Genomic DNA, 69,859 nt, shown 5'->3' with positions numbered 1-69,859 from the left:
GACGAACCGTCCGCCACCTCCTCCCCCTTGCCCCGCCGGCCCCACCGCCTGGCAATCCTCTCCCCCGCGCCGCCCCGCCAGGCCCAGGAGTGCCCGCGGCAGGCGGCGGTGTGCCGCTACTGCGGGCTGGAGCAGCCGCGCGCCACCACGCGGGAGCACGAGGACTTCTGCGGCGCTCGCACGGAGCGGTGCGCCGCCTGCCTCGTCTACGTGCAGAAGCAGGACGAGGAGCAGCACCGGCTCACCTGCCCCGGGCACCCGGTGGTGGCCCGCGACCCGGCCCGTGCCGTCACGGACGCGGCCAACGCCACCCTGGCCGCCCTGAGAGCTCTGCACGATGACCCCGACGTGATGTCCGGTTATGAGAAGTACATGAAGTTCCTGGACAGCGACGATGGTGAGTGACGATTATAAAAGTACAAAAAACTAAAAAATGTTTATTTCGCCAGATGAGGCCCCGCTGAGCTGTGTAGCTCTTTTTCAGAGGTGACCTGGGGTCACACGTGACAGCTCAACAGAGTGGCTTATCGTCACGTGGAAATGTACAGCAGTAAAAATACTCTAAACGCATGGTGATGTTGATTATTAATGTGGGAGGAAAAAATCAGAGGACTCGTAGAAAGACACACGTGACCACGGGGAGAGAGACACGCAAACTCCAAATATAAAGCAGCAGGCGTCAGGGTCAGGATCGAACCCACGACCTCCTGTACACCAGGCAAGGTAGTTAACATCTCCTAGCAACCGTGATGATGATGAGAGAGAGACACGCAAACTCCAAATATACAGCAGCAGGCGTCAGGGTCAGGATCGAACCCACGACCTCGTGTACACCAGGCGAGGTAGTCAACATCTCGTAGCCACCGTGATGATGATGAGAGAGAGAGAGACACGCAAACTCCAAATATACAGCAACAGGCGTCAGGGTCAGGATCAAACCCACGACCTCCTGTACACCAGGCGAGGTAGTCAACATCTCCTAGCCACCGTGATGATGATGAGAGAGAGACACGCAAACTCCAAATATACAGCAGCAGGCGTCAGGGTCAGGATCGAACCCACGACCTCGTGTACACCAGGCGAGGTAGTCAACATCTCCTAGCCACCACGGCGCCCCTAACGGCGCGACGCTGCCGCCCGCAGACGAAGATGATGAGGGGAGCCTGTTGGGCGGCAGCGCGTTGGCCTCCAGCCTGCGGGGGATGATGACGGCGGCGGCAGCGGCGGCCCAGTTCACCACGCCGGGGCTGCCATCCTTCACGCAGGGAGGGGGGGGCGCGGAGGAGGAGGAGGAGGAGGGGGGAGAGGCCACACAGCTCCTCCTGGAGGACGACCAGGAGCTGCTGCCGTGCGAGTTCTGCTCCAAGCCGGTGCCGGCGCACGAGCTGGTGCTGCACCAGGTGAGAGGGGGGGGGGGAGGTGTGAGGGGGGAGGCTCGGGTTGGATGCATGGGGGACGCATGATGGAACGCGAGGACATGCATGCACCAACGCAAAGATCACCTCTCGTGTCGTCGTTCACAGACTGTTGGGGCTGTTAGCGAGCAGCACCTGTGAAGGCCGGCACTGTGGCACACGAGGGGATGGGTGGCCCAAGCCATGCTCGGCCGCCTTTGTCTCCCCCAGTGGCGATGTTTACTACACACCGCACCAGGTGCTCATTTGAGGCTTGAGTTGGCGAGGTGTTAACTTCCTCGCCTGGTGTACAAGAGGTCGTGAGTTCAATCCCGACCCTGACGCCTGTTGCTGTATATTTGGATGTTCTCCCCGGATCCTCCGGTTTTTATCCCTCCACGTTTCGAATGAACGTCACCACGCGTTCAGAGTGTTTGGCTGCTGCTATACATTTACACGTGATGAGAGCCACTTCGTTGAGCTATCATTGCTGATGGCCAGGCCAGTTCTGAGAAAGAGCTACACAGCTCAGTGGGGCCTTACCTCGTAACATGACAATAATAATTTCATAATTCACAGTTTTTTGTAATAGTTTTCAGTTGACCTACAGATGCACTCATCAGGCTACACCCTGAACGGTGAGCATTCACGTTGCCTTGAGCCGCCCTCCCTTCCTCCCTCCCCGACCCGCCCTGTCGCAGAGTGGATGCAACCCGGACGTCGCTCACGCCCGAGTTCGATACTCGAACGGGGTGCCAACCTCAGGTCCCTCGCCGCGGCCGGCAACAGCAGCAGCAGGAGCAGTAGGAGCAGCAGCAGCAGCAGCAGCGCAGCCTCCGGGCGAGCAGCTGCCGTGCCAGTACTGCTACGAGCCCGTGGCGGCGCCCCTGCTGCAGGCTCACCAGGTGTGTGTGTGTGCGCCCATTAGGTCTCATTTGAGGCTGAGTCGACCTAGGGGAGGCCCACAAAGACAGATTCCCCCCCCCACCACCAACAGTCTCTTAACGCTAAATGGGGGATCTTTGTCTTTGTTGCAGGATCGGTGTCTGAAGGAGCAGGAGAGTGCTTTCGCAAGGCTTCGTAATCAGCACCCAGTGTGGGCGCCCAGCAAGGAGGAGCCCGAGCCGCTGGGTAAATTAGCAAGCGCCTAACGACCTGGAAATTAAAATGGATTCTTAGCTTTCGCGTGTGCAGGCGGTGTAACTGCACCACCCGTGGTAGTGTAGCGGTTGGCGTGCTGCGTTACGAACCCGGCGACCCGAGTTCGTCACCGGTGACGATTATCTGAACCGGTCCTGGGCTTCCCTTAGGTTGACTCCGCCTCAAATGAATACCTGGTGCGGTGTATAACATCACCACTGGGGTGACAAAGGCAGGCAGGCGTGGAGTTGGCCACCCACCTCCTCGTGTGCTGTGCCGGCCAAACATCGGTGCTGCTAACAGCACTTGCCCTAACGGGTTTTTGCAGGCTACACGGGAATTTTTGTCTTTGTGTTTAGCACAGTAAGGGGGGACCACAGGTGGTGCATCTACCAGTGGTCATCTCAGTCAGTCAACCCATGGCACCTGCTGGGTCTGTCCCGTGACCTCCTGCCAGCAGAGAGCCTTCGACGCTTCACGTGGCCTCAAAGTGCACCTGGCCTGGCACAGGCGCCGTGGTGACGCCATCTTCACTTGGTGGCGAATGGCGGTTGTTGCCGTGCAGGAGCGGGAGTGTGGTGCAGGGGGAGTGGCGGTGCAGTGGTGAGCGCTGCACTGCGCTACGAACCTGGTGACCTGAGTTACATTACTGCTCGCGACCAATAACAGTGACGAATATTCGAACCGGTCCCGGGCTTCCCCGAGGTCGACTCGGTGTTAAACGAGTACCAGGTGTAGTAGACATCGCCACGAGGGGAGACAAAAGCAGCCGGGCGCGGTTCTGGCCACACCACCCCGGCGTGCGCCGTGCCGGCCTTCGTAGGCGCTGCTCACGAACAGCACTTGCCCCAACAGTCTGTTAGAGGCTACGAGGGGACCTTTTGTCTTTGTCTACTCCTGCAGACATCGGGGTGACGACGGAAGCAGCAACGCCGGTCGCCGATGAAGGTGAGAGACGCGTCGCCTTGAATTGAGGGGTTCATTGTCTCGGGTTCGTTACACGTTCGGGATTTCTAGACTCTGCGGCGATGTTTGTGTGTTCGCGTGCTGGGATACAAAAAAGTATAAACGGTCTGTTCTCCTATATCGCCGCGTGGTGTTTTCACGACGCGAATTGGATAGAACGCGATCGAGTGAACGTTACTACGTCGCAGGAATACGCGGTCGTGCGGCTGCCTTGGCAGAGCGTCATCGCACGAGGCCTCGGGATGCTGCTGGATGCTGCCCAACACGCACCTCGGTCTTTGTTCAGGCCCTGCGTACGCACCTCACGCGTTTTATATATATATCATTTATAGTAACGCGATTTTTCCACAAGGGGTTGTTCTTCAGGAGCACAACTACTACTGCCGCGTTCTCGGAGAACAGACCGTACAGAGTAAGAGCGAGGGGTGGGGGCCTTGGGGTGCCTATTAGAGAATTTGGTGCTGCCTCGACGGCGACTCTGATGCCCGGCGCTGTGCGGATGTTTGCCTGCAGAGATGACGGAGATGGCGCCCTCCTTGTCAAGCGCAGGTAACTCGCTGCCCGGCTCGCTGGAACGTCCCCAACGTGCAAGGTTCACGATGCCGCCTTCAGTTGTTACTCGGAGCCGAGTCAACGTCGAGCGGAACCCTCCCCCCACCGCACCCCCACACCCCCGGCGGACATCCTGAGCCGCTGGCGGAAATTCCACGTTCCCACGATTGCATTGGGGCGGCGACGCGGGGCCCAGCCGTTGGCGCGCCTGCCGGCCGGTGCAGCGATTTGCCGTTCAAGCCTCTTGGGGCGCCCCGGGTTGACGCTGCGGGGGCCGTTCTGTTGAAGTTCGCGTGGCGTTATTCTGAGTTAAGAACAAAAACGATATTTTAACGATCGAGATGGGCTGAGATCGTTACATATCGGGCTGGTCCGTGCGTACGTGCACGCGTACGCACCTCGAATAACCGCCGCTGGTTTGCCCTCGAGGGGAGGCTCGTTTCCACTGACGACCGCCGAGGCCGAAACGGGCAGCGTCGGTGACGCGACCGGCGGTCGGAACGTCGTCTTTTGGACTCCGTGTGTGAGTGGCGCGTTTTGACCGCAGCTGGCTGGTGGCCGAGGCTATTGGCCAGGTGGCAGGCGAAGGAGAAGTCGCGCGCGTGGTCACGTCCCCCGTGGAGAAGGAGCGGTGGAATCGCCTCGCGTGCAGGTGCCGGAGAACGGAGCGTCGCGTCGGGAGCCGTTTCGGAATGGACGGTGGCGGTGACTTGCGGGTTGGGGGGGGGAGCGAGAGAGGGGCCTTCATCCAGCAGTGGATGGATCGTGGCCGCTGACGATGATAGTTAATGTTTGTGTCCTGAGTAAATGGGCTTTTGTGTTTTGTTTCTGCAGATGCCGCAGAAACTTCCGTTTCACCAGGAGGTGATGCGAGATTTTTTAAATAAATGTTTGTTTAGTTTTTTTCTAATCTCTTGACGATTCCTCTCGTTCCTCGCTCCTGACGCCAATTTTACGAATCGCCTTTCTCGTCTCTCCACCCCTGAGCTGTGCGGCCGTGATCACCACCCAGAACAGAACCACGGGGACACTCGCAACCACTCGACGCCCCATTCACAGAGAGGAAGGAGGCATCGTCACAGCAGCGATGATTCGCAACTCCGCGATTATCCGGCTCATCAACCACCTCATTGTTGCTCTACCTCAACATCAATCGTAGAAGACAGATCTATGGTTTTACACTAAGACCCATGGACTGACATAGAGACCCATGGATTCACACAGAGATCTACACCACCGCATGGGGGTGGCGGCGGTGGTGGTGGCGGTGGTGGTGGTGGTGGCAGTGGTGGTGGCGGTGGTGGCGGTGGTGGTGGTGGCGGTGGTGGTGGCGGTGGTGGTGGTGGTGGCGGTGGTGGCGGTGGTGGTGGTGGTGGTGGCGGTGGTGGCGATGGTGGCGGTGGTGGTGGCGGTGGTGCAGCGTCACGAGTCGACATTATCATCACGAACTGCCACCGGGCAGTGCCATCGCGCGCTTGCCCTGCACTCTGCGTTTGGTTGTGATGGGGGGGGGCAGGCAAATACCTAAATGATCTATCTTGACCTTCGCGGGTTTTAAGAGCCTTTGTATAAACTGGGCAACTCGGTGAACTCTTGAACCCTGCAACACTTTTGATGTTGTCTGCCCGCCCAGTCGCCCCTGAAAAAGAGCTTCTCAGAGGGGCTTTACTCGGTGGGAAACAAACTTCGGATTCTTCTGAACTTTGCCCCAAATTCCCCAGAGGGAGACTAAGAATCACGCACCTCAACAATCACCGTTGTAATTATTGTTGAACTGGCCAATGGTGTTCATGATAATCATAATAATAATCGCCGCTTATCGTCAACGCTATCGTCATCGTTCATGGTCATCACCACCGCCGCCCGTGGCAACGACAACGTGCAAAGGTGTGCAGGAAGGCACGAGGCCCCACAATGTCGTGCACGAATGTCACGTGGACACCACGGTTTAGGCTTTGAGGGGTCGAAGGCTAATGACAATAATGATGCGTTCTTATGACGTATTGCAAATGTGTACTATGAACTCATCAAGCATTTATTTTCTCATGTAAAAGTAACGAATTCGCCTCTCGAGGTCAATTCGCACACCATGAATCATTCACTCCACTCATTTATTTAAGCAAATAACATGGCCGACGACGTCGTTTACTGTTCACGCCCGCGTGAATGTTTTTGTTTTTATCTCGCTGCAGATGTGAAGGAGATGGAAACGTCCGCTCCGCTTGAAGGTAAGGCGAGGACTTATATGCGCACATGCATAATATACAGTGTGTCCTTTAAGTCCATATCTATTTTAAAACCAAAACTATGTTTATTTTTCTTGGTTTTTTCGGTAAAGTCACGTAGAAGGGAAATAAAATAAAAATAGAAACTTTTTTCAAATTTTCTTGCTGTGGATTTCACACCTGATGAGGATTGCTTGTGTTGCAGTCGAAACGTCGTGAGAATTTTATTGTTTTATATATTTATTATTTTATTATTTCCCTTCTACGTGACTTTTACCGAAAGAACCAAGAATAGGAATCCCTGCAGTCACGAAAGCTTTAAATCAAAATTTATGTTCATTTTACCAGGTAAGGCTGTGTAGCTCTTTTTCAGAAGCGACCTGGCCTATCACAGATGATAGCTCGACGAAGTGGGCTTATCATCATCACGTGGACATCTATAGCAGCAGCCAAATACTCTGAAACACGTGGTGACGTTGATTCTAAATGTGGAGGGGAAACCCGCAGGAAAAATCCACGCGCCCACGGGGAGAGTGACACGCAGACTCCAAATATACAGCAGCAGGCGTCAGGGTCGGGATCGAGATCGAACCCACAACCTCCTGTATACCAGGCGAGGTAGTCAACATCTCCTAGCCACCGTGATGATGATGAGAGAGAGAGACACGCAAACTCCAAATATACGGCAGCAGGCGTCAGGATCGGAATCGAGCCCACGACCTCCTGTATGCCAGGCGAGGTAGGTTGGGTTGAGAAACGAATGAACGAAGGGTCCTGAAAAGAGACATATATATATACCATTAGTTCAATAAACATTGATCGGGATTCTTATGTACTGCGGCTAATTTAACTGTTGTTTCACTGCCCTTGATTCACCGCCACCGTCCCCGCGGTCCCCTCTCTCAGACCCAGGCTCCGCGTTTTAGCCGACGGCTTCGGGAGGACGAGTTCCGAGCGGAGTGCACTGGAGGAGTCAACGCGCGAGACGAGGGGATGCCGGGTGTCTGGGGTTGTGAACTGTGAACCGCGGCCGCGTGTCACGAGCTGTGACCTGTGAGTCGGAGCCCCTCGCGATGTTTCTTTGTTTCGCACTATGGTGGGGCGGCTTTCAGATGCACTCTCTTCTATTAGTGCGTCAGCCTCAACGTGAACCCACAGCCTCAACACTGACCCACAGCCTCAACACTGACACACAGACTCAACACTGACCTACAACCTCAACACTGACACAGCCTCAACATTGACACACAGTCTCAACACTGACCCACAGCCTCAACACTGACACAGTCTCAACACTGACACACAGCCTCAACACTGACCCACAGCCTCAACATTGACACACAGTCTCAACACTGACACACAGCCTCAACACTGACCCACAGCCTCAACACTGACCCATGTTGCAATCTTGAATGAATCAAATTTTTTATCAAAAAAATGCACATAATCACAACTGTCATATATCAAAGGCCTCTTTTGAATCGGGCTTTGTACAGTTAATATTTACACGTGAGCATCATTGTCCAAGCCAAAGCACCTTCATGGTTCTGTATGGAAAGGGAGTAAGGATTCTGTATTTAGATAATTGTAATTCGTATACTGTATATCTAGAGGTTTGTATTGATTGGTACGAGGGTTTCCGTATTGCATGAGATGCGATCTGTATATCGGGTGAGAGGAGGGATGCGTGCGGGACGAGACGGCTGTTTTGTGCCAGCCCAGGCAACGGGTTGAGTGTTGGATGTGACGAAAGTTCCGTCCTCTCCGTAGCGTGTGGCAAGTATGTGAAAAGCACACGCCCAAGTTTAAGGCTGCAGTTCTGCACTGGATGTGTCGGATGGGGAATTGCGTCGGACCAATCAGAAGGGATGCGGGTTCCGTATGGGATGAGGCAGGTTTTGCCTCGGATGAGACGAGGCTTTTGTATCGTACAAAATGTAACACATTTTTGTTCATGTAACGTTAAAGACCTTTCCGCTTCTTGATGCTCACCGTAAGGTTACTGTTAACGCAATGATGTTGCCGCTCTGCCCGTACCGAGTGTACGTACGAATGTTGAACTTTCTTTCGCACCGTACGTAGCAAACCGTGAAGAAACAACTGTTGTTAGCGAGCACCTGTTAGGGGGTGGAATGGCACACGGAGTGGCGTCGCGTAGCCATTACACGCAACCTCGGCCCTTTTTTACTTGACCAGGTACGGCCCCCTGAGCGATGTCGCTCTCTCTCGGAAGAGACCGTTGCTACCACAGATGATAGCTCAACGAAGCGGCTGATCACGTGGACATTTGAACCTCATGGCGGGACCCCGGGGTCCCATAAGCCCCCGGCTCTCCCATAAACTGCGTTGCGACGTCATTTACGGCTGTTGAAGGCGAACGATGTGGGGATCTGTTCCTCTGGACGAGCTCTACACGATGCGCTAATCAAATTTTGAACGTTTTGTTTACAACTACGGCAATTTTGGCAACAGCGGGTGCTTGGTGAAGAACGAGAGGATTGATTTCTGGTGGGTCGCGGCGTTTATGTGAGCAGTGTGGGACGGAGTCGCCAAAAATAAATAAATTAATTACGATTTTCACTTCCGTTTATTCGGGACCCCAGGATCCCGCCATGAGGTTTATTTATAGCAGCCAAACACTCTAAACGCATGTTTCGAAATGTGGAGGGAGAAACCGATGGATCCGGAGAAAAATCAACGCAGCTGCGGGGAGAGAGACACGCAAAACTCTAAATATTCAGCAGCAGGCGTCAGGATCGGGATCGAAGCCACGACCTCCTGCACGCCAGGCGAGGTAGTCAACATCTCCTAGCCACCGTGGCGCCCTCATCCAGTTTTTAATCCAGTCTGGTCACCGATAGCTGCACAAACACCACCGCAGTAAATCTGGTGCTGCACTTAATCTGGCTGAAGTTGCAGCTCTGGCGAGAAGGAGCGGTGCTCCTGCTCGTGCCGGGGATCACCGGAACGAGGAACTCTCGGAGGTTCCATCCGCGGCTTCCTCTTCCGCGGGGCCCGTTTTTTCTCTGAGAGATGCGAGTGGATTCTTCGTCTCGTACGTCGTGTCACGTGTGCACGTGGAACTTGTGTCGCGCCGCACGTAGCCAACCGTGCTCATCGGAGGTGCGGGGAGGTGGGACAACAAACTCGACACAAACAGCCCCGACAGCCCCGACAGCCCCCCACGACAGCCCCCTACTACAGCCCCCCACTACAGCCCCCCACCCCCAGCCACGACGCCGACAGCCCCCTACTACAGCCCCCCAGCCATCCACTGCCCCCCACCCCCGGGCTTAGTGTCCCAGCACCGCGTGTTTGCTCTCATGGACCGATTCTCGTCCAAGGTGGTGGTGGTGATTCATGTTGCGCTGATTGTTGTTATTCGTTCGGCTGGGCTTTAATCGATGGGGAAAGTGGCACATTTGGGGGGGTGCTCGTTTGTTCGCTCGCTTTAAATAAAAGATGATGATTATGAAACGGTACTGTGTTAAAACAATGTTTGCATTCATTGTTGTAAATATAACACATTTTTGAATTGTAGCGCGCGCAACATTTTTTTTTCACAAGCACAGAAATGACGGTGACTGAGGCGTGGGACCGGTAAATGTGCTGTGTATGCGTTGTGTGTATGTGTTGTGTGTATGTGCTGTGTATGTGTTGTGTGTATGTGTTGTGTATGTGTTGTGTATGTGTTGTGTGTATGTGCTGTGTGTATGTGTTGTGTGTATGTGCTGTGTGTATGTGTTGTGTGTATGTGCTGTGTATGTGTTGTGTGTATGTGCTGTGTATGTGCTGTGTGTATGTGTTGTGTGTATGTGCTGTGTGTATGTGTTGTGTGTATGTGCTGTGTATGTGTTGTGTGTATGTGCTGTGTGTATGTGTTGTGTGTATGTGCTGTGTATGTGTTGTGTGTATGTGCTGTGTGTATGTGTTGTGTGTATGTGCTGTGTGTATGTGTTGTGTGTATGTGCTGTGTATGTGTTGTGTGTATGTGCTGTGTATGTGCTGTGTGTATGTGTTGTGTGTATGTGCTGTGTGTATGTGTTGTGTGTATGTGCTGTGTATGTGTTGTGTGTATGTGCTGTGTGTATGTGTTGTGTGTATGTGCTGTGTATGTGTTGTGTGTATGTGCTGTGTGTATGTGTTGTGTGTATGTGCTGTGTGTATGTGTTGTGTGTATGTGCTGTGTATGTGTTGTGTGTATGTGCTGTGTGTATGTGTTGTGTGTATGTGCTGTGTGTATGTGTTGTGTGTATGTGTTGTGTATGTGTTGTGTGTATGTGCTGTGTGTATGTGTTGTGTGTATGTGCTGTGTATGTGTTGTGTGTATGTGTTGTGTGTATGTGCTGTGTGTATGTGTTGTGTGTATGTGCTGTGTATGTGTTGTGTATGTGTTGTGTGTATGTGCTGTGTGTATGTGTTGTGTGTATGTGCTGTGTATGTGTTGTGTGTATGTGCTGTGTATGTGTTGTGTGTATGTGTTGTGTATGTGTTGTGTATGTGTTGTGTGTATGTGCTGTGTGTATGTGTTGTGTGTATGTGCTGTGTGTATGTGTTGTGTGTATGTGCTGTGTATGTGTTGTGTGTATGTGCTGTGTATGTGCTGTGTGTATGTGTTGTGTGTATGTGTTGTGTGTATGTGCTGTGTATGTGTTGTGTGTATGTGCTGTGTGTATGTGTTGTGTGTATGTGCTGTGTGTATGTGTTGTGTGTATGTGCTGTGTATGTGTTGTGTGTATGTGCTGTGTGTATGTGTTGTGTGTATGTGCTGTGTGTATGTGTTGTGTGTATGTGTTGTGTATGTGTTGTGTGTATGTGCTGTGTGTATGTGTTGTGTGTATGTGCTGTGTATGTGTTGTGTGTATGTGTTGTGTGTATGTGCTGTGTGTATGTGTTGTGTGTATGTGCTGTGTATGTGTTGTGTATGTGTTGTGTGTATGTGCTGTGTGTATGTGTTGTGTGTATGTGCTGTGTATGTGTTGTGTATGTGTTGTGTGTATGTGCTGTGTGTATGTGTTGTGTGTATGTGTTGTGTGTATGTGCTGTGTATGTGCTGTGTGTATGTGTTGTGTGTATGTGCTGTGTGTATGTGTTGTGTGTATGTGCTGTGTATGTGTTGTGTGTATGTGCTGTGTGTATGTGTTGTGTGTATGTGCTGTGTATGTGCTGTGTGTATGTGTTGTGTGTATGTGCTGTGTGTATGTGTTGTGTGTATGTGCTGTGTGTATGTGTTGTGTATGTGCTGTGTGTATGTGTTGTGTATGTGCTGTGTGTATGTGTTGTGTATGTGCTGTGTGTATGTGCTGTGTATGTGCTGTGTGTATGTGTTGTGTGTATGTGCTGTGTGTATGTGTTGTGTGTATGTGCTGTGTGTATGTGCTGTGTATGTGTTGTGTGTATGTGCTGTGTGTATGTGTTGTGTGTATGTGCTGTGTATGTGTTGTGTGTATGTGCTGTGTGTATGTGTTGTGTGTATGTGCTGTGTATGTGTTGTGTGTATGTGCTGTGTGTATGTGTTGTGTGTATGTGCTGTGTATGTGTTGTGTGTATGTGCTGTGTGTATGTGTTGTGTGTATGTGCTGTGTATGTGTTGTGTGTATGTGCTGTGTGTATGTGTTGTGTGTATGTGCTGTGTGTATGTGTTGTGTGTATGTGCTGTGTATGTGTTGTGTGTATGTGCTGTGTGTATGTGCTGTGTATGTGTTGTGTGTATGTGTTGTGTATGTGTTGTGTATGTGTTGTGTATGTGTTGTGTGTATGTGTTGTGTGTATGTGTTGTGTATGTGTTGTGTATGTGTTGTGTGTATGTGCTGTGTATGTGTTGTGTGTATGTGCTGTGTATGTGCTGTGTGTATGTGTTGTGTGTATGTGCTGTGTGTATGTGTTGTGTGTATGTGCTGTGTATGTGTTGTGTGTATGTGCTGTGTGTATGTGTTGTGTGTATGTGCTGTGTATGTGTTGTGTGTATGTGCTGTGTGTATGTGTTGTGTGTATGTGCTGTGTGTATGTGTTGTGTGTATGTGCTGTGTATGTGTTGTGTGTATGTGCTGTGTGTATGTGTTGTGTGTATGTGCTGTGTGTATGTGTTGTGTGTATGTGTTGTGTATGTGTTGTGTGTATGTGCTGTGTGTATGTGTTGTGTGTATGTGCTGTGTATGTGTTGTGTGTATGTGTTGTGTATGTGTTGTGTGTATGTGTTGTGTATGTGTTGTGTGTATGTGCTGTGTGTATGTGTTGTGTGTATGTGCTGTGTATGTGTTGTGTGTATGTGCTGTGTGTATGTGTTGTGTGTATGTGCTGTGTGTATGTGTTGTGTGTATGTGCTGTGTATGTGTTGTGTGTATGTGCTGTGTGTATGTGTTGTGTATGTGCTGTGTGTATGTGTTGTGTATGTGCTGTGTGTATGTGTTGTGTGTATGTGCTGTGTGTATGTGTTGTGTATGTGCTGTGTGTATGTGTTGTGTATGTGCTGTGTGTATGTGTTGTGTATGTGCTGTGTGTATGTGTTGTGTATGTGTTGTGTATGTGTTGTGTGTATGTGCTGTGTATGTGCTGTGTGTATGTGCTGTGTATGTGCTGTGTGTATGTGTTGTGTGTATGTGTTGTGTGTATGTGTTGTGTGTATGTGTTGTGTGTATGTGCTGTGTATGTGTTGTGTGTATGTGCTGTGTGTATGTGTTGTGTGTATGTGCTGTGTATGTGCTGTGTGTATGTGTTGTGTGTATGTGCTGTGTGTATGTGTTGTGTGTATGTGCTGTGTATGTGTTGTGTGTATGTGCTGTGTATGTGCTGTGTGTATGTGTTGTGTGTATGTGCTGTGTGTATGTGCTGTGTATGTGTTGTGTGTATGTGCTGTGTGTATGTGTTGTGTGTATGTGCTGTGTATGTGTTGTGTGTATGTGTTGTGTGTATGTGTTGTGTGTATGTGCTGTGTGTATGTGCTGTGTATGTGTTGTGTGTATGTGCTGTGTGTATGTGCTGTGTGTATGTGTTGTGTGTATGTGCTGTGTGTATGTGCTGTGTATGTGCTGTGTGTATGTGTTGTGTATGTGTTGTGTATGTGTTGTGTGTATGTGTTGTGTGTATGTGCTGTGTGTATGTGTTGTGTGTATGTGCTGTGTGTATGTGTTGTGTATGTGTTGTGTATGTGTTGTGTGTATGTGTTGTGTGTATGTGCTGTGTGTATGTGCTGTGTATGTGCTGTGTGTATGTGTTGTGTGTATGTGTTGTGTGTATGTGTTGTGTGTATGTGCTGTGTGTATGTGTTGTGTGTATGTGCTGTGTATGTGTTGTGTGTATGTGCTGTGTGTATGTGTTGTGTATGTGTTGTGTGTATGTGTTGTGTGTATGTGTTGTGTGTATGTGTTGTGTGTATGTGCTGTGTGTATGTGTTGTGTGTATGTGCTGTGTATGTGTTGTGTGTATGTGTTGTGTGTATGTGTTGTGTATGTGTTGTGTGTATGTGTTGTGTGTATGTGTTGTGTGTATGTGTTGTGTGTATGTGCTGTGTGTATGTGTTGTGTGTATGTGCTGTGTATGTGTTGTGTGTATGTGCTGTGTGTATGTGTTGTGTATGTGTTGTGTATGTGTTGTGTGTATGTGTTGTGTGTATGTGTTGTGTGTATGTGCTGTGTGTATGTGTTGTGTGTATGTGTTGTGTGTATGTGCTGTGTGTATGTGCTGTGTATGTGTTGTGTGTATGTGCTGTGTATGTGCTGTGTGTATGTGCTGTGTATGTGTTGTGTGTATGTGCTGTGTGTATGTGTTGTGTGTATGTGCTGTGTGTATGTGTTGTGTATGTGCTGTGTGTATGTGTTGTGTATGTGCTGTGTGTATGTGTTGTGTATGTGTTGTGTGTATGTGCTGTGTATGTGTTGTGTGTATGTGTTGTGTGTATGTGTTGTGTGTATGTGTTGTGTATGTGTTGTGTATGTGTTGTGTGTATGTGCTGTGTGTATGTGTTGTGTGTATGTGCTGTGTATGTGTTGTGTGTATGTGCTGTGTATGTGTTGTGTGTATGTGCTGTGTGTATGTGTTGTGTATGTGTTGTGTGTATGTGCTGTGTGTATGTGTTGTGTGTATGTGCTGTGTATGTGTTGTGTGTATGTGCTGTGTATGTGTTGTGTGTATGTGCTGTGTGTATGTGCTGTGTATGTGTTGTGTGTATGTGTTGTGTATGTGTTGTGTATGTGTTGTGTATGTGTTGTGTGTATGTGTTGTGTGTATGTGTTGTGTATGTGTTGTGTATGTGTTGTGTGTATGTGTTGTGTGTATGTGTTGTGTATGTGTTGTGTATGTGTTGTGTGTATGTGTTGTGTGTATGTGTTGTGTGTATGTGCTGTGTATGTGTTGTGTGTATGTGCTGTGTGTATGTGCTGTGTATGTGTTGTGTGTATGTGCTGTGTGTATGTGTTGTGTGTATGCGCTGTGTATGTGTTGTGTGTATGTGTTGTGTATGTGTTGTGTGTTGTGTGTATGTGCTGTGTATGTGCTGTGTATGTGTTGTGTGTATGTGTTGTGTATGTGTTGTGTGTTGTGTGTATGTGCTGTGTATGTGCTGTGTGTATGTGCTGTGTGTATGTGCTGTGTGTATGTGCTGTGTATGTGTTGTGTGTATGTGTTGTGTGTATGTGTTGTGTGTATGCGCTGTGTATGTGTTGTGTGTATGTGTTGTGTGTATGTGTTGTGTGTATGTGCTGTGTATGTGTTGTGTGTATGTGTTGTGTGTATGTGCTGTGTGTATGTGCTGTGTATGTGTTGTGTGTATGTGTTGTGTGTATGTGTTGTGTGTATGCGCTGTGTATGTGTTGTGTGTATGTGTTGTGTGTATGTGCTGTGTATGTGTTGTGTGTATGTGTTGTGTGTATGCGCTGTGTATGTGTTGTGTGTATGTGCTGTGTATGTGTTGTGTGTATGTGTTGTGTGTATGTGTTGTGTGTATGCGCTGTGTATGTGTTGTGTGTATGTGTTGTGTATGTGTTGTGTGTTGTGTGTATGTGCTGTGTATGTGCTGTGTATGTGTTGTGTGTATGTGTTGTGTATGTGTTGTGTGTTGTGTGTATGTGCTGTGTATGTGCTGTGTGTATGTGCTGTGTGTATGTGCTGTGTGTATGTGCTGTGTATGTGTTGTGTATGTGTTGTGTGTTGTGTGTATGTGCTGTGTATGTGTTGTGTGTATGTGCTGTGTATGTGTTGTGTATGTGTTGTGTGTTGTGTGTATGTGCTGTGTATGTGTTGTGTGTTGTGTGTATGTGCTGTGTATGCTCTGTGTGTATGTGCTGTGTATGTGTTGTGTGTTGTGTGTATGTGATGTGTATGTGCAGCTACGTGGATACTGTCAGGATGTTTGTGTACATTCTTTTCGTTGGAACGAGCCCGATTTTGTAGCCGAGTACAGGGTTGAGCCTGGATAGCGAGGAGTTGTTGGGATGGGCGGTGGCTAGGAGATGTTGACTACCTCGCCTGGTATGCAGGAGGTCGTGGGTTCGATCCAAATCCTGACGCCTGCTGCTGTATATTTGGAGTTTGCGTGTCTCTCTCTCTCCCATCATCATCACGAAGCTGTGTCTGCGGTAGTACCTGTTCTTCACCTGAGGACGGCTGCTTGCGTTGTGGCCGAAACGTCGTGAGAATTATTTTATTATGTTTTATTTTTATTATTTTATTATTTCCATTCTACGTGACTTTACCGAAAGAACCAAGAAGACACGCGCACGTACTTGTGGTGAACATGCAAACAAAAAACACGCTCTGGTAGGATATGATGATGCATTGTCTTTCAAACTGATTGGCACACACCAGAGGCAGCTTTCTTTAGAGCCTCGTCTCAGTGTGAGACCAGGGGACGCAACAAGGCGAACAGCACAAAGACAATGCCACTGCCAGGGCATTGAGACACCCGATTGTGGTCTGCGCTCTTTCAATGGAGGAGGAACAGCGGGCACGACACGAACTCTCTCCCAGGTCAAGCCCTCTCGTCATGGCTGTAGCGCAAGGACATGGACATTGCTACTGAGCTTCTTGAACGCGCATTGCCATTCGCTTAAGATTACAGCGGAGACTTTTCATTCGTACTACAAGTACAGAAAAGCACAAAAAAATGGCAAAACACGTTTTAAAAGTGCAGCAAATGAAGCAAATGGAAGACTACCACGTAGGCTTTGGTGACCAATATCATCCATAATAGAGGTTTTTTGGGGTTAGATCGCGTAAATAATATAAATGTGTCGTTAAAACCGCCACCACCCGACACAGCCAATTAGTAAGGGTTGTCACGTAAACAGAACGTGGCCGTCCATAAATGACGTCACGCACCTAGCGGGGTGGGAGGGGGGTTAGACATTTGTGACGATGTGTGACGAGGGGGGGAGGGGGGGTTTGAGAAATGTGACGTCACATCAAAATGCGCAACTTCAAATAAATATTAATTAAATAACGATTGTTATAACAACACTCATTTTGATTAATTTTCATGATTAACTATTTGATTATTTAAATTTACTTAGGTCGCCTTTATTTATTCCATGAAGGAGCATTTTGCTTCTCCATGGGAGAATGGAGAAGCATACATTTTGTAAATGGTATTAATGATTGTTATTAAACATTTTGATTCTAATGATTCTATCACGGCTTTTCATTTTGTGGAATGAATATGTGATTGTTATAATTGTATTCTCCATTTTGCTTCGTTCTACTACAAAGTTTCAAGTGTTTTTTTCGTTATAATTACTGTTAAAATTTTTATAATTATAAGAGAGTTTCAATATAATATTCTGAACATCTGCAGTTTTAGTTAGACGTTGAATATTTTCAAGTGAATTTTATGCTAAACTTCAGCTTTCCAACGCCTCCTTTTTAATACATGTTTTGTCCTCCGACATCAGAGTGCAGCGCCACATTAAATACGCACAACAATGACAATAGTTTAAAGCGACTTTAAGCATGTTTTATTTTCAAAATGGAAATATGGTTTTGGGGGGGGCAGAGCTTTGTGACGTCATATTTAAGGGGGGGTCTGACTCTTTGTGACGCCGTGTGACGAGGGGGAGAGGGGGGGTCATAAATCGGTCAAAAATAGCGTGACGTCATTTATGGACGGTCCCTTATTTCAGCAGCAGTGTGTTGGAGAGAAAATCCACAACACTTACAATCTGAGTACGACGTTATTTTTTTGTTATATTTTAATAATTTAAGTCCACGGCATAAGAATTCGCGTGAACTTAACAAGATGGCCGCCTGCTCTCAGGGACGGGGCCGCCATTGGGGTGGGGGGGGACACTGAACTAATGACGTCACGTCCTCTATGTTGTGTGCGTTGTTTTTTACACAAAATTATTGAAAATTTAAATAATAAAAAGAAAGGCAAACGGACGACGCGTCTCCTGCACCTATCCGTCTCTCTGTATAAATACAAAAAAACAATTATTTACTTCGTTGGGTAAGGCTCGCCGGCGGTGACGTCACGGGCGCGCGTGCGCGTTTACGGTGGCGCGCGCAAACGCGAATTTCGTTCCCGCGACCGCCGCAACAGCCCCCCCCCTCGCTCGCCGTGCCCCCCACCGTGCCCCCCACTCCGCCCCCCACCGTGCCCCCCACTCCGCCCCCCACCGTGCCCCCCACTCCGCCCCCCACCGTGCCCCCCACTCCGCCCCCCACCGTGCCCCCCACTCCGCCCCCCACCGTGCCCCCCACGACCTCGGGGCCTGGGTCTTCCATGATCTGGGGGGGGGCATCAGCGCTGCCGAATCCGTGAGACGCCAACTCGCGCTCACCGTATCCCACGACAATTATCGACGACGACGATCATCGCTGTGCGTTGTGACATCGATTATACATCGATTATGTTTGAATCAATGATTCTGCGGCTTGTTGATGTCAAGAGAGCAACAGTTGCTGATGTTATTACATCGAGGTGGTCGAAGGAGGCAGATGATTGCGTCAGGAGTAGCTAGCGGTGTGATGATGCTTCATTCATATGGGTCTCTATGTGAGTCAATGGGTCTCTATGTGGGTCTATGGGTCTCTATGTGAGTCAATGTGTCTCTATGTGAGTCGATGGGTCTCTGTGAGTCTCTGGGTCTCTGTGAGTCGATGGTTCTCTATGTGAGTCGATGGGTCTCAATGTGGGTCTATGGGTCTATGTGAGTCGATGGGTCTCTATGTGGGTCTATGGGTCTCTGAGTCGATGGTTTTCTATGCGAGTCTATGGATCTCTGTGTGAGTCTGTGGTTCTCTATGTGAGTCAATGGGTCTCTATGTGGGTCTATGGGTCTCTGCGAGTCTCTGGGTCTCTGTGAGTCTATGGATCTCTATGTGGGTCTATGGGTCTCTATGCGAGTCAATGTGTCTCTATGTGAGTCGATGGGTCTCTGTGAGTCGATGGTTCTATATGAGTCAATGGATCTCTATGTGAGTCTATGGTTTTCTATGTGAGTCGATGGGTCTCTGTGAGTCGATGGTTCTATATGAGTCAATGGATCTCTATGTGAGTCTATGGTTTTCTATGTGAGTCGATGGGTCTCTGTGAGTCGATGGTTCTATATGAGTCAATGGATCTCTATGTGAGTCTATGGTTTTCTATGTGAGTCGATGGGTCTCTATGTGAGTATATGGGTCTCTATGTGAGTCTATGGGTCTCTGTGAGTCAATGGATATCTATGTGAGTCGATGGTTCTCTATGTGAGTCGATGGGTCTCTATGTGAGTCAATGGATCTCTATGGGGGCCTATGGGTCTCTATGCGAGTCGATGGGTCTCTGAATCGATGGGTCGGGTCTCTGAGTTAATGGGTCTCTATGTGAGTCGATAGGCCTCTATGTGATCAATGGGTCTCTTTGTGAGTCAGTAGGTCACGATGTGAGTGGTTTTAGTGTGAGTTTGTGCGTCTGTCTATGGGTCTCTGAGTCTGGGTTTCGGTGTGTGGGTCAATGGGTCTTTACGTGAGTCGATGGGTCTGAGTGTGAATCTACAGATCCGTCTTCTTCGAGCTGATGGTTGATGGAACCGGGTGATTGTGGAGTCAGGAGCAGCGGAGTTGTGAATCGTCGCTGCTGTGATGCCTCCTTCAGTGAATGGGGCACCAAGTCGATGTCACAAGTTGCACGGTCTCTGTTCGGGGCGGTGTGACCACAGTCTGGGCGGTGTGACCTCAGTCTGGGCGGTGTGACCACAGTCTGGGCGGTGTGACCACTGTCTGGGCGGTGTGACCACAGTCTGGGCGGTGTGACCACAGTCTGGGCGGTGTGACCACTGTCTGGGTGGTGTGACCACAGTCTGAGTTGGTGTGACCACAGTCTGGGCGGTGTGACCACAGTCTGGGCGGTGTGACCACAGTGTGACCACAGGCTGGGCGGTGTGACCACAGTGTGACCACAGTCTGGGTGGTGTGAGCACAGTCTGAGTTGGTGTGACCACAGTCTGGGCGGTGTGACCACAGTGTGACCACTGTCTGGGCGGTGTGACCACAGTCTGGGCGTTGTGACCACAGGCTCAGCACGTTGCCCCGTAGAGAGAGAGTTTGTAATTTCCCCTCAGTGCATCATCATGAACATCATCATCTGCTTCTGCTGCTGTGGTCCGTGCGGTGTTGTTGGCATAGTAGGGGACACGCAGCTGCTGGTGCATCAGCCAGTCATCGCAGTCGGTCTACACATGGCGCTCCCTGGGTCTGTTCCGTGACCTCCTGCCAGCAGCGAGCCTTCGACACTTCACGTGGCCTCAAAAGTGCACCTAGCCTGGCACAGGCGCCGTGGTGAGGTCACCGCCACTTCGAAGTGAACGGCGGTTGTTGTTGTTTGTTGTTGTTGTTGCAGCGGATGCGGTTCGTGGGTTTCGTGGCCACACGAGCATCAGGGCGGGAGATAGAAGCCAGGGCCATGGTGTGCATGCCCTGCGCCCTTCTCGAGGAGGGTTTTTGTGACCTCTCCTTGTGAACTTCCCATTTGACTTTCCAGGCTTCGTTCGTCTGAGTTGACGCTTGCACCGTCTCACTTGTCACATGTGATGAGCAATGTATTACGTATTTAGTTGTGATCAGTTTGTACAAATTTATGATGGCAAGTCGGCCGGGGGGGCGGGGGGTGGATAAGGGGAGTCTTTGTCGAGGGTGATTCATGATTTTAGTTTTCACGACGAGTTGGGAACCCGTTGTTGTTCTGTAACGGAAAATGATTGACAGCTGTCATTGCCATGCTGATCTCACTAAGCTCCTGTACTCGGAGCACATATAATAAAATCTGCTTGTATATGTAATAATACAATGGCAAGATAATATGGATTGTGAGGGTTTGTTTTGACATTCAATAGGATTTAAATATATTTCGGCAAAATAATTACATTAGTGGGGGCACGGATTAAAAAGTTAGAGCGACTTTAATTAGACCTTGGGATGAGTCTTCTTTATTCGCTACTGCCATCTCGTCGGTGTCGCTATCCATTATGTATAATCATGAAATGTCTTCTGAACTTGCGCCTTGTTTATTCGTTTCACGGAAAAACAAATAAGAACGTGTCGCCAGATTCCCAGCTGTAGTTTCTGTGCCAACGGGCCCCAGCAGCCACGAACGGCAGCAGAGTTGGTGTCGGGGCGGTGCACTGGAGCCCAGCCAGCAGCCAGCCAGCCAGGAAACTCGAGGCATAGATTCTTGTTCCGAGTAGTATGATTGATTTTACTCAATATAAGCTCTTGTCACGCTTCACCGTGCTGTGTTATGGCAGAGGGTAGGAAGCGTTGGCGAGGCGTGGTGAGCTTCGGCCGTGACCATTTGTCACGCACAGATGGTGAAGGATCTTTGTGCCAAACATGAACTGCTTTTGCTGCCGTACACCGCCGTCTCGAACGGATCATCTTATCTTCACGTGATTTGTAAAGTGCCTTGTTTGTAATGGTGTCGATGAGGTGAATGAAATAGGTGAGGGGAAGCAATGGGGGCAAATCTGTGATGATGATGCGTGCATTTGGTGAAAGCTAAATTGATGACAGTGACGATAAATGGATCGAATGAGTGGGGTTAATGAGTGGTAGCTGTGTAATGAGAATGTGAAGAGGGAACAGTAACGGTGGTGGTGGTTATGAGGGGGAGATTATAGAAGGGTCGTAGGGTAAGCTAGGTAACCATGAGTGAGTTTTGAGTGAGAAGGGCAAGCTAGTGATGAAAGGTGACTGCTTAACGTGGAGGGGAAGTTTGTTCCAGTGGCCATGATGGGGAGCGCCGTGATCTTGGGTCGCCATCGTTGGTCATGCTGCTGCGCCTGCTTGTGCCTTGCGTTGCAGAGATATGATCAGCCCGGAGGGCAGCGTGCCCAAAGCACGGTGGGACTCGCAAGCAAAGCCCCGTGAGTTCAAGTTGCCGCGCAGGGGTCGAGTCGGCTCATCGTCACCTCCATCGTCACCTCCGTCGTCACCTCCGTCGTCACCTCCGTCGTCACCTCCGTCACACGTCGTCACCGCCGTCGTCACCTCTGTCGTCACCTCCGTCGTCACCGCCGTCGTCACCTCCGTCGTCACCTCCGTCACACGTCGTCACCTCCGTCGTCACCTCCGTCGTCACCTCCGTCGTCACCTCCGTCGTCACCTCCGTCGTCACCTCCGTCACACGTCGTCACCTCCGTCGTCACCTCCGTCGTCACCTCCATCGTCACCTCCGTCGTCACCTCCGTCACACGTCGTCACCTCCGTCGTCACCTCCGTCGTCACTTCCGTCACACGTCGTCACCTCCGTCGTCACCTCCGTCGTCACCGCCGTCGTCACCTCCGTCGTCACCTCCCTCGTCACCTCCCTCGTCACCTCCCTCGTCACCGCCGTCGTCACCTCCGTCGTCACCTCCGTCGTCACCTCCGTCGCGGCGGCGTGGTCCGCGCGACGGAACGCCACTTTGTGGGATGTCAAACAGCAGTGGCTGTCCCACGGGAAGTGAAGAATATAAGTAACAAATTGCATAAGTAAAATTCTTGCCGATTTTTCAACACTAAATGCAAGCAAAGGCACGGCATCAAAATGCACAGTGACCGCCCCCATCCCAGCACTATCCAGGCTCAACGCTGCTCAGCGTCCGACATCTGATGAATATGGTGGAGGGGGGTGTGGGTGATTTGCTCATGTAAACACAAACAAACAAACTAAAGATCGTAGAGGTCCTTGCGGGATGCTTGATTACGACGACAACGATGCTTTTACTTGCGGGGTTTAATCTTGTTTATTCACTTTCACGAGGCTCGATTTCCTTCTGCTTCGCGACGTTTGTCCACAGAGGCCGTGACGATGGCAGCGAATGTCTACACGATCGGCGGCACCAGGGTGGAGTTCCCGTGCGTGCCGTACCCTTCGCAAGTGTCGCTCATGAACGCCGTGCGTAAACAATCGCTCGCCGCACTCCTCTCACCGCTCGCTAATCACTCTCTCTCGCCGCTCTCTCTCGACGCTCTCTCTCATTCCCCTCTCCGCACTCCCCTTTCTACGGTACCATTACCGAGCGTCACCCATGAACGCCGTGCTTACCCAGTCCCTCGCCACTCTCACCACTCGCTAATCGCTCTCTCACCGCTCTCTCACTGCTCTCTCACCGCTCTCTCCTCACTCTCTCTGCCGTGCCCTTCCCCAGTGTCATCCAGGAGCGCTGGGCGTGAGCAGTCCCTCGCCACTCTCACCACTCGCTAATCGCTCTCTCACCGCTCTCCCTCTCTCTCTGTGCGACACCAGATCATGAGTGGCCTCAACGGCAAGGAGCACTGCCTGCTGGAGAGCCCGACCGGCAGTGGAAAGAGCCTGGCTCTGCTCTGCTCCACGCTGGCCTGGCAGAAGCACCAGTACGGTACGCGGTCAGTTTGGTTTGGCGTCCTTCCCCTGCACCTCCGATTAGCACGGTTGGCTACGTACGGCGCGAAAGAAGTTCAACATACACGCGTACGAACAGATGAGTGTAGCGCTTTAGAATTGCCACACGTGCATGGCAGCAGTGCTGAGTATCCCTGCGCGATCATGCACCCCCCACCCCCGAAGGTGACCACCGCAGTTGCGTAAATTATCTCGCGAGCTCCCCAGGGGATGTGCCGCGTACCTCCGTGGGGAACACGCACCGACGGCTGGGAACCGCTGCGCACGCAAATCAACGCAGTGACCTGCGCGAGTGAACGAACCCCGAGCGGGTGTTTGTCTAAACTTAACGATTTTAACTATTTTTTATTTTACCAGGTAAGGCCCCTTGTTGCGCTTTTTGAAAGCGACCTGGCCATCACAAATGATAGCTCAGCGAAGTGGCAAAATACTCTAAACGCGTGTTGGTGTTGATTCTAAATGTGGAGGGAAACACCGGAGGACCTGGAGAAAAATCCACGCGACCACGGGGAGAGAGAGAGAGAGACGCAAACTCCAAATATACAGCAGCAGCAGCAGCAGGCGTCAGGGTCACGATCGAACCCACGACCTCCTGCACACCAGGCGAGGTAGTCAACATCTCGCCACCGCGGCGCCCCCTTCTCACAGAGAAGCTGGCGAACGGAGACTCAGAGAAGGCTCCCGGAGAGGACAAGAGCTGCAAGGGGTCCGCGCCCCCCCAAACCCCCGCCCCGTGCGGTGGGGGGCCCTGCGACTGCTCCTGCCACTCGGCGCCCGGCGCCCAGGCGGGCGCTGCCCCCCCCGCTGCCGCCGAGGCCGGGAGCCGCTCCCCGTACTTCGGCACGAGCTGCCGTGCGCCCGAGGCCGCCCTCCCGGGCAACGGCGGCTCCCCCGTCACCTCGACTCTGACCCCCCCCGTGACCCCGGCGGTGGGCTCCCTCCTCGCGTCGCCGTACTTCCTGTCAGGTGGGTGGGGCCGTGTCTCTCCGTCCGTGCGTCAAGGGAAGACACGAACACACGAACCACACGCAACACACGAAACACACGGACAACGGCTCGACTCTAGTGGTAACGCGCTGTGTGTATCATTGACCGTCCAACGCCGACACGAAGCTTCGTTAACCCGTTCCGAGATGCCTGCACGTTGGAGGGTGCCGGTCCCCGTCACCGCCTAATCCCGGAGCGCGCGAGCGAGTTCAGCGTTCATTTTAGTTAGAGAGCCATTTAGATAATTTTATCAAAAGTATTCACCATCACATGGACTCGAACTCTAAACCTCGAGTCCTAACTCGAACCATATCCTTCGCCTCCGATTAGCACGGTTGGCTACGTAACGGCGCGAAAGACGTTCAAGTTACATACGTACGTACATACATTTACCGTATCATTAATCCTGCATGTAATTCTAACTCCCTCTCCCCCACTTCCTCCCCTTCCCCTGACTATGAACCCTACCCTGATCCCTTTTGGTGAGGCCCTGTCTGGTTTGGAGCAGCGGGGGGGGAGTCTCCGCTCCTCATCTCTCTACCCCCCTGCTTTTTATAACCAGTTTAGTTTTATGTTGACGGTGTGTGTACGCGCGCATCACAACGTGATGTCACGAAGCCGGGCATTTCCTCGATAATTATTTTTTTCAAAGCCATGTAATTAAGATTTTAACGCAAATTCTAACTCCCAACGACATCATCGCGCTAACCCTGCCTCCACCTCTCTGCCCCACCCGTGTTTGTATCCCAGCGGCCCCGGGGATGAGTCGCCCTGGCAAGCGGGGGTCTCCCGCGGACGGCGATGACAAAGGGGATGACGATGATTTCCAGGTGGAGAAACGGCGGAACAGAACTCCCCACGGCAAGGCGCTGGTGGTACGGTCCGGTCGCGGCGTGGCTTCAGTGTTACCGCAAATGCAGCGGTCGGGGTTAGGAGTTGTCTGCGTTCAGGTTATGGGCAAAGTTCAGCTTAGAAAGGGTGTTAGGACCAGGGTTAGGGTTAAGTATTCGGTTGAAGATTACGGTTTTACCCAGTCTTTATGAAGAGTTAGAATTGGGTGCCTCGGTGGCTGGATGTTCACTCCCTTGCCTGGTATACAGGAGGTCGTGGGTTCAATCCTGACCCTGACGCCTGCTGCTGCTGTATATTTGGAGATTGCTTGGCTCTCTATCTCTCTCCCCTTGGTCACGTGGATTTTTCTACGGGTCCTCAGGTTTTTCCCTCCATGTTTAGAATCGACATCACCACGCGTTTAGAGTATTTGGCTGCGATAAATTTCCACGCGATAAGCCCCCGCTTCGTTGAGCTAGCATTTGTGTCAGGGTTGGGATCGAACCCACAACTTCCTGCATAGCAGGCGAGGGAGTTAACATCTCCTAGCCACCGCGGCTCCCTTCTCCGTGGCAACTCGTGCCTGGTAATAGGTGTTGGACGTGAGCCTGCTGTTTGGGTGACGTCGTTGTTTCGTGGTCAGCAGATGAAAAGAGGCATTCCCAAGGGCGTGCATTACGACGACGACAGTGGTGGCGTAAGCGATGATGGCGCTGCTGGTGCTGGTGGTGCTGGTGGTGCTGGTGGTGCTGGTGGAGCTGGTGGTGCTGGTGGAGCTGGTGGTGCTGGAGACAAGGCGGGCGGCGTTGGTCGCCCGAGGCCTCTCGTCACCCTGAACCAGAACGGTCAAATCCCCGCGCGGAGCCCCGTCGGCAACACCGTGAGTGTTCTCACAAACGTTCGCTGATGTCACCGTGGTCATCACCCGTCACCTGTCACCTGTCACTATCGCCGTCGTCATCGTCAGACGCGCACCGCACACCGTCGCCTCTCAGCCCGGTTAGCTACGTACGGTGTGAAAGAAAGTTCAACGTACATACATCTCCACCGCCGTCATGACAACCACAGTTACTGTGACGACGACCGTTAAAATTGTCGTCACCGCCACTTCCATTACTAGAGTCACCCTGCGTGTGTCTGTGAGTGGGGAGTGGTGGTGTAGCGGTTAGCGCGCTGCGCTATGAACCCGGTGACGTTCGATTCCCGCTCACGGCCAACAGCAGTGACGATTATCTGAACCGGTCCTGGGCCTGCCCTAGGTCGACTGAGCCTCAAAATGATTACCTGGTGCGGTGTGTAGTAAACATCGCCACTGGGGAGACAAAGGCGGTCGGGCATGGTGCTGGCCACCCACCCCCTCGTGTGCCGTTCCGGCCTTCATAGGTGCGCGCTAATAGCACTTGCCCCAACAGTCTAATTAAAGCTACACGGGGGATCTTTGTCTTTGTGTGTGCGTGGGCACACACGCTCCATGCCCCCCCCCCCGCCCCCCCACCGCTCACAGCCGTGCGGCGCCGCCTGCTGCGGCTGCGGCTCGGCGGGAGCGGCGGCCCCGGGGGCCCCGGGGTCCAGCGGCCGCTGCGGCGGCCCGGACGGCGGCGGGCGGCGACCGACGCGGCCGCCCAAGATCTTCTTCGGCACGCGCACGCACCGGCAGATCACGCAGGTGGCGCGCGAGCTGCGGCGCACGGCGTACGCGGGCACGCGCATGACGGTGCTGTCGAGCCGCGAGCACACGTGCGTGCACCCCGTCGTGGCGGCCTCGCCGCACGGGCGCAACGAGGCCTGCAGGGAGCTGTTGGACAACAAGAACGTGAGTGGCTGTGGGCGGGGATGGGGGGGGTGCCGGGGGGGGGTGGTGCCGGGGGGGGGATCGGGGGGTGGGGGCTGGGGGTGGGGGCAGGGCGGAGGGTGGGGGAGGTGGGGGGTGTTTTGAGTACGTTCAACTTCTTTCCCACTGTACGTAGCCAACCGTGCTAATTGTGGCTGGTTAAGTCTGCATGTGTCCTGATCCTATATGAGCCTGTGATGCGTCTACGTCTGCTGAACTCACTCCCACCTGGTGCCCCAGCCCGCGCAGGGTGCCACGTGCTCGTTCTTCCGCAACGTCTACAAGCTGGGCTGCCAGGCGGCGCTGCCGTCGCTGGGGCTGGCGTCCGCGTGGGACGTGGAGGACCTGGTGAAGGCTGGCCGGCGCGTCGGGGCCTGCCCGTACTTCTCCGCTCGCGAGCTCATGGAGGAGGCCGACATCGTCTTCTGCCCCTACAACTACCTCATCGACCCGCAGATACGGCAGAACGTGAGTCGCAGGGACAATTGGAGACCTGCTCTTGTATTTTGCTCACTCGCAGGGGGCTTACAACAGATCTGTGTGTGTGCGTGTCTCTTTGTGAGGCGGATTGGGCGTTGTGCTGGCCACCCACCCCACCCACCCCCTCGTGTGCCGTGCCGGCCTTCACAGGTGCTCGCTAACAGCACTTGCCCCCCCCACCCCCCCCCCCCACGCGAGCAGATGGAGATAAGCGTGCGGGATCAGGTGGTGGTGCTGGACGAGGCTCACAACATGGAGGACGCGGCGCGCGAGGCCGCCAGCGCCAGCGTGCCGCAGGATGCGCTGCGCCGCGCCCGCGACGAGGCCGGCTCCCTCGCCGCCGCCGGGGTGCGGCCCGACGAGCACACGCGGCTACAGGCCGTGTGCATCAGCCTGGACCGGTACGTGCACCGCCACCGCCACCTCCGTCCCGGGGTCACACACGCACCGCCACCACCGCCCCTGGGTCACGCATGCACCGCCACCACTGCCGCTGGGTCACGCACGTGGGTCACCCACCTGGGTCACGACCCGGGTCACCACCTCGGTGCAGGCGGGTTGGGCGAGTCAGGCTGGTCACTGAGTCAGCTGGGCCAACCGGGTCAGTCGGGACGACCCGGTCAGCCTGCTCAGCTGGCTCACGGCCAACAAGAGTACCTGGCGCACCGTGCACACATCACGGGGAGACGAAGGCCGGCCGGGGCGTGGTGCCGGCCACCCCCCCCCCCCGTGTGCCTTGCCGGCCTAAATAGGTGCTCACTAACAGCTAACAGCACTCGCCTCGGTTCCGTCCCCTGTCTCGCAGGTGGATGACGCAGAGCACTCACCTGTTGAAAAGCCACGACTTTGAGATGGACTGCCACAAGCTGAGCGGCCGCGAGATGCTGGAGGTGTTGCACGCCTGGGGCGTCACGGCTCACACCTTCCCCGAGCTCAAGGTGCCCCCCAGCACCTCGCGCTGCGCGGCGACAGCGACCGGACCTGTGGTTCTGTCCTCCGGTGGCGCGCGGTGCTCTTCGCGACGCGACGATTTGGGTGTTCGACGCGACGAATGTGTCGGGGAACGGAGTTTTTTTTTTATGATGCGGGCGAGATTTGGGTGCGTGTGACACGCGTGTGTGTGTGAGGCGTGTCGGGCGGACGGATCTACGTCGCAGCGCCAGCGGGGATCGAGCGGTCGTGCGGCTGCCTCAGCGTAGCATCGCACGAGGAAGTTGGGATGCTGCTGGATGCGTCCAGAAGCTACTGCCCACGGGTTTTGTTCGGCCCGCGTACGCATCTCATGGCGCTGCCGCGGACTGTGATTTACCCCTACGTTATGTGTGTTTATTACGACGCGATTTTTCCATCACGCGGTGTTTTTCAGGAACGCAAATGCTACCGCCGCGTTACAGGAGAACACGGCCGCATTTGCAAATAAGGAAATGCATTGCTGCTGGCCGCCTCAGGTGCAATTTCTTTAACAGTCTTTGTAGGCTACTCGGGGGATCTTTGTCTTTGTATTTTTTTTATTGTATAGCGTGGGGAGCGGTCGGGTCGCGGTCAGCACGCTGCAATCTGCGGCGAACGAATCCGGCTACCGGAGTTCGATTCCCGCTCACGGCCAACATCCGAACCGGTCCTGGGCCTCCCCTACGTCGGCTCAGCCTCAAATGAGTACCCGGTGCTCTGCGTGAACATCGAGGACGAAGGCCACCCCACCACGTCGCGTGGCCGTGCCGCCCTTCGTAGGCAGTGCTGCTGCTCGCTCCTCGCGGCACTTGTGTACGTGTGTGTGTGTACGTGTGTGTGTGTGTACGTGTGTGTGTGTACGTGTGTGTATGTACATGTGTGTGTACTATGTGTGTGTGTGTATTGTGTACACGTGTGTGCGTGTAGCGTAGCCTGGGGCGCGTGCTGGAGAAGGAGGAGACTGTGGCGGGCAAAGGGCGTGACAAGGGTCGGGCGGTGAGCGTCCCCATGCCGGTCGTCTCCGCGCCCTCACAGGTGCTGCTCGCAGCGCTCTTCCTCGCCCTCGACTTCATGTTCCGTGACGGCTCCAGGTGCGTTCGTGTGTGTGGTGTGTGTGTGGGGTGTGTGTGGTGTGTATGTGGTGTGTGTGTGGTGTGTGTGTGGTGTGTGTGTGTGTGGTGGGTGTGTGGTGTGTGTGGTGTGTGTGGTGTGTGTGGTGTGTGTGTGGTGTGTGTGTGGTGTGTGTGTGGGGTGTGTGTGGTGTGTGTGTGGGGTGTGTGTGGTGTGTGTGTGGTGTGTGTGTGGTGTGTTTGTGGTGTGTGTGTAATGTGTGGTGTGTGTAATGTGTGGTGTGGTGTGAGTGTATGTGTAATGTGGTGTGTGTGTGTGGTGTGAGTGTGTGGTGTGTTTATGGTGTGTGGTATGAGTGTGTGGTGTGTGTGTAATGTGTGGTGTGTGGTGTGAGTGTGTGGTCTGTGTGTGGCTGTGTGTGTGGTGTGTGAGTGTGTGGTGTGTGTGTGGTGTGTGTGTGGTGATGTGTGTGTGTGGTGTGTGAGTGTGTGGTGTGTGTGGTGTGTGTGTGGTGATGTGTGTGTGTGTGGTGTGAGTGTGTGGTGTGTGTGGTGTGTGTGTGGTGATGTGTGAGTGTGTGTGTGAGTGTGTGGTGTGTGTGGTGTGTGTGTGGTGATGTGTGAGTGTGTGTGTGTGTGGTGTGTGAGTGTGTGGTGTGTGTGTGGTGATGTGTGTGTGTGTGGTGTGTGAGTGTGTGTGTGTGTGGTGTGTGAGTGTGTGGTGTGTGTAATGTGTGGTGTGTGTGTGGTGTGAGTGTATGTGGTGTGTGTGTGTGTAATGTGTAATGTGTGGTGTGTGTGGTGTGTGTGTGTGTAATGTGTGGTGTGAGTGTGGTGGTGTGTGTGTGGTGTGTGGTGTGAGTGTGTGTGTGGTGGTGTGTGTGGTGGTGTGTGTGGTGTGTGTGTGGTGTGTAATGTGTGAGTGTGTGTGTGTGGTGTGTGTAATGTGTGTGTGAGTGTGTGTGAGTGTGGTGTGTGTGTGTGTGTGGTGTGTGGTGTGTGTAATGTGTGTGTGAGTGTGTGTGAGTGTGGTGTGTGTGTGTGTGTGGTGTGTGGTGTGTGTAATGTGTGTGTGAGTGTGTGTAATGTGTGTGTGGTGTGTGTAATGTGTGTGTGAGTGTGTGTGAGTGTGGTGTGTGTGTGTGTGTGGTGTGTGGTGTGTGTAATGTGTGTGTGAGTGTGTGTAATGTGTGTGTGGTGTGTGGTGTGTGTAATGTGTGTGTGGTGTGTGTAATGTGTGTGTGAGTGTGTGTGTAATGTGTGAGTGTGTGTGTAATGTGTGGTGTGTGGTGTGTGTAATGTGTGTGTGAGTGTGTGTAATGTGTGAGTGTCTGTAATGTGTGTGTGAGTGTGTGTAATGTGTGAGTGTCTGTAATGTGTGTGTGAGTGTGTGTAATGTGTGAGTGTGTGTAATGTGTGTGTGAGTGTGTGTGTAATGTGTGGTGTGTGGTGTGTGTAATGTGTGTGTGAGTGTGTAATGTGTGGTGTGTGGTGTGTGTAATGTGTGTGTGAGTGTGTGTGTAATGTGTGGTGTGTGGTGTGTGTAATGTGTGTGTGTGTGTGTAATGTGTGGTGTGTGGTGTGTGTAATGTGTGTGTGAGTGTGTGTAATGTGTGAGTGTGTGTAATGTGTGTGTGAGTGTGTGTAATGTGTGTGTGAGTGTGTGTAATGTGTGAGTGTGTGTGTAATGTGTGGTGTGTGGTGTGTGTAATGTGTGTGTGAGTGTGTGTAATGTGTGTGTGAGTGTGTGTAATGTGTGTGTGAGTGTGTGTAATGTGTGAGTGTGTGTAATGTGTGTGTGAGTGTGTGTAATGTGTGAGTGTGTGTGTAATGTGTGGTGTGTGGTGTGTGTAATGTGTGGTGTGTGGTGTGTGTAATGTGTGTGTGAGTGTGTGTAATGTGTGTGTGAGTGTGTGTAATGTGTGAGTGTGTGTAATGTGTGTGTGAGTGTGTGTAATGTGTGAGTGTGTGTGTAATGTGTGAGTGTGTGTGTAATGTGTGGTGTGTGGTGTGTGTAATGTGTGTGTGAGTGTGTGTAATGTGTGTGTGAGTGTGTGTAATGTGTGAGTGTGTGTGTAATGTGTGGTGTGTGGTGTGTGTAATGTGTGTGTGAGTGTGTGTAATGTGTGTGTGAGTGTGTGTAATGTGTGAGTGTGTGTAATGTGTGTGTGAGTGTGTGTAATGTGTGAGTGTGTGTAATGTGTGTGTGAGTGTGTGTAATGTGTGTGTGAGTGTGTGTAATGTGTGAGTGTGTGTGTAATGTGTGGTGTGTGGTGTGTGTAATGTGTGTGTGAGTGTGTGTAATGTGTGTGTGAGTGTGTGTAATGTGTGTGTGAGTGTGTGTAATGTGTGTGTGAGTGTGTGTAATGTGTGGTGTGTGGTGTGTGTAATGTGTGGTGTGTGGTGTGTGTAATGTGTGTGTGAGTGTGTGTAATGTGTGTGTGAGTGTGTGTAATGTGTGAGTGTGTGTAATGTGTGTGTGAGTGTGTGTAATGTGTGAGTGTGTGTGTAGTGTGTGGTGTGTGGTGTGTGTAATGTGTGTGTGAGTGTGTGTAATGTGTGTGTGAGTGTGTGTAATGTGTGAGTGTGTGTGTAATGTGTGGTGTGTGGTGTGTGTAATGTGTGTGTGAGTGTGTGTAATGTGTGTGTGAGTGTGTGTAATGTGTGAGTGTGTGTGTAATGTGTGGTGTGTGGTGTGTGTAATGTGTGTGTGAGTGTGTGTAATGTGTGTGTGAGTGTGTGTAATGTGTGAGTGTGTGTGTAATGTGTGGTGTGTGGTGTGTGTAATGTGTGAGTGTCTGTAATGTGTGTGTGAGTGTGTGTAATGTGTGAGTGTGTGTAATGTGTGTGTGAGTGTGTGTAATGTGTGAGTGTCTGTAATGTGTGTGTGAGTGTGTGTAATGTGTGAGTGTCTGTAATGTGTGTGTGAGTGTCTGTAATGTGTGTGTGGTGTGTGTAATGTGTGTGTGTGTGTGTAATGTGTGGTGTGTGGTGTGTGTAATGTGTGTGTGAGTGTGTGTAATGTGTGAGTGTGTGTAATGTGTGTGTGAGTGTGTGTAATGTGTGTGTGAGTGTGTGTAATGTGTGAGTGTGTGTGTAATGTGTGGTGTGTGGTGTGTGTAATGTGTGTGTGAGTGTGTGTAATGTGTGTGTGAGTGTGTGTAATGTGTGAGTGTGTGTGTAATGTGTGGTGTGTGGTGTGTGTAATGTGTGTGTGAGTGTGTGTAATGTGTGTGTGAGTGTGTGTAATGTGTGTGTGAGTGTGTGTAATGTGTGAGTGTGTGTAATGTGTGTGTGAGTGTGTGTAATGTGTGTGTGAGTGTGTGTAATGTGTGGTGTGTGGTGTGTGTAATGTGTGGTGTGTGGTGTGTGTAATGTGTGTGTGAGTGTGTGTAATGTGTGTGTGAGTGTGTGTAATGTGTGAGTGTGTGTAATGTGTGTGTGAGTGTGTGTAATGTGTGTGTGAGTGTGTGTAATGTGTGAGTGTGTGTGTAATGTGTGGTGTGTGGTGTGTGTAATGTGTGTGTGAGTGTGTGTAATGTGTGTGTGAGTGTGTGTAATGTGTGAGTGTGTGTGTAATGTGTGGTGTGTGGTGTGTGTAATGTGTGTGTGAGTGTGTGTAATGTGTGTGTGAGTGTGTGTAATGTGTGAGTGTGTGTGTAATGTGTGGTGTGTGGTGTGTGTAATGTGTGAGTGTCTGTAATGTGTGTGTGAGTGTGTGTAATGTGTGAGTGTGTGTAATGTGTGTGTGAGTGTGTGTAATGTGTGAGTGTCTGTAATGTGTGTGTGAGTGTGTGTAATGTGTGAGTGTCTGTAATGTGTGTGTGAGTGTGTGTAATGTGTGAGTGTGTGTAATGTGTGTGTGAGTGTGTGTAATGTGTGAGTGTGTGTGTAATGTGTGGTGTGTGGTGTGTGTAATGTGTGTGTGAGTGTGTGTAATGTGTGAGTGTGTGTGTGTAATGTGTGAGTGTGTGTGTAATGTGTGAGTGTGTGTGTAATGTGTGGTGTGTGTAATGTGTGTGTGAGTGTGTGTAATGTGTGTGTGAGTGTGTGTAATGTGTGTGAGTGTGTGTAATGTGTGTGAGTGTGTGTAATGTGTGAGTGTGTGTGTGGCTGTGTGCCCGGTTGCTCGCGGTTATCGGGGCCGCTGCCCATCGCGCACCGCGGCGTTCTGGTTGTCCTCATTCACGGTCGCGTCGCGGGTGCCACGGTGGCTAGGGGATGTTAGCGCCCTCGCCTGGCATGCAGGGGTAAGTGAGTACCTGGTGGATTTCTCTCCGGGTCCTCCGATTTTTCCTTACACGCATGTCATCAGCATCATGCTTTCGGAGTGTTTGACTGCCCTACACTTCCACGTGATGATGATAGGCCACTTTGTTGAGCTGCTATTTGTGGCCTGGTCGCTTCTGAAAAACAGCGACGCAGCTCAGTGGGGCCTTACCTAGTAACCAACAGACAAAAAACAAAAATTCACATTTTTTTCCCACCCGTGCGTGCGTGCGGCCGTGGCCGTCATGCCGTCCTTTGCACCGTGACCCCCCCCCCCCCCCCCCGCAGGTTCGCGGAGGATTACCGTGTGGTGCTGATGCGCACGCTGGCGTGGGGCGCTCCGGACCCGGACGTCCCCGACGCCGCGGGGTTCATCGCGCGGCCTCGCCCCGGCTCGCGAGCGCGGCACAAGCGGCAGCTGCTCACGGTGCACTTCTGGTGCCAGAACCCAGCCGTGGTGAGTGTGGCCTCGCGCTTCCCACGCTCGCGGCACCTGGGTCTGCCCACCGGTGAACTCCTCTTATCAGTGAGGCTTCCGCTGTCCACACATAGCAGAATCGGAATCATCCGTTCGCCTGGATTTAATTCCTGGCTTTGTGTAAAATCGCTGGCAAAAGGTATCGGAGCCTTTGGTGCGACTCTCCTAGGTTTGCTTAGGCTCAAGCCGATGTCTGGTTTGTTTGTGTGTGTCCACCGGCACTGGGGAGACAAAGGTGGATGTAAATGGTTCACGGCCACACCACCCGCTGCATGCCAGCCCGAGTAGCCGCTCGCGAACAGAACATTCCCCTGTGCTCTGTAAGCCCCAAGGGGCCATTGTATGTATGTGTGTGTGGCGCCTCAAGATGTGCTGCATGGAAAGTGCGGTATAAATAATGAACGATGGTAAATGATGATGCTTGTTTGTACTTGTGGGGGGGTGGTTAGACGCTGTGCGACGAACCCGGCGACCCGACTTCGATTCCCGCTCACGGCCAACGGCGGTGACGGTAATCCGAACCGGTCCTGGGCCTCCCCCTAGGTCGACTCAGCCTCAAATAAGTACCTGGTGCGATGTGTAAACAATTCCTCTAGGGATACAAAGGCGGCCGGGCGTGGTGCTTGCCATCCACCTCTCGTGTGCCGTGTCGGCCTTTATAGGTGCTGCTAGACGCTAACAGCACTTGCCCCAAAATTATGTTAAGGCTATACGGGGCATCTTTATATTTGCGCGTGTGAAAACTGGTGACTAAGCGGTAGGAGCGGGTGAATCGCAATCCTAAGATTCGGTGTTGAAATCCTTGTTGAGGGGTTGACTCAGCCCATCATCCCCCCTTGGGTCAATAAATAGGTACCAGTTTGTGAGGGGGGGGGGGAGGAGGTGGTAGTCAACATCAGTCGTCCATTGGAGATACGCCCTCCCCGTCGTCATAGAAATGTGGATAATGTTCTTCCCGCCACGTCGCTCAAGAGCCGTTAACAGGCGACGAGCACCGATGCCCGTGTCCGTGCGCGTGTTCGTGCGCAGGCTTTCTCGGACCTGAGCGCCCACGCCCGCACCATCATCCTCACCTCGGGCACGCTGAGCCCCATGGCGTCGTTCTCCTCCGAGCTGGGAGTCTCCTTCACGATCCAGCGCGAGGCCACGCACGTCATCAACCCCTCGCAGGTGTGCGCGCGCGCCGAGCCACGCACGGCGCAGCCCAACGCGAACAGACGGACACAAACTCTGCCCCCTTGTAGGTGCTCTCTACTGGAGAGGAGTGTTGCTTTAAAAGGACACACGTGGGCGCCGCGGTGGCGGGACGTTAACCACCTCGCCCGGTACGCAGGAGGTCGCGGGTTGAGAATCGGAATATTAAATCATGCTGGAGGAATCCGGTGAGCTGTAAAGCTCTTTTTCACAGATGTCCAGTTCTATCCCGACCCTGACGACTGCTGTATATTTGGAGTTTGCATGTCCCTATCTCCCCGTGGTCACACGCATTTTTCACCGGGTGCTCTGGTTCGATCGCCGCTTTCATGGCAATCGTCGTGATTTCTCATTTATCAGAATGGGACACGTGTAGGCTGCCATCTTCCACTCCAACAGCATGAATATCACAACAATGTGACCTTTTTGGTGCACCACCATAACGCTCTCTTACCAAGTCACTGTGTGCCACACTCCGGACATAATAGGCGGCTCGCAAAGCAGCGCTCTCATTGACGCCCTCCTGTGAGACAAATCGAGAGGGATCTCTGCGTCTGTGGCACCCTGTGCGTGTCCGTCCCCCTCCCCTCCCCCTCCCCCCCGTTACCCCACGGGTGAGGTGTGGGTGGGCACGGTAGGGCTGGGCCCCAGCGGGAGGGAGCTGTGCGCCACGTACTGCCACACCGAGACGTTCGACTTCCAGGACGAGCTGGGGGAGCTGCTGCTGAGCGTGTGCCAAACGGTGCCGCGAGGGGTGCTCTGCTTCCTGCCCTCGTACAAGGTACCACCGCCGCCACCGCCGCTCGCCACTCTGACCCTCTCCCGTTGGCATGGTTGGCTACGTACGGTGCGAAATGCGTTCTACCGTACTTACACGTGCGGGCGTCTGCAAGTTGTGGGGCGGATGTCCCGCTCAGCGCCGAATCACGGGAACGCGCGAGCGGGTGTGCATATGCACGATAACGCATGACAGTAAGCACACGCGCACAATCGGTACAAGCACGTGCACCTTCAGATGCGGTCACGTACACCGGTGGAGACAAGGCAAAGGTCTCCCGTTGTAGTCTGCAACAGGCTGTTGGGGCAAATTGCTGTTTGTGAGCGCCTATTAAGGCTGGCACGGTGCGGAAGGGGTGCTGTGGCTAGGATCACGATGGGTACTCATTTAAGGCGAAGTCGCCCGGGTCAGATGTTCACGAGTGATGTGACGGTGCTGAGCACGAACCGCTGCGCTACGTCACGTTTCCCTCCACTCACATTCACGCGCACACGGCTTCGGGGTGGCGCCCATCGCATGATGATCTCTACGTGGTCCTTCAACCCCACCTCTGAAGCCAGGTCCACACCCGAACGATCAGTTGCGCAATCTAATCTCTCCCGAAAGCCGTGCGGCTCAATCATCACCTGCGACCGCTTTGTCCGCAATCTCAGCGGGAAGTTGCGTGACAAGGAGGTGGAGTCTGGGCGTGGCTGGAGTACATGGCCACGCCCTTTTCAACAGAGCCCCGCCCCCTCAGTCTGGAAAACTCCACCCACCCCACCCCTTTCACCCCCCCACGTCACCAATACGGCGAACAATCACAGTTCTCGAATGTGCAGCAACGCACTGATGAACCGCGTCGCGACAAATAGCGGAACGGATCGCCGCTTGAAAGTCAAGTCTCCACCTTTCTTCGAACAACCAGTTGCAGAATTTCTGCCTGCGACCAGTTGTGCAATTTCTGCCTGCAACCGGTTGCAGGGGACGTCCACATAAAACTCGTTCGGTTGTACGCAACCGATCGTTCAGGGTGCGGACCCTGTTGGTAACGACTGGATTACAAGCTGTGTGCCAGGGTCATGGCACAAACCGACCCCTCCCTCCCTCCCTTCCCCCCTCCCTCCCACCTTCCTCTCCCCCTCTCCCTGTAGAGGGCAAATCGGTGGAGCGAGGGGGTGATGGACACCTGTTTTTGATAAGAATTGGGAGGAGGAGGAGTAGGAGACGGAGAGCGGAGGGAGAGCGGGGGAGAGAGTGGGGATGAGATAACGCTGGAGGAGGAGGGGGACAGGGCAGAGCCAGGGATGATGAGCGAGGGTCGGGAAAGTTGTAGGGGTAGTCCGGTAGAGGGAGCAGCGGTGCACGGGAGGGAGGGGAGTGCGGACAAGACATAGCCAAGGAGTGTGCGTGAGGAGTGGATGATGGGAGTGGACTGGAGATGGGAGAGCGTGCTGGAGTTGAGTGGAGGTGCAGAGAGAGATTGTGAGAGCATCGGCGATGAGGAGTGAAGGAGGTGTTGGTGTCGAGAGAGAAGAGTGAGATGGGAAGAGTTGGGAAGTGTGAGAGTGTGCAATGGAGCGGTCACGGAGGAAGGAGGGGGAGAGCGGGGAGATGGAGAGAGAGGATGGGAGGAGAGCGTGGCATGGAGGGGGTGGAGCGGTGGGACAGCGGTTGGCGCGATGCGCTACGAACCTCGCGGATCTGAGTGTGATTCCCGTGGGCGCTGACTTAGCGCGGTGAAGTGCGGTCAAACAATATCGCTCCGCGTGACTGACACGGTGGAGGGAGCGGGTGGATTAACAAAGGCCTGTAAATTAAATGAACGTCACGGCATCGCGAGCGTCTGAGATGGGAGAGTGCGCATTAACGAGCATTACAGCGAGGAGTGGAGCGCATTAAAGGAGGTGGGGGCGGGAGGGGGGTTAAGATACTGAATTGAGAAGGGAGAGTGCAGAGAGAGAGAGAGCAAGGGGAGAGATTGGCGAAGAGAGTTCGCAAGAAGGGCTGCGATTGTAAATCGCGGCGGAGGCATTACGGTGGCGCCGCGCGCCGCACGCGTCCCGGGGATTGCCGAAGTCTCCCCCCGTAAAAAACCAGACGCACAGCGCGGCACGCGGAGAAGTGGTGGTTCCGGGGGGGGCGGGGTGTGGGGGAGAGATAGCGAGACAGACACACAGACGGACGCACGCACATCCCCGCTCGTAAATCCCACGGGCTGATGGGCTCGCTAAGCTCTGCGGCTCGCCAGTTCCTAAGTCATCTTTAAAAGAAGGCCTCTTAAGAAGTCTGTCTTTTCCCTCCTCTCTGTCTCTCTTCAAGTGCCCCCCCCCTCCACGCAGCGTCACCCCCCACCCTCCTTATCTTCCCTCTCCGGTGTCTGTCGTATTCACTTTGTGATCTGCCACCCTAATGTATGTCGTACCCCCTGTATATTGGGGTTCTGCACGCGCTTCTGTGCCTTTCATTTGTCAGCGCTCCACTCCGTGAAATTCCTCTCTCGCTCGCTCTCGCTCGCTCGCTGTCTCGCGTTCTTTCGCTCGCACTCTCTCACTGTCTCTCTCTCTCTCACTCTCTCTCGCTCCTCACTGTCTCTCTCTCACTCGCTCTCTCGCTGTCTCCCGCTCTCTCTCTTGCTCTCCTCCATCTCTCACACTCGTCATTCTATCTCACTATTCTCTCTCTTTCTCTCTCCCTTCCCTTTTTTGCATCACAGTTTCTCCTCTGTCTCTAATATCTCTCCTCTCCCTGCCTCTCCCACGTCTCTTCCTCCCCCGTACCCTTTACTTCGTCACCTTCCCTGTCACGCGTCTCTCTCTCTCGCCCCGTGGTCGCGTGCATTTTTCTCCGGGTACTCCGGTTTTCCCCTCCACATTTAGAACCAACGTCCCCACGCATTCAGAGTGTTTGGCTGCCACTATAAATTTCCAAGTGATGATCGTGATAAGCCACTTCTTTGAGCTATCAGCTGTGATAGGTCGCTTCTGAAAAAGAGCTACATAGCTCAATGGGGCCTTACCTGGTGACATGAAAACAAGTCGTGATTTATCTCTCGCTCCCTTCTCTCTCCTCCCTTTCTCTTTCCCTCCTCAATCTTTCCCCCCCCCACCTCCACCCCTTGCCGTCCTCTCTCTCTCTCCTGCATCCTCGCGTGACTCCTCTCCTTTCCTCTCTCTTCACGTCACCTCGCCCCAAACTCTCCTCCCCCTCCCTCTCCTCCCTGCACCCTCCCCCTTGCGTCGCCTCTCCAAGCTCCGGCCTCCGTCCCTCCACGCTGCGGGTGCCGTGTCCGCGGCGTCCGCTCGAGGGGTCGCGTCACGGCTGACGAGGGCGGCGGACTGCGCGCTGGCGTCGTGGTGGCGGTGCGAGCGCGCGGCGACCTGTCCGTGCTCCTCTTTACGGGCGGCTGGAGACGAACCAGGGGCGGCGCGATGAAAGGGTCGCCTGGGCCCCCCCCCGCCTCCCCTGCCCCCCCCCCCCCCGCTACCCCCTGCCCCCCCGCTTTAGGACCTGGTCCGAATCGAGGGCCCCGTTTTGTAGGCGTCCACTGTTGGCATTTCCAGGTGCCGTGAGATGAAACGGAGACGGTTTTAAAATAAAACATTTTTTTTTTGCTCGCTTGCTTGCATTCTGGATTAGGAGAAAGCCCTCTTAAAAATGTTGAATGATCGCTCGTCCACTCGGGGCGCGCGCTTAGCGGAAATCCGTCTCAATAAAATGCTCCGATGTGAAAGGGCCGTTGCTCAAAACGCCAGCCTACCTCGGCACATTTTTTTTTTTTGCCGCCACACGGCAGCACGGCAACGATGAATGTGGTGCGTCGTGGCGAGTGCGCGGACGCTCTCGCCGACCGCCAAGCGCGGCCTCTCCGAATTCGTTTCGTGGTTTGTGGGACGTTCCACTTCCCCAGCAGCAGTGGGAAAGTGTCATCGTCACACCGGGCGATTGTATGGATCGTCGGAGTGTCGACTGCTCGGTAAGGAAGTTGCATCTCGCAATTGCCACAAGCTGGAACGGCAGTCAGCCCCAGCCAGGCGGCGAGCTGGCGCCTACCTAACAATTGCCCCAAGCTCTGTCGTCCTCCGTACGTCAAGATGTTTCCCGCCAAATGAAGGAGCGTTCTTACACGTGGGAGGAAACCATAGCGCCCGCAGGAAACCCAGGCGTGCGATGGGGCAACGCTCTATCCCAAGCAGATGGTACAGCAAAGTGCGGATGTCGCTGTACCAATTAATAACAACAACATTACAAAAGACTGATTTTCTCCTCAAATGATTACAGCGGGAGCGAGTCTCTTCATACAAAGTAAACTATTTAAAAATGTTTACTAAATAAGGCCCACTGGGCTCGATAGCTCTTTTTTTGGAGTCTGCGTGTCTCTCTTCTCGTGGTCGTGTGGATTTTTCACCGGGTCCTCCAGGTTTTCCCCTCCACATTTAGAATCAACATCAACGTCACCACGTGTTTCAGAGTATTTAGCTGCTGCTATAAATGTCCACGTGATGATGATGATGGTGATAACCCCACTTCGTTGAGCTATCTTCTGTGGCCAGGTCGCTTCTGAAAAAAAGAGCTACATTCCTCAGCGGGCCTTACCTGGTAAAATACAAAATAGTTTGTAGTTTAGTTTCAGTCACTCCCAAAACTGTGGGGGCGACCAGGCGGACTGCAGCACGGCAAGGCTGACAACCTGTACATGCGCTGCCCCCTCTTGCTCTCAATCCACTGCTGGATGAGTGTCGGGGTGGTTGTTGGTGAGGAGAGGGGGGCGTTGGGCTTTGGATCGTAGTACACGGTACAACGTTGCCCCTCTGCCACCAACAGAATCCTGTCTCCCACTTGCCGCCCATCCGAGTGCTACCCACGCTGAACCCTGCGGAGCTTCCGAGATCTGAGCAAAACCCAGGGCCAAACCACGCTTAATTTGGTGATTCGCTCGTAACCCAAGTCAAGCCAATTAAATTTTTGTTGCGTGCGCAGGTTTTTTTCCCCCGTCACGTCGCACATCTGCCGCTCCAAAGCGCCATCGTCAGACCAAGACACCTGGGCACGTTGCTGAACGATGTGCACAGGTGCGCCGAGAAAATAACAAACAAAAATGATGATGATCATTGGGGGCGGTGACGCGGCCCAGCCGGTTCGCGCGTTCGCCCGCTCGTCGCCGCGCAGCTCCGCGGCTCCAATCCGGCGGCCGTGCGTACAGATACGGATCGTGTAAAGATTTACACAAGAAACTTTGCATTTGATCGTCGGTGTGCGGGAGCCGTAGTGCGGTGGTTAGCGCCACGGAACACGGCCACCCGAGTTCGACTCCCGCTCGAGGCCACCGACCCGTGACAACTTTCTGAATCGGTCCTGGACTTCAGACGAGTGCCCGGTGACGGCGCGTACAGCAGCGCCACTGGGGAGACAAAGGCGGCCGGGCGCGGTGCCGGCCACCCACCCCCCCGTGCGCCATTCCGGCCTTCGTAGGTGTGCCGCCACTCGCCGACAGCGCTTGGCCCCCAGCGGGGGGGGGGGGATCTTTGTCGTGATTATGAGCACAGAAGCCAACGAGCAGCCGTCAGGGCCCTGGTTGGGTGTTTTGAAAAGGGTTCTTATTTGCCGCTGGCTTGTGTCTCTCAGCTTTGGGGAAACCTCTTTGATCAACGTGGCCGACGAGCGAAGCTGACCCTTGACTCGAGCCTCCTTGATATCGCATCGTGTTTACGAGCGCCGGGGAGCCCTGTCCCCCCCCGCACCCCGTTGCGAACACGGCGGACGGACGAACGCGGCGTGGGCCCCCTTCCACCTCGGTCGCAGAGCGTCGGCGGCGAAGAGGAACGGCCGTCCCTCGCGGCGGCCTCTGCGTCTGCTCCCGGCGGAGCCGCGCACGGTAGGGCCAGTGGGCCAGTGTCGGGGCGCGCGTGTCTGGCAGCCCCAGGTTTATCATCGTCGTCGTCGTCGACATCGGCCGCGTTCAATCCACTGCTGGATGAAACCCTCCCCCAAGCGACTGCCGCCGCCGCCGCTCGCGACGCTGCGACGTTATAATCTGAATATTTATTGACGTGCAGGAGGAATCCGACTAGCTGCAAAGCTCTTGTTCACAGATGGCGTTAACCCTTTGTGGGAGCTCTGCCTGCCGCCCGTATGCGCTGTCATATGTCCCCCCCCCCCCCCCCATGCGATGTCCCCCCCCACCACCATCTCCCTCCCCCTCTCCTCCGGCCGTTAAACTCTTTACAAAGCGCAGAGCGTCTGGGCTCCCGGGCCGACACGCCATCGTCTCCAGCAGCCGCCCTGGATCTCATTATGGCCGAGATGTCCGTTTGAGATGTGCCTGGGACCGGGGATTATGTGCGCGTGTGTGTGCGTCGGGGCAAGCGTGCCCGCGTGTGTGTGCGCGCATGCCGTGTGTGTGTCTGGGCACGCGTGTGCGCGTGCGTGAGTGTGTGCGTGTGTACGCGTGTGTGCGTGTGTACGCGTGTGTGCGTGTGTGCGTGTGTACGTGTGCGTCTGTGCGAGTTTCGGAATGGGGGGTGGAAGTGCGGCTGTTAGCGCGCGCTGCGCTTCGAACCCGGCCAACCGAGTTTCATTCACGCTCACAGCCAGCATCAGTGACGAGTATTTGAACCAGTCATGGTCCTTCCCCTAGGTCGAGTACCTGATGCGGTGTGTAGTAAACATCGCCACTGGGGAGACGAAGGTGGCCTTCACAGGTGCTCGCTAACAGCACTTGCCCCAACAGTCTGTTATGGCCCACTGAGCTATATAGCAGCTCTATTACGTAAGCGACCTGGCCACAAATGATAGCTAATTGATGTGGCTTATTATGTGGAAATGCATAGGAGCCAAATACTCTAAACGTGTGATGTTGATTCTAAATGTGGAGGACCCGGAGAAAAATCCACGGATTCACGGGGAGACCATGAAAAACTCCAAATATACAGCAGCAGCAGGCATCAGGGTCGGGATCGAACCCACGACCTCCTGCATATCAGGCGAGGTAGTTAACATCTCCTAGCCACCGTGGCGCACTCTTTGTTGAATGAAATTGCTGCTGGGCAGGGGGGGCGGGCGGGGGAGGCGTCACCCCCCGACGGGTGGAATGGGCGCCCGGTTCTTGAGATGCGTCCATGGCGGTCACGCGAGCGCATTCGGGCCCACATTTCGTCCGGCTCGCCCCCTTCAAATGCCCACGGATGCTTCGTAATGTTTCAAGACGGCTCCTGAAAAATTAAAACGCACGCATGGGCAGGGGGGCACGCAGCTGTCCTGACTTCTGTGAACAAAGAGCTTCATAGCTCATCGTATTCCTCCAGTCTAAATAAAGATTCCGATAGGTGTCTCGGTCGCACGTCCCCGCGCATTCCCGCACGGCCATGAAGCGTTCGGAGCGGAGCTTGCCCACGTCTGGGGCTTGCCACGCGGCGCGGCAAGCCGCGGTGCCCGCAGCAGACGAGTGAAAACGCACGCGCTGGTCGCACCCCGAGAATACGCGGACGGCGCCCGTGCCCTGCCCGCGTGCCCCCAGCGCGCCTGACGCGCCGCCATTCGAATCGGTCTCGGGCCCCTTCCCCGGGTCGACTCGGCCTCAAATGGGTACCCGGCGGCGGCGGGCAAACGACCTCGCTGGGGATACGGCGTGGCGCCGGCCACCCGCCCCCTCGTGCGCCCCCCCGGCCTTCGTAGGCGCCGCTCGCCGAAGGCTATGCGGGGGATCTTTGTGCCGGGCGCCGCGTGCGCAGATGCTGCAGAAGGTGAGCGAGCGCTGGCAGAACACGGGGCTGTGGGCGGGCCTGGAGCGGCGCAAGCTGGTGATGAGCGAGCCCCAGCGCGGGGAGCGGGCCGAGTTCGACCGCCTCCTGGAGGTGTACTACGCGGCGGTACACATGGAGGGCCAGCGCGGTACGCCCCCCCCACCCCCCCACCCCCCTCCTGCCCCCCAACCACCCCCACCACCCCCACTCTATGTTTCTATGTATGTATGTGTGTATGTGTGTGTGTGTATATGTGTGTATGTGTGTATATGTATATATGTGTGTGTGTATGTGTGTGTGTGCCGTGTGTGTGCACGGCTCAGACGGCGCGCTGCTGTTGGCCGTGTGCCGGGGCAAGGTGAGCGAGGGGCTGGACTTTGCCGACGACAACGCCCGCGTGGTGCTCACCGTGGGCATCCCGTACCCCAACACGCGCGACCTGCAGGTGCCACGCGGGGCCACACGCAGCGCCGCCGCCACCACCCTCGTGTCACCACCACCACCACCACCACCACCCTCGTGTCACCACCAAACATCCTCCATCACTACCCACCGTTACAACCACCACCACCACCAACCACTATCGTCACCACCACCACCACCCACTACCGTCACCACCCACTACCGTCACCACCACCAACACCCTCGTGTCACCACCAAACACCCTCCATCACTACCCACCGTTACAACCACCACCACCACCACCACCACCACACTACCGTCACCACCACCAACACCCACTATCGTCACCACCACCACCACCCTCGTGTCACCACCAAACACCCTCCATCACTACCCACCGTTACAACCACCACCACCACCCACTATCGTCACCACCACCACCCACTATCATCACCACCCACCCAGCATCGTTACGCACAATTACGACTCACCCACCACCACCACCACACACTTTCACGTCCGTTCTAGTCCACGTGCATGTCTTGTCAGTGCGGCAGTGTCGCGGCGAGCGCTACGCTGCCCTACGATCCCGGCCACCCGGTTCCGATTCCCGCTCACGGCCACCAACACCGGTGACGTTTATCCGAACCGGTTCTGGGCCTCCCCTAGGTCGACTCAGCCTTCACTGAGTACCTGGTGCGGTGGTGTGTTGTAAACATCGTCACTGGGGAGACAAAGGCGTGGCCGGCCGTGGTGTTGGCCACTCGCTCTCTCGTAGGTGCTGCTCGCAAACGGCACAGGGGCGCCACGGTGGCTAGGAGATGTTGACGACCTCGCCTGGTGTGCAGGAGGTCGTGGGTTCCATCACGACCTTGACGCCTGCTGCTGCTGTATATTTGGAGTTTGCTTCTCTCTCTCTCCCCGTGGTCGCGTGGATTTTTCTCCGGGTCCTCCGGTTTTCCCCTCCACATTTAGAATCAACGTCACCACGCGGTTAGAATCAACGCCACCACGCGTTCAGAGTGTTTGGCTGCTGCTGTAAATTGAGAAGCCGTCACTTCGTTGAGCAGCCATCATTTGTGGTGGCGAGGTCACTTCTGAAAAATAAGTAAACGGCTGAGTGGGCTCTGCCTGGTAAGTAAAAAAAACATTTGTTGTTGTATTTGCGTGTTTTTTTTGTGTGATTTGTTTACCTCTCCTGTACTTTGCACTGTGTTTGTTGTTGTTGTTGTAACGTTCTGACTCCGTGCCCCGACTGGACACCTGTGAAAAAAACTAAAATGCTTCATAGCTCATCGGATTCCTCCCGCAGTCCAAATTGACGTTCGCACTCGGATTCGGCGCGCGCAGGTGAAGCTGAAGCGTGACTACAACGACCTGCACGTGCGCTCGCGCGGCCTGCTGCCCGGGAGCCGCTGGTACGAGGTGCAGGCCTTCCGCGCCCTCAACCAGGCCCTGGGCCGCTGCATCCGCCACCGCCACGACTGGGGGGCCCTGCTGCTGGTGGACGCTCGCTTCGGCAAGAACCCCGCCAAGTACACCGAGGGTACGGTGACGCCGGCGGCGTTCGCCCGCCCCGATATCCGCCGCGAGCACCCTCGTTTCCGCCACACGCGCGCACCCCCGATATGCACCGCGCTCACCGACGCGTGCTGCGCGTGCGTGTGCGCGCGCAGGTCTCTCCAAGTGGTTGCGACAGCGAGTGCGGCACTACGCCGACTTCCCCAGCGGCCTCCGCTCCCTCGCGGCCTTCACGGAGGCCTGCCGGGCCACGCTGAGCCCCGCCGAGCCTGCCGGCCCCGTCGCGACCGGGCCCTCTCCCGGCGAACCCGCGGCCGCGATAGAGCCGGTCGCTCCCCCTCCAGGTCACGACGCCGCGTCGGACCGCGGCACGGCCGGACCTGGCAAGGCCGGACCTGGCAAGGCCGGCCTCGCGCACGACGCGACGCCCGCCCACGACCCCCCTCCGGCAACGCCGGCACCCGCGTTGGGCACCCCCGGCGGGAGACGGCAGCAGGGGCAGCAGCGGCATCGGTGGGCGCGGGGACGGGGGGCGCGACACCGCGGCTTGGCGTCGATCGCCCGCTTCCTGTCGCCTCTCGGCGGCCGCGGTGGAGCCGGCGTCGGTGCCGAACGGCGCGAGGCGGCGCCGTGGCCCCCGGGCTGGCGGCACGGCCTCCCGGTGGAGGGGGGCGACGCGGTCGCCGCCGAAACCGGCGCGGCCGACGTGGCTGCCGCCAACACCGCCGCTACCACCACCTCCGGGGTCACTGCCCCCGCCACCACCGCTACCGCCGCACTCGTCCCTGCCGTTACCGCCGCCGCCGGGGTCACTGCCCCCGCCGCCGCCGCCGGTGCCGCGCTCGTCCCTGCCGTTACCGCCGTCGGCGCCGCGGCGCCGCCGTGCCGGGACGACGCCGACGACGCCGACGAGCGTCGGTGCTACACCCCGGAGATGTTTGAGCCGGAGTGGGAGGGGGCGGAGCGAGAGGAGAATCTGGAGCGCCGCTTTGCGGCTCCGACCGCCGCCGGCGCGGCGGCCGCCTCGGAGAGCGACACGGCGGAGACGGCGGCGGGACCGGTGGGGTCGGCGGTCGGGGAGGTGGAAGCGGTCGCGGAGGCCGAGCGGGAGGAGACGGAGGCACCGGCCCGCGGCTCGCCGACGAGCCCCGGGAACGGCGGGGACGGCGGGGACGGCGGTCTGTGCCGCAGGGTGAGGTTGTCCAAGACGAGGCAGCGGCGCGAGCGGCGCGAGTCGGGCGGCACCAGAACGCCGTCGTGGTGGGGAGGCGCGGGGGGGCCCTGATTCCTCGCTGCGAGCGTCGATCTTGTTGTTTTCGACGTGACGCTAAAGTGCGCGTGCGTGTGTGACCGTCTGCGGTGGTCGCCACGTGCCGCGGCGGCTCGGAGATGTTGACTACCTCGCCTGGTATACAGGAGGTCGTGGGTTCGATGCAGATCCAGACGACGCCTGCTGCTGTATCTTTGGAGTTTGCGTGTCTCTCTCGCTCTCTCCCCGTGGTCACGTGGATTTTTGTCCGTTGCGTTCGTTTCAAGTTCACCCGGAGGGGGGGGGGGGAGCGGAGGGTGGAGGGGGCCCCGCCAACTCCAGAGCGAGTCCCAAGCTGCCTCTCAAAATTCGGCCCTTTTGGCGTAACAAGTCAGTTGAGCTGGGAACGTCGATCTTATATCGAATGTCCGTGAACGTTTACCGCTTTCTCAGGGCTTCCTCACTCCTCCTCCGTCTCCTCTACCTTCTCTGCGTTTATAAATTTTTTTGCCGACACGCTTAAATTTATTGCGAAATAAAAACAAATCTGATGCTATTTTTTGTCTTCTCCATCCACATTTCAAATGTTTGCCCTGAACGCTCGGAGATTTGTGTTCGTGTGACGAACGTCGAAAGCGTTCAAGGTTCTTCACCACGAACGCGACGTGACGATGGAGTTTCTGAAGACGGCGTATCCCTGCACGGCACACAGCACACCGCGCTAATTCTGTACGCACGTCGGTTGGACTTCCTTCCATACGTAGCCAACCGTGCTAATCGGAGGTGCATTTATAATATGATGTTCATTTATATTATGATGTACAATTATAATGTGATAATTTATATTGTTCATTTACATTATGATGTACATTTATAATATGTTGTTCAAATACAATATGATGAACAATTATATTATGATGTTAATTTATAATGCCATGTACAATTATATTATGATGTACATTTATAATATGAAGTACAATTATAATATGTACAATTATATATTTACGATGTGCATTTATATAATGAACCTCTTTATATTGAAATACCATGTTATGTTCTCCAAATAAAATATATATTGCACTTGTATATATTTATATGTTCTTTACACGCTAAATAATTGCACGGTCCATTATCTGAAAGGTCCACACACCGCATGTCCAAGCAGCTAAACGATTACAATGACAAAAACAAAACGTCATCGGTGACGTGTGGGGGCACTGTTTATACCGGGAGGGGGGGGCTGATGGGAATGACAGTCAGAACGTGTTCAATCTTGATTTAATCTTGACCAGAACGTGTTGTCTGACTCATGGCCCCAATGTTGCTAAACAGGCGAATGAATCGTGACACTTGGGAGTGGAGCGATTGAGTAAGCAGACAACAACCCGCTTCACACATCAGCAGTAAACTCGACTACCTGGGCGAATGAGCAGCAGCAGCAGTCGATAGGAGACGCGACTTTGCCAGCCGGACTCGTGACCACGGCAGCAGTAGATGCACCTGATGATGATGATGATGCACAAATGGATACCGATTACAAACTCCCTCCAGTAGCGGTGGCGACTGTTGCCATCCAGAGCAGAGGCCGTGGTCGTGCAACGCGTCACGACGCAATGCCCCCCCCCCCCCCGCAATGTCCCCCCCCCCATACACAAACACTGTGAAGGAGACATCACAGCGATGATGGTGATGGTGATGATACACGACTACTACTACACTACTACTACACTGCTACAGCTACACTACTACTACTACACTACTAGTGTAGTGGGTTCACAGGCGACAGAGACGGTGTAGTCAAGGCACATTTTATTGTAACTTTACATTCAGCAAAGAACAACGTATTCAACACTCGAAGGGGTAACGGCCCCTTCACCCGTACTGGACTGGGATACACCCCCAGAGCTATTGCACAACTGGTCTGCTCCCAGGTCCTCCGCTGAGGGGCTAGGGGAGGCTACCTGACCCGGCCCTGGTCACGGCACAGGTCACGACACCCAGGCAGACAGACAGAGCCGGCTCTTAGAAGAACTGAGGCTCTGGGGCTCTGGGGCCGCGCCACTGGCTTGCCCTGCTCGGTCCTGAGAAGCACGGCGAGTCAGAGGAGTTCCAGGGCCTGTCTGCCGGTCTTCAGTCTTCACTGGCTCTTCGCTCGTGAGCTCCCCAACACTGAACCACGAGCGGGATTGGGGTGGAGGCGTCGTGGGTGCGCACAGCGGCCCCTGCCTGGAACCAAGTCCGTGTCCAGCGAGGTCGTTCTCTCGTCCCTCGGGAGAGAGCGGAGGCGGCGAACGATCACGTGCTTGTTCCTCCACCGCGGGGTTCGTAGCACGCGGCTGTCTCTCCCTTGACACTCTCCCTGGACACTCTCCCTGCTTCCCCCTTCTTTCTCCCTGCTACGTCTCTTGCTTCTCCCTCGCCCTGTCACTCATTCTCTCTCTAATCCTTTCTCTCTCTCCCCCTCTCTTCCTCGTTCCCCTTTCCCCCATTCCCTCTCTTTTTTTACGACCAGAGGAAACAAGAAGATGCTCGGTGTAGTCGGCACTTTGCTTCGTTCATCATTTCGTTTTGTTTTAATGCTTTGCTTTAAGTGCCCCCCCCCCCCCTTTTTTTAAATGAAAGATTTCACGAAAGATGTCACGCTCTGCTCTCCCCCTTCTTACCCCTTCCCTCTCTCTCTGCTCCCTCTCTCTCTTAATTTCCCTCTATTCTCTATCTCCCCCTACTCTCTCCCCCTATTCTCTCTCCCTCTCCCCCTACTGTCTCCCCCCTACTCTCTATCTCCCCCTACTCTCCCCCACCCCTCTGCCCCTACTCTCCCCCACCCCCTCCTCTCCCCCTCGCCGCTCTCCCTACCACGCAGCTGCAGAGAGTTGCCACCAGGGGTCGCGCGCGGCCCGCGCGTAGCCGCGGCTCGGCGCAGTGCAGGTGAGTGAGCAGGTGAGTGAGCAGGTGAGTGAGCAGGTGAGTGAGCAGGTGAGTGAGCAGGTGAGTGAGCAGGTGAGTGACGAACAGAGGTGAGTGAGCAAGTGACTGAGTGAGCAGGTTAGTGAGTGAACAGGTGACTGAGTGAGCAGGTGAGTGAGTGGACAGGTGAATGTGTGGACAGCTGAGATTTTGGTCTGGTGAGTAGCCAGGCTGATGAACGGGCGAACGGGTGAGTTGGGGCGAGTGAATTGAACAGGTGAGTAGATAATGTGAATGGACAGATGAGCGGACAGGTAGGTGAGTAGAGAGAAATGCCGCTCAGTTCACTAAGCCCATAGCGGTCAATAACCAATATCTGAGCCGTTCATCGGCCTCCCCTAGGTCGACTCAGCCTTTAATAAGGTCCTTGTGCGGTGTGCAAACATCGCCACTGGGGAGACAAAGGCGGCCGGGCGAGCGTGGTGCTGACCACCCATCCCCTCGTGTGCCACAGTGATGGCCCTTTATAGGTGCTGCTGGGGCACTTGCCCCAACAGTCTGAAAGGCTACAGGGGGGATCTTTGTCTTTGTGTAGCTCACACACATGGTCCGTTCCGGTTCGATTCCTGCCCAAGCATCAGCACCAGTGGCAAATTCGTACTCCGAACCTGGCCTGGACCTCTCCTAGGTCCACTCGGCCTAAAGGTCGCACCGCTGGTACTGCGGAGTCACAAACAACGGCGCTGCACTGCGGAGAGACAAAGACGGCCGGGCTGTCTGTGTCTCTCCGTGGAGTGGAAGCCTTATCCTGGCTTCAGCCCTGGATGGTGAAGGGGCGGGGTGAGGGGTGAGGGGGTGGGGGTGATAACCCCCAGCCCCTCCATTTCCCAAAGACGGCCCTCTCGTTAAATTTAAGATAACCTCTCACCCCCCCTCTCTCTCCCCTCTCTTCCATCTCTCTCTACTCTCCCCCCCTCCCCTCTCTCTCTACTCTCCCCCCCCCTCTCTCTCTACTCTACGATGGCTAGGAGATGTTGACTACCTCGCCTGGTGTACAGGGGGTCATGGGTTCGATCCCGACCCTGACGCCTGCTGCTGCTGCTGTATATTTGGAGTTTGCGTCTCTCTCTCTCTCTCCCCGTGGTCGCGTGGATTTTTCTCCGGGTCCTCCGGGTTTTCCCTCCCACATTTAGAATCAACATCACCACGCGTTCAGAGTGTTTGGCTGCTGCTATATATATCCACGTGGTAAGCCGCCACTTCGTTGAGCTATGAATTGTGGCCAGGTGGCTTCTGAGAAAGAGCTACATAGCTCAGTGGGGTCTTACCTGGTCAAATACAAAGTTTAGTTCATTCATACTGATTTTCGTAACTATCCTATACATTGGTTTACACTCCTATCGTGTTGTTGTAACTTGTTGACCAGCCCCTACTGGACGTCGGCGACAAAAGAGCTTGATGGCTCATCGGATTTCTCGAGGATTAATAAAGATGCCGATTCTGATGTTGTCTGCTGCTGCTGCTGCTGCACCAGCACGGATCCCGCGTGCAGAACATCCCGCACACCGACACCACACAGGGCCATCCGTGGAACGATTTAAACAAGCTCAGTCTTTAGCACTTTTAAGGCAGCAAATATTGACGAATGCGTTGATGTTTGTTGTTGTTGTCTGTGCATGTGCACCGATGCTCACGGACCAGCAGCATCACCGAATGATTAAACAAACCCATGGGTGAGCTCACGGTCTCAGCTTGGCCACCGACGGCTGCATAAAAAAAAACAACAACAAACCCACGGCGTAAAAGCCGTGAATGGGTCTGCATTTGATTAAAATACATCCCGGCTCTGAGACTCAAACCTATTTGCTGCACTGCCGTGAACACTCCTCTCGGCGGGCGAACGGAGATGGGCACAAGCGCTGCCCCCCGCCCGCGTCGGAGGTAGCTCCCAGGGTGCCGTTCCGCGGGCCCTTGGCACGCGACGCCGACTGGGATCGCTCTCAGGAGATACTCAAGAGAGAGAGGCAGAGAGAGGGGAGAGTTAGAGATAGGGGGGGCAGAGAGAGGGGAGAGTTAGAGATAGGGGGGGGGGCAGAGAGAGGGGAGAGTTAGAGATAGGGGGGGGGGCAGAGAGAGGGAGAGAGTAAGACAGTGAGATGGGACATCGAGAGAGATTAGGGAGACGGGAGAGAGAGATATGAGAGAGAGTTTAGGGAGCGTGAGAGGGAGCGCGAGGGAGGGTCAGGCGAGAGAGAAAGAGAGAGGGAGAGAGAGTGGGTGAGTGAGAGAGTAAGAGGGCAGGATTAGGGCAGAGGGTGCGAGGGGGGGGTGCAATGGGGGGGGGGGGGGTGCAATGGGGGGGGGGGATGGGCGATGTTCAGGAGGAGCACTTCAAAGTGCACGAGGAATGCGCAGAGGTCGACTGGGGGCGAGTGAATCAGCGTCATCCCAGACTCGGCCCGAGCCTGATAAATGACGCGTCTCGCGAATAACAACAACAATAACAACAATGACAACAATAACAACAACAATAACTACAATAACAACAACAATAGATACAATCACAACACTAACAACGACAGCAGTGGCAGCAGCGGCACGGAGGCGCGAGGTGGGGGCGGTGGTTGGGGCGGTGGTGGGGGGGGGGCACCGTGGTGGTGGGGGGGGAAGTCGTGGGGGGCGGGGCGGGCGGGGGACGTCACTCCTCGAGTCTCGAGTCGCGATGATCACAGCACGGCACGCGCCCAAACCATAAATCCACTATTTTTTTATTTTAAATATATTTTTTATATTTATCCACGAAAGCCACAACTGGAGGCGTCGGTTTGGTCTTCAGCAGGGCCCCTTGCTGATGCTGCTACCGGCGGCATTTGATGTTTTATTGTTTAATTTGAGGATCTCCGCTTAGCGTGCCACTTTTGAGGAACGCATCGAACTATCGCGTTAAGCGGGGACTACCTTGTTCTGTGTTGACTCGGACCAGCGTTTACCGCCACGCGGCGAGAGGTTGCGGGTTCCATCCCGACCCTGACGATGCCTGCGGCTCGCCACGTGGAGTCTCTCATTCTCTCTCTCTCTCCCCGTGGTCCCGTGGGATTTTCCTCCGGGTTATTCCGATTGTTCCCCTCCACATTTTACAATCGACATCGCCACGCCTCTGGGGTTATTCGGCTGCTCCTATAAGTGTGCACGTCACTTCGCTGAGCCGTCATTTGTGATAGGCCAGGTCGCTACTGAAAAAAACTTTACCTGGTCAGAAATAAAAAAATGTGGGGTTTAGTTTTCGTTGGAAACCTCCCCGCAGCGCAATGCGAGAATTGTCCATCGCCATCTCGTGGTGACAGAGGACAGCGAATCACCTCCGGTGAGTCGTGCAGAGCCACCCCCCCTCGCCCCGCTCCTTGCCGACACAAGTTTCAAGTTTTCAAGTTGCATAGCCCTGTGAGCCATGTGGCTCTTGAGTCGGGTGCAACCGCAATAAACAAAATATGAACAGAGAACATCTTAAAGCGACGACGCACAACAGAAACATTCTGGAATAAACCAGCAAATCTTCTAGAAAAAAACACCCACGGGAATCCATCCAGCCCACGGATGTGATCTTACATTCTTTACACGGAGCGTTTCTGTTTAAATAAATGTTTGAAGAAAGAGAGAAATAAAAAAACCACAACCGGGCAATGACACGAAGGATGGTTGAGATGTCAGAGGCCGCGATCGAAGGTCGCGTGGGGGTCACGGGAGGGTGAGCGGGGAGGGACGGGGACGAGTGGAGGGGCGAGAGAGGAGTGGGAACTGCTCCACGCAGTCGCAGTAGACACTGTGGATGACGTCACACGTGTTCACCAGTAGACACAGTGGATGACGTCACACGTGTTCATCAGTAGACACTGTGGATTACGTCACACGTGTTCACCAGTAGACACAGTGGATGACGTCACACGTGTTCACCAGTAGACACAGTGGATCACGTCACACGTGTTCACCAGTAGACACAGTGGATGACGTCACACGTGTTCACCAGCAGACACAGTGGATTCTCAACAACGATTTTTATTATTTTATTATTTCCCTTCTACGTGACTTTACCGAAAGAACCAAGAATATGAATCCCTGCAGTCACGAAAGCTTTAAATAAAAATTGAACGATTTTAGTTTTTCATCCGTTGCGATCCCCAAAGATGCCACACGAGAGAACAACAAGACGAGGACGAGGAGGAGGTCGATCATCGTCCTAGACCCTCCGTGACATGCGGCGCCTCCTTGAACTTCTTTCGCACCGCACGTCCCCCGCCGTGCCGCTGATCGGCGTCGCCGGGCGCCGGGGTCGTCCGTCTGGAAGCGTCGGCAGCGGCCACGGACCCCGACTCGGGCGCTGCCTCTCTGCCCCTCGAGTGTGACAGTCGCGTTGTGTTGAATGTTGATTTGAAGCTTTCGTGACTGCAGGAATCCATACTCATTGGTGCTTTCGGTAAAGTCACGTAGGTAGCACAAATTTATTTTTTATTTTGTCTTATTTTTCTACCTACGTGGCTTTACCGATAATAAGCAAAGAGTGTGCTGTGTTAATTTTACAACGTGGTTAATGCTGTTGTTGTTACTATTATTAGGGTTATTTTAAAAGATATAATTCTCGACTGAGTTGATGTTGCCGGCCGGCCGATGTCGCTCTTCAAGAAAAAAAATCGACCTCGGCCAAATTTGCTCAACTGGGCGGTAAATAAACTTCTGATGGGGGGGGGGCACGGGGGGGAGGAGGGGGTGGGGGCACGGTGGGGGAGGGGGCGGGGCTGTGTAATATATATTTTTGGGTGCACGATGTAAAAGGTCACGGGGGGGGGGGGGCTGGAGGTGTCTCCCGCGTTTGATCGCGCGGCGCGACAATAAACAGCGCGGCGGGCGCGCTGGGTAGGTGGTCGCGGGCACTTAAGTGGCCAGGCGTGATGGGCTGTTGCGTGTGCGTGAATGTGCGTGTGTCTGTGTGTATGTGTGTGTCTGTGTGTGTGTCTGTGTGTGTGTCTGTGTGTGTGTCTGTGTGTATGTGTGTGTCTGTGTGTCTCTGTGTGTGTGTCTGTGTGTGTGTCTGTGTGTGTCTGTGTGTCTGTCTGTGTGTATGTGTGTGTCTGTTTGTGTGTGTGTCTGTGTGTGTCTGTCTCTGTGTGTGTGGGGAGCGGTAGTGTAGCGGTCAGCTACACTACCGCTCACAGCCAACACCACCAGTGATGTCGGTTTTTGAACCGGTGCTGGGCCTTCCCTAGGTCGACTCAGCCTCAAATGAGTGACCCACCCAGCATTGGGGAGACAAAGGCGGCTCCTGCCTCAGCGCTGGCGAGGCGAGGTGGGTGGGTGGGTGGGGGGCGAGTGATGTGATGGGCAGCAGCTGCCGCTTTGAACTTCGTCTCTCCACGCGGTGTTTGTTCCGATTCGCAGTGGCGACCACGGGACGAGGATTCCAGGGGTTCATCTCTCATGGACATGAATTCAACCCCCTCCCTCCTCCCCTTCCTCGCCCCCCCCCTCACCCCCCTCCCTACTCCCGCAGCCTCCGACAGTGGGAGGGAAGGGAGTTGGAATTTTTTTCTTCCGGACAGCACCGCGCGCAGCTTCGGAGGATACAATTCACGCGTGCGAGGGGGCAACACTCTATCCCACGCAGAGGGAGCAGGAGGAGTCTGCGCGCGTCTTGGTGTCTGCTTGCTGCTGTACCGCATTCTCCACTGGCGAGCCGGGGGGCACGGCCCCCCCACGACACCCACACACGGGGAAGGGAGTTTCCGCCACAAAAACAATAAAAATCCGTGCGGTGATCCACCAACCCTCGCTGCCGTGGCCGTCTCCACAGTTGATGACAGGCAGCAAAGACAAAGATCCCCCGGATAGCCTCAGCAGGACTGTTGGGGTAAGTGCAGTTAGCGAGTCGTATCTGTGAAGGCACGCGTGCTACTCGAGAGCGTGGGTGGCCAGCACCACGCCCGGCCGCCTTTGTCTCCCCATCACACCAAGTACTCATTTGAGGCTGAGTCGATCTAGGTGAGGAGGCTGTTAGCGAGTAGCACCGCTGAAGGGCGGCACGGCACACGAGGGGGTGGGTGGCCAACACCACGCCCGGCCGCCTTTGTCTCCCCAGTGGCGATGTTTACTGCACACCGCACTAGGTGCTCATTTGAGGCCGAGTCGACTCTAGGGGAGGCCCAGGACCGGTTCAGATAATCGTCACCGGTGTTGGCGGTGAGCGGGAATCGAACTCGGGTCGCCGGGTTCGTAGCGCAGCGAGTGCTAACCGCTAGCGCCACCGCTCCCCAGGGTAGCCACCACCACCACCACCACCGCCGCCGCCGCCTACCAGGCAAAGTGACTCAGTCAGAGAGGATGGAGACGGAGTGAGGAAGTAGATTTATAAACGCGCAACTCCCATGAGTTAACCTCTCGCGGTGGCTGTGAGACGTTAACTACCTCGCCTGGTGTGCAGGAGGTCGTGGGTTCTACCCCGACCCTGATGCCTGCTGCTGCTGCTGTATATTTGGATTTTTTCTCCGGGTCCTCCGGTTTTTCCCTCCCACATTTAGAATCAAAATCAACACCACGCGTTTAGAGTGTTTGGGATGCTGCTCTACATTTACACGCGATGACGACGACGATGATGATGGCGATGACGATGATGACGATGACGATGACGACGATGATGATGACGACGATGATGATGACGACGATGATGATGATGACGATGATGATGATGACGATGATGACGATGATGATGACGATGATGATGATGACGACGATGATGATGATGATGACGATGATGATGATGATGGCAAGCCACTTGGTTGAGCTGTCATCTGTGGCAGCCAAGTCGCTTCTGAGAAAGAGCCACACAGCTCAGTGGGGCCTTATACCTGGCTCAAATAAAATAAAATAATAAAACTGGTTTAGTTTTCATATTCTGTGGGTCTTTCGGTAAAGCCACGTAGATGACTTCACCGCAAGACCCATGGAATATGTATTCCTGCAGTCACGAAAGCTTTAAGTCAATAGTTGAGTAGTTTTGCGACCTAGGTTATCACGAATGCGCAATATTCATCAATTGTGCGCTCTATTTAGGGAAGGAGGGGTGGGGGTAGGGCTCGTAAGGGAGGCGGGAGATGTGGGGAGAGAGGGGGAGAGAGCGAGAGGAAGCTGTAGAGAAAGGGAGTGAGAGCGAGGGGGGGGGGGTTACATAAAGCAAAAAATTTAAAAAATAAAATACGAAATGATGAACGAAGCAAAGTGCCGACTACACGGAGCATCTTCTTGTTTCCACTGATCGCACAAAAAGAGAGAGCGCGAGAGGGGGAGAGAGAGGGGGAGAGAGAGGGGGAGAGAGAGGGGGAGCTGGAGAGAGAGGGAGAGAGGAGAGGGCATGGGATGGGACGCACAGGGAGAGATAATCCCCCAGGCCGCCCACTCCGTCTCGCTGTTTGTTTGTTATTTCGTGGCGATAGCTGAGCAGTGAAAGGAGGTTAGAAAGCCTCGCGCAGAGAGTCGGCCCTGCAGCTCACTGATGGTGGAGGTGGGTTTCTTTTAAAGGAGCATTTGAGAGAGACAAGGGATGGGAGATCGAGGAAGGGAGAGAGATAGAAAGTGATGTGAGAGGGAGGAAGTGAGTGAGGAGAGAGTGAGGGTGAGTGAGCGATGTGAGGAGAGAGGGGCAGGGTGAGTGACTGCGAACGCGGCTGGATTGCGCCGTGGATCTGGAGCGCATTACCCCCCCCGCCCCCACTCCTCCCACCCCCGCCCCTCCCCCGCCCCTCCCCCGCCCCCACCTTCCCCGCGTTATCTGCTCGATAAGAGGAGCGCGGAGCCCCGCGGCGGGACAAGTTCACGCGGTGGGGGAGAAGGGAAGGGGGTGGGGAGGGTGGGGGTGGAGGGAGGGGGAGGGGGGAAACGGGGGATCTTCTCCGTGTAGATGATGGTGATGATGATGGTGATAATGGTGATGATGATGGTGATGAGGATGATGATGGTGATGATGATGGTGATGATGATGGTGATAATGGTGATAATGGTGATGATGGTGATGATGGTGATGATGATGGTGATGATGATGATGGTGATGATGGTGATGATGGTGATGATGATGGTGATGATGATGATGCTGGAGAGAGCTCCAGCTGTGATTCCACATCGAGCTGGTGGTGGTTGATGGAGCCAGAGGATTGTGGAGTCAGGAGCAGTGGAGTGGTGAATCGTCGCTGCTGTGAAGCCTCCTCCTCCTCCCTCTCTGTGAATGGGGCATCGAGTGATGTCACGAGTTGCACGGCCTCTGTTCGGGCTGGTGTGACCAGTGCCGGATTATCCCAGTATCAAAATTAGCTACATATGTAGTAGTAAGTAGTAGCTACTATATAAGTAGTAGCTACTATATAAGTAGTAGCTACTACTCATGTAGTCTACATATGTAGTAGCTACTACAAATGCTACGGGCCCCGCACTTTCAAGGGCCCCGCGCTAAATGCTTTCAAGCTATCAATTCCGGTTCATTGATTCTGCACTTGCTCTATTACTACAGTACTATACCGCCTTCGACTTTTACGAACGACTGCGTGTTTAAGGTTAGCGATTTGTCGTTATTATCTGGCTTTATAGCAAATAAAAAAATACAATGACTTTACTATGCAAGTTAAAAATTCGTGTTGTAATATTTACATGTTTATTTTTTAATTCAGGGCCCCTTTATAACATCACGCTACAGGCCCCGCACTCGCTTAATCGGGCACTGGGTATGACCACAGTCTGGGCGGTGTGACCACAGCCTCAGCACGCTGCCCCGTAGCGTGAGTTTGTGACCCCCCTTCTGCGCTTCGTCAACATCACCTGCGCTGAGCGCCGTGCGTAGCCAGCCGCGGCTGCTGCTAATCATCGCAGGTGCAGGGGGACAGGACAACAAACTAACCACGAGGAGCAGACCTAGCGACGTTGAGCTTTTGTCGATCTAGACACGGCGACTTAACAGTGCATCACAGCTCCCAGCGGCTTCCTAAGCATCGGAGGGGAAGAGCGTTCCAGACGGCCACCGCCTTTGTGCGATGGTTCGCCCAAAGCGGCCGCTGCTGCTGCCGCTGCTGCTGCCGCTGCTGCTGCCGCTGCTGCTGCCGCTGCTGCTGCCGCTGCTGCTGCCGCTGCTGCTGCCGCTGCTGCTGCCGCCGTTGCCGCCGCTGCTGCTGCGGCTGCTGCTGCCGCTGGTTTGCATGCCGGGTTCGGCTCCGGCAGTACTCACCTTGCTGCGACAACTCTCGCAGGGCGCTGTGTGTACAGCCTGTCACCAAGCCACTCGGCCCAACGCCTCGTTTGACCTCTCTCTTTCTCTCTCCCACTCGCTCGCTCGCTGTCTCTCTCCCGCTCGCTCCCTGTCAACCAATGTTCCGCCTTTTGGGGGACATCTTCTATAAACGTACATACACGAAGCACAGGATAACACTTCGTCTCCCATAGGAAGTGAGAGAGAGAGCGAGAGCGGCTTTTGACTTTGAAACAACTTTTATTGCTGCCAGCAGCAACAGCACTGGAGCCGATTTCGATACGAAACACACAAAGTCACCAGCAACAAATAACACAAAAAATAGGAAAAAAACACGCACTGCGGCACGCACAACACAAAAACGTCACGTGGTGGTGAGAGCGAGAGGGGGGGGGGGCAGAGAACAGCGAGAAGGCGGTCCCCGCGGTGAGCCGGCGCCAACAATTTCCCCAAGCTCTGCGGCCCTCGACATGTGAAGATGCTATCGGCCAATTGTTGGTGAGCGTTGCCACGTTGGAGGAAAGCGGGAGCAGCCCGGAGAAGATGAACGAGCGTGAGGGGGCAACGCTCGATCCCGCACGGACGGAGCGGGTGGAGGCCACAGTCCGGAGGACCGCGTGGCCGGGATGGTGGTGACGATGATGGTGGTGATGGTGACGATGATGACGATGATCATAATGGTGACGATGACCATGGTGACGATGATGGTGACGATGACGACGATGATGGTGACGATGACCATGGTGACGACGATGACGATGATGGTGACGATGATGACGATGGTGACGATGACGATAATGGTGACGATGATGACGACGATGACCATGATGGTGACGACGACGATGATGACGACGACGATGCGGACGACGATGATGACGACGATGATGACGATGATGGTGACGATGATGACGACGACGACGATGATGACGACGGTGGCCAAGTCCGCAGTCGAGCCTCGCAGCGCCAATGAGAGCGACACTCACAGCGCGCCCTCCACTGAGCCCGCTCGCGTGGGCCAATGGCGATCGTCGCCGCGTGGTGGGGGGTCCCTGTCGGCCAATGATGGAGAGGGCAGCTGGGGGGTGGGGCTGGGGGGTGCGGGGGGGATGGGGACACGGAGGCGTGACCTCGTGACCCCGCAGCGTCGGGCCTCGTTTGGTGACATCGCTGATGGGGGGGGGGAGCGCCTCTCGCATTGGGGGGTCGTCTCCGGCGCTCTCCCTCTCGCTCCTTATCTCTCCCCCCCCCACTCCATCTCCTCTCTCTTTGTCCCTCACTCTCTCTCTCTCCCTCGGCACCCTCGTGTTCACCTTCTGAAGCGCTCGCTCGTCACCATGGCGTGCGCGATGACCACCACCACCACCACGTGGCTTTTATTTCGTGTTGTGCGCGGTAGCGTTTGTTTATTTGTTTGCTGCTGGGAACTTTGTGTTTTTCATATCGGAATCGCCTCCAGTGCTGTTGCTGCTGGCGGAAATAAAAGTTTTTTTAAAAGTCTAAAAGTCTCTCACTTTCTCTTCACCTCTCTCGCCATGATATCTCTCTCTCTCCTCAGTGCCGGTTCTGTTAGATTCAGACTCGTACGTGCACTATGTGTGTTGAACTTCTTTCGCGCCGTACGTAGCCGACCGTGGCTAATCGGTGGTGCGGGAGAAAGGACAACAAACTAAACACGAAAAGCAGTTCGCAAGAAGTGAGTTCGTCAATCTCGATGATGCTTTTAAAAGTTGCATCGCTCCGGTGGCTTCCAAATATCTGAAGGTTTTTCAGTTTTCAGTTTCAATTATTTGGTATAGCCCTGTTAGCCACTCGGCTCTTGAATCGGGTGCAACCGCAACAAACAAAACACTAAAACATGAACAAGAAAACATCTGAAAGTGACTACGCGCAAACAGAAAAATCCAGGAAAAAACTGCAACGTCTTCCAGAAAAAAGCACCGTACACCAACGCTGTGTGCAAAAATCCCAGTGGGATGCAAGTCAAACAACAGCAACAACCACAAGACAACTTAGATTAAAGCCATCATTCTAACTCCGTACAACAACAAACAAACATGGCCAAACCAAAAAAGGTAGAAGAGCGTTCCAGACGGCCGCGGCATCCGAAAGCGCCGCGCGGTGCGGTGACCGCCACCGTCTTTGTTCGATGGCGGAGTCAGAAGCCGTCGCCGCTGCTGCTGCGAGGGTGGTCACCGAAGTGTCGCGTGGTGGTGATGATGATGGTGATGATGGTGGTGGTGATGGTGATGATGGTGGTGGTGGTGATGGTGATGATGATGATGGTGGTGGTGATGGTGATGATGGTGGTGATGGTGATGGTGATGATGGTGATGATGATGGTGGTGATGGTGATGATGGTGATGATGGTGATGATGGTGATGATGGTGGTGGTGATGGTGATGATGGTGATGATGGTGGTGGTGATGATGATGGTGATGATGGTGATGATGGTGATGATGATGGTGGTGATGGTGATGATGGTGATGATGGTGGTGGTGATGATGATGGTGATGATGGTGATGATGGTGATGATGGTGGTGGTGATGGTGATGATGATGGTGGTGATGGTGGTGATGATGGTGGTGGTGATGGTGATGATGGTGGTGATGGTGATGATGATGGTGATGGTGGTGATGGTGATGATGGTGGTGATGATGATGGTGATGATGATGGTGATGATGGTGGTGATGATGATGATGGTGGTAGTGATGGTGATGATGGTGATGATGATGACGGTGGTGATGGTGATGATGGTGATGGTGATGATGATGGTGGTGATGATGATGATGATGGTGGTAGTGATGGTGATGATGATGGTGATGATGACGGTGGTGATGGTGATGATGATGGTGGTGATGATGATGATGATGGTGATGATGGTGCTTCACGCTCCTGCGCAGCCGACCGATTCGCACGGCTGGCTATGTACGGTGCGAAAGAAGCTCAACGTCGCCTCGCAATGCAGCTCGGCGAGCACCGGAGCGAACACGTGGTCCGACTTGATGGTCTCGTCACCACCACGTGACAGGGGACGTTGCCCGCGAGGCGCGTTGCTTTCTGTGCGCGCGCACGTGACCTGCGGGTTCGCTCATCACTGCGCTGGGACGAGGGATCGAGTCCCCAATGTGCCCTCCCCCACCCCCCATCATCATCATCATCATGCCAAGGTGCGGCGATGGCCACGTGTTGAGGATTCCCGTTGTTTGCGTTGTTCCCAGCTTGTTGTTGTTGTTCCCAGCTTCGTGTTGTTGTTGTTCCCAGCTTGTTGTTGTTGTTGTTCCCAGCTTGTTGTTGTTGTTGTTCCCAGCTTGTTGTTGTTGTTCCCAGCTTGTTGTTGTTGTTCCCAGCTTGTTGTTGTTGTTGTTCCCACACTTCTCCTCAGCACTGCCCATATCGCTTCTGAAAAAAACACGCTACACAACTCAGTGGGGCCTTAGCTGGTAAAATAAAAATAGTTGAGTTTTTGTTGAGTTTCGTCTGGGGCGGGAGTCCATCTGGTCATCTCCCGCAGGAGAGAGAGATAGAGAGATGAGGGGGGGGTGCTCCCTCTGTGGAAGAGAGAAGAACCTTCGGCCCTACTCATCCACGCAGGGCCAAGATGTTCGCTAGATGGTTGTGGGGCCGAGGCGAGGGTTACCCTCGGGGCTGGCTGCCGAGAGGCGCGTGTGGGAGTGAGTGGGGCTTTCGCCGTGTGCTTGAGCTGTAAGAAGCTGTAAGAATGGTTTTAGTTAAAGATTCTTTGCTTCTCCTCCTTGATTCAGCTGCCCATTAGATCTGTTTCTCATTACGCCCCGAGCCCGAGCGAGATTGACGCGATCATAAATAGGATTATGTAGAGGGGTTCTTAGTTATTATTATAAAAAAAAATGTCAACCCGGGGATTCCTCGTGGGATTTATTTGTTTTGTTTCATAATGGCCACGGCGTTTGATGTGTCGGGTCGCCGGTGCAGAGAGCTCCCGTGGAGAGTGAGGGCAGACAGCGTCACAGAGAGTTAGCCTCAAGCCTGCAGCCTCCACCACCACCATCATCATCATCATCCTCCAAGCCGCAGCCTCCACCACCACCACCATCATCATCCCTCAAGCCGCAGCCTCCACCACCACCACCATCATCCCCAAGCCGCAGCCTCCACCACCACCATCATCATCCCCAAGCCGCAGCCTCCACCACCACCATCATCATCCCCAAGCCGCAGCCTCCACCACCACCATCATCATCCCCAAGCCGCAGCCTCCACCACCACCATCATCATCCCCAAGCCGCAGCCTCCACCACCACCATCATCATCCCCAAGCCGCAGCCTCCACCACCACCATCATCATCCCCAAGCCGCAGCCTCCACCACCACCATCATCATCCCCAAGCCGCAGCCTCCACCACCACCATCATCATCCCCAAGCCGCAGCCGACTGTGTGTGTGAGTGTGAGCGTGGGTGAGTGTGAGCGTGGGTGAGTGTGTGTGAGCGTGGGTGAGTGTGTGTGTGGGTGGGTGAGTGTGTGTGAGCGTGGGTGAGTGTGTGTGAGCGTGGGTGAGTGTGAGCGTGGGTGAGTGTGTGTGAGCGTGGGTGAGTGTGTGTGTGGGTGAGTGTGTGGGTGAGTGAGTGTGAGCGTGGGTGAGTGTGTGTGAGCGTGGGTGAGTGTGTGTGAGCGTGGGTGAGTGTGTGTGAGCGTGGGTGAGTGTGAGCGTGGGTGAGTGTGTGTGAGCGTGGGTGAGTGTGTGTGTGGGTGAGTGTGTGGGTGAGTGAGTGTGAGCGTGGGTGAGTGTGTGTGTGGGTGAGTGTGTGTGAGCGTGGGTGAGTGTGTGTGAGCGTGGGTGAGTGTGAGCGTGGGTGAGTGTGTGTGAGCGTGGGTGAGTGTGTGTGTGGGTGAGTGTGTGGGTGAGTGAGTGTGAGCGTGGGTGAGTGTGTGTGTGGGTGAGTGTGTGTGAGCGTGGGTGAGTGTGTGTGAGCGTGGGTGAGTGTGTGTGAGCGTGGGTGAGTGTGAGCGTGGGTGAGTGTGTGTGAGCGTGGGTGAGTGTGTGTGTGGGTGAGTGTGTGGGTGAGTGAGTGTGAGCGTGGGTGAGTGTGTGTGTGGGTGAGTGTGAGCGTGGGTGAGTGTGTGTGAGCGTGGGTGAGTGTGTGTGTGGGTGAGTGTGTGGGTGAGTGAGTGTGAGCGTGGGTGAGTGTGTGTGTGGGTGAGTGTGTGTGAGCGTGGGTGAGTGTGTGTGAGCGTGGGTGAGTGTGTGTGAGCGTGGGTGAGTGTGAGCGTGGGTGAGTGTGTGTGAGCGTGGGTGAGTGTGTGTGTGGGTGAGTGTGTGGGTGAGTGAGTGTGAGCGTGGGTGAGTGTGTGTGTGGGTGAGTGTGTGTGAGCGTGGGTGAGTGTGTGTGAGCGTGGGTGAGTGTGTGTGAGCGTGGGTGAGTGTGAGCGTGGGTGAGTGTGTGTGAGCGTGGGTGAGTGTGTGTGTGGGTGAGTGTGTGGGTGAGTGAGTGTGAGCGTGGGTGAGTGTGTGTGTGGGTGAGTGTGTGTGAGCGTGGGTGAGTGTGTGTGAGCGTGGGTGAGTGTGTGTGAGCGTGGGTGAGTGTGAGCGTGGGTGAGTGTGTGTGAGCGTGGGTGAGTGTGTGTGTGGGTGAGTGTGTGGGTGAGTGAGTGTGAGCGTGGGTGAGTGTGTGTGTGGGTGAGTGTGTGTGAGCGTGGGTGAGTGTGTGTGTGGGTGAGTGTGTGGGTGAGTGAGTGTGAGCGTGGGTGAGTGTGTGTGTGGGTGAGTGTGTGTGAGCGTGGGTGAGTGTGTGTGTGGGTGAGTGTGTGTGAGCGTGGGTGAGTGTGTGTGTGGGTGAGTGTGTGTGAGCGTGGGTGAGTGTGTGTGTGGGTGAGTGTGTGGGTGAGTGAGTGTGAGCGTGGGTGAGTGTGTGTGTGGGTGAGTGTGTGTGAGCGTGGGTGAGTGTGTGTGTGGGTGAGTGTGTGGGTGAGTGAGTGTGAGCGTGGGTGAGTGTGTGTGTGGGTGAGTGTGTGTGAGCGTGGGTGAGTGTGTGTGTGGGTGAGTGTGTGGGTGAGTGAGTGTGAGCGTGGGTGAGTGTGTGTGTGGGTGAGTGTGTGTGAGCGTGGGTGAGTGTGTGTGTGGGTGAGTGTGTGTGAGCGTGGGTGAGTGTGTGTGTGGGTGAGTGTGTGTGAGCGTGGGTGAGTGTGTGTGTGGGTGAGTGTGTGGGTGAGTGAGTGTGAGCGTGGGTGAGTGTGTGTGTGGGTGAGTGTGTGTGAGCGTGGGTGAGTGTGTGTGTGGGTGAGTGTGTGGGTGAGTGAGTGTGAGCGTGGGTGAGTGTGTGTGTGGGTGAGTGTGTGTGAGCGTGGGTGAGTGTGTGTGTGGGTGAGTGTGTGTGAGCGTGGGTGAGTGTGTGTGTGGGTGAGTGTGTGTGAGCGTGGGTGAGTGTGTGTGTGGGTGAGTGTGTGGGTGAGTGAGTGTGAGCGTGGGTGAGTGTGTGTGTGGGTGAGTGTGTGTGAGCGTGGGTGAGTGTGTGTGTGGGTGAGTGTGTGTGAGCGTGGGTGAGTGTGTGTGTGGGTGAGTGTGTGGGTGAGTGAGTGTGAGCGTGGGTGAGTGTGTGTGTGGGTGAGTGTGTGTGAGCGTGGGTGAGTGTGTGTGTGGGTGAGTGTGTGTGAGCGTGGGTGAGTGTGTGTGTGGGTGAGTGTGTGGGTGAGTGAGTGTGAGCGTGGGTGAGTGTGTGTGTGGGTGAGTGTGTGTGAGCGTGGGTGAGTGTGTGTGTGGGTGAGTGTGTGTGAGCGTGGGTGAGTGTGTGTGTGGGTGAGTGTGTGGGTGAGTGAGTGTGAGCGTGGGTGAGTGTGTGTGTGGGTGAGTGTGTGTGAGCGTGGGTGAGTGTGTGTGTGGGTGAGTGTGTGTGAGCGTGGGTGAGTGTGTGTGTGGGTGAGTGTGTGGGTGAGTGAGTGAGTGTGAGCATGGGTGAGTGTGTGTGTGTGAGCGTGGGTGAGTGAGTGAGCATGGGTGAGTGTGTGTGTGTGAGCGTGGGTGGGTGTGTGTGTGAGCGTGGGTGACTGTTGGGCAAGCGCTTTTAGCGAGCACCTATGAAGGACGGCACGGCACTCGAGGGGGTGTGTTGGCAGGCACCACGCCCGGCCGTCTTTGTCTCACCAGTGGCGATGGTTACACACCGCAGCAGGTACCTATTTGAAGCTGAGTCGACCTAGGGGAGGCCTAAGACCGGTTCAGACAATCGTAACTCGTGGTGGCCGTGAGTATGGATCGAGCCGGGTCGCTGGGTTCGTAGCGCAGCGTAGCGCTAACCACTACACTACCGCTCCCCACAGGCCAGGTCCCAGTGACAGCAGCAGATCTACTGGAAATCTGTGAAAACAGAGCTTTATTGCTTATCGGATTCCTGCAGTGTAAATGCATATTCTTGATTCTGAAATCTGTGTAGCAGCCGTGCAAAGGCTGGGTGCAAGTGGGATAGTGGGCTGGGTGCAAGTGGGATAGTGGGCTGGGTGCAAGTGGGATAGTGGGCTGGGTGCAAGTGGGATAGTGGGCTGGGTGCAAGTGGGATAGTGGGCTGGGTGCAAGTGGGATAGTGGGCTGGGTGCAAGTGGGATAGTGGGCTGGGTGCAAGTGGGGTAGTCGTGAGTTGCGGCGTCTGCCGCACTGGTTTATTTGTTTTAATCGATGGCAATCACAGTGCGTGAACGTGAAGTAAACATAATTACACGCATTGACAAGACAATAATTTGCGACGTAGTTATTGGTTTCTTGATTGCACGGCATAACTTTTTGCCTCATTGTCACCAGTTGCTTTTTAACAAAAACAAATTTTTTTTCAAGATTTCCAAGTCTTGCATCGAATATCCATGTCCTTCGATAGACAAGAGACAAACGCCATTTTTTATTCTGCTCCAACGTCATCGCATCGACACCGCGTCCACCCACGTGGCAGCCGGTGACGTCACAACATGTCAGTTAGCTCCACGACGTCAGAGTGCTGCGGTAATTGCCAGAACTGCGGCTCTGCCTACACACGGTGGCTAGGAGATGTTAACTGCCTCGCCTGGTCTACAGGGGGTCGTGGGCTCGATATCACGGTGGCTAGGAGATGTTAACTGCCTCGCCTGGTCTACAGGGGGTCGTGGGCTCGATATCACGGTGGCTAGGAGATGTTAACTGCCTCGCCTGGTATGCAGGAGGTCGTGGACTCGATATCACGGTGGCTAGGAGATGTTAACTGCCTCGCCTGGTCTACAGGGGGTCGTGGGCTCGATATCACGGTGGCTAGGAGATGTTAACTGCCTCGCCTGGTATGCAGGAGGTCGTGGACTCGATATCACGGTGGCTAGAAGATGTTAACTGCCTCGCCTGGTATGCAGGCGGTCGTGGGTTCGATCCAGACATGACGCCTGATGTTGTATATGTGTAGTTTGCGTCTCTTTCTCTCCTCGTGTTCGCGTGGATTTTTTTCGGGTCCTCCGATTTCTCCTCCCACATTTAGAATCAACATCAAGCGTTTAGAGTATTTAGCTATGGCTATAAATGTCCATATGATGAGCTACTTCGTTGTGCTATCGTTTGTGGCCTGGACGCTTTTGAAAAAAAGAGCTATACAGCTTAGTGGGCTCTTACCTGGTAAAATAAAAAAATGTGTACCGTTTAGTTTTACAACTGCATGCATTTACAAACATTTTCCCGTATGAAATTTGCTTATTAATTAAACTAATAGGAGGGGTATTTTGAGGATTGTCTCTTCAGCTCAAAGTAATGAAATATCCAGCAGCGTTTGACTGATTTATATTTTGTGAATATAAAAGTTTGAGAAATCCCGACGTACAGGTTATCTATATTGTCCAATCAGCGTCGTGTCACCGCGCGAACACAATAATCACCTCTTCCATAATAACGTTTTTTTTTGGGTCAGATCGTATAAGTATAAATGTGTGGTTAACCCATCCCCACCTGACACAACCAATTAGTAAGGTCTGTCACGTAAACAAAACGTGGCAATGAGTTACTAGTTCAGCACTAGCCGGTGGTGGGTTGCAGAGTAACCCACACAACAACGTTCGCATCACCTCGTGTCCGAGTTCGGCTTTCCGGCAACAAGACGCCACAGAACGATTTCTGAAGTCACTTAAGAATCGACCTCTTACCCAGGTCGGCGTGAGGTGGCAATCCTTGACATCTGGCTTTTTCCCAATCTCCAATCCGCACGACGCACCACGCTACGTTTCGTCGTGTTTACCAATTCACAACTCCACTCAAATGAAAAAGAATCCCACACTGCACTTGCGTGATGGTTCTTAAGCAAGTCCCACGTGGCACGATGCGTAATTGCGAAGATCTCAGTGTGCATGCGTGCGTACACGAGTTCCTTGTGTGTACACGTGTTCCTTGTGTGAGTGTACACGTGCTCCTCGTGTGTACACGTGTTCCACGTAAGCGCGTGCACACGTGTGTGTGTGTACACGCTTTCCACGTAACGCAGACAGCGCCATTTTCTCAGCGCTCGCCACGTGGGAAGTGTTTAACCAATCGGATGCGTGTAGTGTGGGACGAGTTGAGTTGTACTTGAATGTGAAGAAACGTGGCGTTGGTGGTGGGCCGAATGGAGTTTGGCAAACCCTACTTCATACGCCTTATAAATAGAGTCCATAGTTTCGTAATGAAAGCAATGTTTATTACGTGTTAAGCTGGAATATGTCACGTGAAGTGAAAACACACTTTCTCTGCAGTAATTGGTGAACCGGTCAAAATATAAACAGGGACTCTTCTACTTACGAACATTCGACCTATGACCTTTCAGAGATACGAACAAACCTGTCCGTGTGTCCAGTTGCCTGTTCGGACCGATTTGTAAGTTCAACCGCCGCGCAATGGAGGGCGGTGGTGGCATCTACATCTGCAGAATGTGAAGAACCAGTAGCATCTACATCTGCAGCACATTATACAACTTGTATGCCATTCCCCGCGTTTAGTGTACACACCGTACAACACGTTTGAAATCGGCAGGAGTAAAGTTGGACTTACGATCAAATCGACTTACGAACAGACCTCTGGAGAACCTAACTCGATCGTAAGTAGAGGAATCCCTGAATATATGAAAAAACATTTATACACTTGTTGACCTGGCGGTTTAATCACATAATCAGAATTTTTATTTAAACTGCAGGAGGAATCTGATGAGCCATGAGGCTCTTTCTCACAGACGTCCAGGAATCACAGGTTGCGCGGAACTACAATTCAAACTCAGGAAACGCAGTGGCATCAGCATCTCATCTCTCATTCGGTTAACATAAACCCCTCTTTCTCTCTGGCAAACGCGATTCTCATTTTGCCCATCAGTAGTCTATAGAGCAGCAGTGGCCAATACGTGGATCGCCAAATGCGTTGTGTGGATCTCAGGCCTAATCAGAACACTGCAACCATTTGTTCGCTATGGTTGATAGGAAGAAAAAAAACCCCCACTAAGAATCCACGCGAAAACTTGTACCGATGCGGCAAGTCCTCGCTTAACGCGCGTTTGTTCACACTATAACGCGTTATCGCTGCGACGCGGTCCTTCCATAAGGGAACACACTCTTCGCACAACACGGAGCGCACCCCCCCCGTTATAACGCTGAAAGCACACCGTTATAACGTGGAGCGCCGCACTGTTATAACTCTGAACGTGTTGCACCGTTATAGCGGTGAACGTGCACCGTTATAATGCAGAGCGCATGCCGTTATAACGCGGTTTCTGAGCGGTCGAAGACGAACTACTTTCTTGAGCTGCTTGGCTGACACGGCACAGGCAGTGGTACAGTAAAGCGGCAGCGTATCCTCACCACGTCGTGTGCGTAGTA

The 69,859-nt window shown here is 54.1% G+C and overlaps 2 protein-coding genes across 5 annotated transcripts in view; both read left to right on the top strand.

Moving 5' to 3' along the window:
• Positions 1 to 4,858, top strand: part of LOC144945467 (uncharacterized) — a 16,912-nt gene extending 12,054 nt beyond the window's left edge. The window contains exons 5-10 of the mRNA XM_078873985.1: positions 82 to 397; positions 1,144 to 1,400; positions 2,096 to 2,299; positions 2,432 to 2,525; positions 3,438 to 3,482; positions 4,014 to 4,858. Of these exons, the coding sequence (XP_078730111.1) occupies positions 82 to 397; positions 1,144 to 1,400; positions 2,096 to 2,299; positions 2,432 to 2,525; positions 3,438 to 3,482; positions 4,014 to 4,189 (1,092 nt within the window). The 3' untranslated portion in view covers positions 4,190 to 4,858. The remainder of the gene's footprint in view (positions 1 to 81; positions 398 to 1,143; positions 1,401 to 2,095; positions 2,300 to 2,431; positions 2,526 to 3,437; positions 3,483 to 4,013) is intronic.
• A 13,084-nt stretch (positions 4,859 to 17,942) lies between these two features.
• On the top strand, positions 17,943 to 47,625 carry BRIP1 (BRCA1 interacting DNA helicase 1). 4 transcript variants are annotated; one of them, XM_078873867.1, is made up of 20 exons: positions 17,943 to 18,087; positions 19,877 to 20,026; positions 21,548 to 21,609; positions 22,525 to 22,622; positions 22,974 to 23,085; positions 23,757 to 24,074; positions 24,846 to 24,970; positions 25,573 to 25,806; positions 26,431 to 26,739; positions 26,998 to 27,225; positions 27,439 to 27,638; positions 28,043 to 28,175; positions 29,116 to 29,279; positions 33,816 to 33,984; positions 35,035 to 35,175; positions 35,819 to 35,980; positions 43,687 to 43,846; positions 44,022 to 44,143; positions 45,451 to 45,646; positions 45,777 to 47,625. In XM_078873867.1, the coding sequence occupies exons 3-20, from the start codon at positions 21,552 to 21,554 to the stop codon at positions 46,904 to 46,906; spliced, it is 4,059 nt and encodes a 1,352-aa protein (XP_078729993.1). In that variant the 5' UTR covers positions 17,943 to 18,087; positions 19,877 to 20,026; positions 21,548 to 21,551; the 3' UTR covers positions 46,907 to 47,625. The 4 variants fall into 4 exon arrangements, with proteins under 4 accessions (XP_078729993.1, XP_078729989.1, XP_078729990.1 ...); XM_078873863.1 differs by having other exon boundaries at positions 25,570 to 25,806; XM_078873864.1 differs by having other exon boundaries at positions 19,874 to 20,026; positions 25,570 to 25,806.
• Positions 47,626 to 69,859: the final 22,234 nt, after the last annotated feature.

The sequence above is a fragment of the Lampetra fluviatilis genome, chromosome 37 (assembly GCF_964198595.1).
Source record: "Lampetra fluviatilis chromosome 37, kcLamFluv1.1, whole genome shotgun sequence".
Classification (NCBI taxonomy): Eukaryota; Metazoa; Chordata; class Hyperoartia; order Petromyzontiformes; family Petromyzontidae; genus Lampetra; species Lampetra fluviatilis.
Note: the sequence above shows the minus strand (reverse complement) of the source record. Positions and strands in the feature narration are given on the sequence as shown.

Bases quoted from the DNA above. Each gene is read 5' to 3' on its own strand.
- BRIP1 (XM_078873865.1), top strand. From the start codon at position 21,552: ATGATCAGCCCGGAGGGCAGCGTGCCCAAAGCACGGTGGGACTCGCAA. The intron at 24,971-25,569 runs GTACGGTCCGGT...TTTCGTGGTCAG, and splicing joins CCCACGGCAAGGCGCTGGTG to CAGATGAAAAGAGGCATTCC. The intron at 28,176-29,115 runs GTGCCCCCCAGC...GTGTGCGTGTAG, and splicing joins ACACCTTCCCCGAGCTCAAG to CGTAGCCTGGGGCGCGTGCT.